Source organism: Typha angustifolia, chromosome 13, assembly GCF_048772165.1.
Source record: "Typha angustifolia cultivar Huaian chromosome 13, ASM4877216v1, whole genome shotgun sequence".
In the NCBI taxonomy this organism is placed as follows: Eukaryota; Viridiplantae; Streptophyta; class Magnoliopsida; order Poales; family Typhaceae; genus Typha; species Typha angustifolia.
Window position 1 is genome coordinate 11,061,784 of NC_133251.1, and position 58,636 is coordinate 11,120,419.

Consider the following 58,636-nt stretch of genomic DNA (forward strand, 5'->3'; position numbering starts at 1 on the left):
CCAAAATAGACTTTTGGAAAATGCCAATCTAGAAAATCGCATATCCAAATAAGTGACTTTTAAGCAATATCTAATTTTAGACCTATAATGGCAGAAAATAACTTTGAAGAGTATCACATGCAAAATTCATAGGTTATATAGCGTACATATGCAAATATGAAATCTAGAAAATCATATGCTTAAATAAGAGAGTTTTTGAGGTTCATACAGAACAAAATTAAGTACTAATCTCTTCATTAGAATTTAGTGTCTTTGATATGGAGTTTCTTACTTTACTGGGTACAGTACACCTCTTTCACCACTGCATCCCATTTGATTAGAGACTTAATAACTTCTTATGCTACATTTTATTGTCTCAGCTTTCCTGGGCCATAAATTGAAGTACCAATGCCAACTTCCCTCCAACTCTCTCACATTCGAACTTGAATTGATGTAATTTGGGGTTAAGATTAGGCTCTTAAATTGAATGTATTTATTTTTTATACTAAATATATATTTTTTATAATAAAATGAACATAATTTATATAAGAAAAAAATACACACAAAACATCAAAGTATTTGGATCTTCTCTTCTCAGAGAGCATCCAATTATTAATTGTCCTAACTATTCTATAGCTCACCTTATTTTTCTTGAAAAACAGCTATCAAATTGATTGTGTCATTAATTTCTTCAGCCAATTACAACTTGATACAAAAAAGAGGGAAAAGAAAAAGGAGAAAAACAGTAAGAACCCTAAGAACACGCACTAAATTTAGATGTATTATATACTGAAGTATAATTATAGCAATGTATCAGAAACAAACACTCATGCAAAATAAGAGAAAAAAGAGATAAAAGCAAAACTCTAGAAATAAGCCTTCTGTTTAGCCAACTACGACTGCACTATAAGTAAAATAACATGAGTTTTAAAAGGCTCAACACTCATCAAGCTTAGAAAGGAATACAAGCACATTGGTGACAAAGTCCAATGATTATATCGAAATCGCTTGAAGGCTCTATTTGAGCTAGAAAGTGGCAGATTTGCCGATTACATCCACAAACAGAGAATTAGAAAATCGAAATTAGTAAAGCTATGATAAATCCTAGCGATCTAGGTAGACGTCTACTCTTGAAGTGGGGTGAGGCAGAAGCAATACAAGTAGGTCAATAGTGGCTTGCACAAATGGGTCAGGACTAGGGTAGGCAAGGTCCATGGTAGCCGGTGCAAGCCATGACAAAGCGGAATGACAAGAAAGGGTGGTAGAAAAATAGCTCACCTTCATATAGATTTAACCCAATAATAAAAAAAGGATTGATTATATTATTGATTCCTCAACTATTTACTCAATATTCATTTTATTCCACTTCAAGAAAAATAATCAACATATACACTATCTAAATTACCTAAATATATCACCAAGACTCTTATGTCAGCAGTCGGTTAGATATTTCGTTGAACTATTTCAAAAAAAAATTAACTAACTAAATAGATGGACAATAATGCTCTCACTATTTTTTTCTTTCCTTCTTTCTATAGGAAAGAAGGGCTTATTTTCATACTGCTACAAATAAAATACTTCCAACACCAAATTAGTTGGCTCTAGCAACACTAACACGTGTCCAAAAAGTGCAAGAATGTAGAGAAATACCTACAAGCACAACCACAACATAAGAATCTATGTGGTTTATCCAAAATTAGGCTACGTCCACGGCTACTATTATGAGATATAAGTATCTCTCTATTTTAATGGGCATACAACCTTTCAAGATGACGATGTGAATCTGGTCATATTTAGTTGAATCATAAAGATATTAGACTTGATGGATTGTGACTATTTATTTTTTAATTGATTCAGACTTATGTAAGCCCTTAAGACAAGTTTAGTTAAGTCATATAAGCTACTTAAATAACTTCAATTAAGTCATGTTAGCTACTAAGACAACTTTAATTAAGTCATGTAAGCCACTAAGACAATTTCAATTAAGTCATGTAAGCCACTAAGGTAAATTTAATTAAGTTATGTAAGCTTCTAAGGCAAATTTTAGTTCGAGTCATATAAGTCTTTAGGATTAAATTCGAGTAGGACTCATTATACCCGACCTTTATATATAGAGGGGCTGGGCTTTAAGAATCCAAATATCCAAGTATTGAGAATTAGTTAAGTTTAATTATTATTTTATTATCGTATTTACCATTTTATTGTAGTAGTTAGATTGTCTTTATCTTCATAAAAATAAATCATAACCATAGAACCTTAACTCACAAGGCTACCACCACCTAAATTTTCATAATTTTCTTATGTTCAAATCAGTCTAGATCTAATTCATAACATATGATCTCTTCTTGCTTGACTCTCTCTTAAGCAATTCTCACCTCTAAGTGTCCCAATTATCATCTCCAACCAAGCTTGGAGTTATTGACTAGAACCTAGAGAGCAATATCCAAATTTCTCTTTTCTCTACGTCAACAAGGTAAAGTAGTTCAAGCAAGCATAACTAGGGTTGTCAAGGAATGAGCTCAAATCAAACTCTAAATGAGTCAAGTTGAGTTAATCTTTGGGCTCAAATGTATTGTAAACATCTCTTGGGGGAGGCTTACAATTAATAGTATGTGATCAGCGCCTATGTTTGGTCGATGTGAACGAAGAGGGTTGTAAGTAGCTTGATTCTATTTCTCTTATTAGTGATTTCCTTAAGTAAGTTCGTTGTTTTCCCATCGACGAATTATTGACTTCCGTAAAATTTTGATTTTCATAAAATTTTAAGACCGGCTCCTCTTAAAATTTCTTTCCATTACAATCCTTATTTTAGTATGTTATTCCTTCCCCATGGACCTCACAACAAATCATATATTTCCTTTTAAAATTTGTAGATTTAATTCTAATATTCATAAATATGATCATCTATAATTTCTTTCTTTGAATACAAGGGAAATTTTTTTTTAAAATATAGCATGAGAAAAGAAAATAAGATTTAATGAAGATGATCAATATTATTTCAACAGAAGAGATGATCAAAATACCTAATCTAAGTATTTTTCATCTTTTATATTTCAGTGTTAATATTTAATTATTATGGTGAGTTATAAATTTTATCAAATTTTTCTATCTTGTGATTACTATATTCTTTCATTAATCATGACTACATTATAAAACTTCATCGATATTATTATTATTATTATTATTATTATTATTATTATTAATACTTAAGCATAAAGATTGAACACTTCTTAGAAAAGAAAGGAAAAAAGATTCAGTTTCCATTTGTGTGTGAGCAAAATGTTTTCGCGTAAATCTTGTTATTTGCATCGTACCAGTGTTTCTCGCATGTCTTAGTAATTTTACATGATTTATTATTACTTTCAAGACATAGCATGCTAGGTTACTAGTTCTCTTGTATTTTTGTATCAATATTTTTTCGCCCTGAGAACTAGAATTTCGTTGTATAAGTAGGAGTAGTCAACTAGCTATGCTAAAATAGCTCGAGTCTTCCCCAAGATCGATTAACAGAAGACTAGCCCGAATTCTAAAGATATAGCCTCCTAAATTGGCACAAGAAAATTACAGCTTGATATACATAAAAACTTCACCTGTCCAAAAATATAGAAAAATGTATTAAAATAACCCTACATTTTGTATTTATTGTCGTCTATATTCTATTGTATAAATATTTATAACTCTAATCCATGTATTGTACTTTTAATGCTCCAAAAATATAATGTGCCCAGCTAATTTTTTTTTATAATACCAAAATACCCATTATTTGATCATAAAGATTGGTTCTGATTTTTAACTTTTACATTAACCTTAGAAAACTTAATAGTATTTAAGTAATGCTACATCTATAGTTTATTAATTTGTTTATATGATAGGTAATATATGGTAGGAATTAAATGATAAATATGTATATAGTAGAATGGAGATAATAATACGAGGGCCATTTTTAATAAATCTTGGAGGTAGCTATTACTTATTTAACTCCCCATTTTCATTTAAGCCTATCCTACCACTGCAGACCAATTTAATGCAGAATTATTATTGCTCTTCATAGAAGAGTACACCACTTAATCAATTTATGAATAGATACAAAGTTATTTGTACCAATACACGTCAAACGCTATATTCCAATTCAGGATCATGCTCTTCCAAAAAGTGCATAAATTGTTTGCCAATTAGGCAACATCTCTAGTATATCAACTATCCGAAGAAAGTCTACATATTAGTGAAGATTTTAACATACATTGTTAAGGTATGAGTTTTCTATTGGTTTGATTATATCTTGACCCTCTAATCTTTTTCCCTTAAATTACTAGCCCTCCATCGATATTCTTCCATTTTCTCTATTTGTGACTTGCATGGTAACCTTTTTAATTATCTAACTATAAATCAATCTTCTCTAATTTATTCAAAATTTGCGTGACTCTTCTCTCTAATAAAATAATATAGTGTTGAGTTTCTAATATCAAACTCGCTAGTCAATTCTTGAGCTCACGAACTAGCTCCTCAATGAACCTCTGTTTTGTCTGACCAAACGCCCGAAAGCCTCCACATTTGCTGGCTGAAGCATCCACAACCGGCTCATCAACTATAGTAGAAGTCCCTTAGAAGCAGTCGCATGAATCAATCTAGCGCATTTAGGCAGCATTCTTGTTAAGTTCAATTATTTATAATTTAGAAATTTATACCTACATGTCACTAATATCCCTTTTGTCCAATCTATCATGGTCTCTAAACTTCCTAAATCAATATATGGACTGTACCTTAAAGAACTTGCCTAATTATGGTGAATCTATGCTCTGATACTAAGTTGAGACACCCACTTTCAAAAATCACATTTTCCTCACATAGAGAGATTCACGTGACTCTCACATGACCTATTAGTGTAATAATCTCACAAAGTATCTAAGCTAAGTATAAAAATACCATAATAATCAAAGCAAATAATCCAAAATTATAATTATTACATGCTTCAATAAGCTTCTAGGAATACAAGTCCATACACGAATTTAAAACATAATAACCTTCGCATGAGCTAAAGTCCAACTAGGAATAACAGAATAAATAATGCTAATAGGAAAATAAATCTACTACTTCTTGATATCCATGTCCTCTATAATTAGCTCTGAAATATTTCCACCAAAATGGCGGTGAGCCTAGTAAGTATAATCCAATAGTAATTTATAAATAATGTATTATATGATAAATAGATATGCATTCCCATAATTATCAATATTTTAAGGTAAAAGTGTACAGTGTAATTTTTAATAAACTTTCATTTACTCATAACACACATGAGTGTATATTAACATCATAACTCAATGTATAAAAATCCACAAAGCAACCAAGTCCATAATGTCATATTCCACAAGGTAAACATAATAACAAGGAGGGACTAGTCATCTAGCAATATTATTGCACGTATATGCCTGGCGACATTGCATATGATCGATTATCTGTAGCCATCAGACTAAAGACCCTAGTCGTAGGCTTAGCATCAACATTATTACCTACATAGTAAATCATCGCACGGAGCAAAATTATTACTTGTAACTGAATCATCGCATACAATGGGAAAGAGCTCATAGCTCATTAGACGTCCTAACCCTGTGCCCTCGGGTACCGCTAGAGTTATAATCCATACCTCTCAAACATCTTACTAATATCATCTTAGGCTAGTCTCCAAATAGGGCAGCGTAATCACCTGAATGCTTCACTAGCTAACGATCTTAGGTGTAGACCGCTAATATAATACTTATATAATACACCCTACCCTTAACCCCAGGTTGAGTGGGTGAGGGGCACTACTTAATTGGAACTAAACTAATAATGATATGTGTATGTGATGCCATGACTTCTATTATTTATTATATCATGATCATTAAGGTAACATGTATTATAACTAAGCATGGACTCTATCATACATAAGTAATAAATAATAATTAATGCAAGAAATTAATAATGACTATGCAATTAGCATCACAACAATATCATTATTTATAGACTAACATAGGATCTAACTCGCCTGAAATATTTCTGGAATTAATCCCACTCTCCTAAACAGTTAACTCCTCCTGAATCTCGAAATCCTCCTCGCATAGTAATGATTCTAATAATTTATAAAATAAAATAAAATATAAAAATGATGAACTTATAGAGCTAACTACCTTGTTGCATAAATTAAGTTTGATTTTCTAGGTCTTGATAGGTGACTTGGTCTTGCATTTATTCTTCCCTATTAATATATTATTTTGAATTAATTAAAAAAAGATTCATTTATGGTAAAATTAGAATTATCCTTATTTGCAAATGTCAAATGGATTAATAAAAGATAATTGAAATAATTATTAAATTCACCTACCTAATTTAATTATGTATTATCTTAAATTATGTTAATATAATGATTGAGAAAAATTTTAGAAAAGTAAGTACATATATAAAAAGAAAATAAACACTAATAGTGGTTAGCCTATGGTCCAATAGCTTGGCTGGGCTCAAGGCCCAACATTGCATCCATAAAAAAGGAAGTGGGCTTGCGGGCCTACCTACAGCCCACTAGACAGAAACAAATGGGCTGGCTACAGGTGTGGGTCATGGCCCACCTTGTAGCCCACCCGGAGATTGGATGAGCTGGGTTTAAGAGCCTAGCCCACCACTAGCTACGGGTGTGGGCTACGACTCACCCCATAGCCTATAGAGATCGAATGGATTAGGATCACAAGTCCAGTCCACCGTTGGCTAAGGGTGTGGGCTGCAACCCACCCCGTAGCCCACAAAGATTGGGTAGACTGGGCTTAAAAGCCCACTCCACCATTAGCTACGGGTGTGGGCTGCAGCCTACCCCGTAGCCCACATGACCTAGTGGGGGTTTGATCCATCTTTAAGAGAAGGAGACTGAGGGAGGGAGATGGAGTTGCTACGACGATCACCATCGCCGGCAGCTGAGATCACCGGCTCCCAAAGTTGACAAGGTTGACTTGGGTTGAGGCCGCAATTGAACCGTCGGCTAGAGTGGCTGACGGTGAGGAGTAAGGAACTCCATGGCCGGCGACCATGGAGGTTCCTACTTTGGTGCAAAAAGGGCTCGTAGCCCTCAACCTGAGTACCCACCTCTTCCACGCGAAGAGGTGAGTCGATTAAGGTTGACGAGCGATCGGTGGTGGCCTCTCATGACTAAGGAACTCGGCGGTAGGAGGCAACATGGCATCGCCTCCTACGCACCCCGTGGGTACCCAAATTAGGTATCCACAACAAGGGGTTGACGTAGGGAAACTTTCCGGACCGATGGTTGATTGACCTAAAGTCGCTGACCGGTGAATTTCTCTGGCGAAAATAGAAACGAATAAACTACAATTTAACTATGATTTATTGAGCAATATTCAAATTAATTTAAAAGGGAGAAGGAGGCTAACCTGAGGATTGAAGTGAGGGTGTTTTGATTGGCTGCCGGTGCTCCGGTGATCCACTGCCCACAACGAGATCTTCGGCGGCTCTAAAAGAGAAAAGAAAGTAAGTGGTGGAAGAGTGAGAGAGATTGTGGAAGAAGAAAGCACGAGGGGTGTGTATGGAATTATATATAGAGATGAGGGGAAGAGTGAGAGCAAAGTGGAATCCGGCTCCACTCCGGCACCTCTCCCACCTCTTGCAATTGACTGTGAGAGATGAGGGAGAGCGAGACTAGATCAGTGCACGTACTTTGGCGCGTGCACTAAATTATTATTATTTTTAAATTTTATTTTTAGTCGTGGGTGTTACACTTAACCTTCAAGGCATGTTTTTCTGAGGCACGAGCTTGGAGGAGGCAACATTGTCTTTGGAGATGCGAGCTTAGAAATACATCTCGTTTAGCCTTAAAACACGGTTCCCTAGTTATTTTTAATCTTAATGATAATAAATTAATCAAGGGATACGAAGGTCATTTTGTCTGAATATCGGAATGCTTATAGACCTTAAAAGCAAAATATGGAGATAAAATAATAAATATTCATATAACACGGTATGAATGACAATAAAGGTAATTAAGATGAATGATGTTTTTGATAAGTTTTCCTAAATGCAAATGACGTGCGCTAGTAGAGAGGATTTGAAAGAAAATAATGGGTTAATATGGGCGGGTAGTACACTACACAGCTTTGCTGCGTTGCATGTGATGCGTTGTTGTGTGTGCGTCTCTCTCTCTCTCTCTCTCCTTCTCTTATCTCCTCTCTCTTTCTCCTCTCTCTCTCTTGTGTCAGCAAGAAAGCAAACAAAGCGCCTCAAGGCCCAACTGGCAAGTTTAATATCATCTGCACCGAGGAAACCAAAGCAAGGAGGTCGGAAGGATGTCATGTGCAACACGACAAAACAAGTCTGGAATTCGGGGTGCGATTCTGTTCGTTTTTCCTGCAACCCCTCCCCCTCCTCCTACTACTTTCCACCTAAATCTTGCAACTCCAACTACAAACAATAACAGGAAGAGAGAACTCACACTGGGTATGTATAGATAGATAGATAGATATATATATATATATATATATATAGAGAGAGAGAGAGAGAGAGAGAGAGAGAGAGACCCATTACTCCATTGATCACAATGATGCTGGGGGAAGGAGGAGGAGAGCGTTCTGAGTGTAGCAGTGGGTGCCAATCCGGTTGGACCATGTATTTAGACCAGTCTTATGAGAAAGGAAGTTCCTTTCAAGTAGAAGTAGAAGAAGAAGAAGACCTTTCGATGGTCTCAGATGCATCATCTGGGCCACCACACTTCAATGAGGAGGAGCAATACTATTGCTTCCGTGTCTCCACTCCCTCCGATGCTGCTGCTTTGTCTAGTAGAAATAATGGCGGGAAGAAGAGGAGGGTGGAGTCAGAGCAGCACAAGGAGCTCTCCTCCTTACTTGATGACACTGCCAGTTCAAGTTTCTTGAGCTACTCTGAGGTATTGACCCCATTTCTGATCCTCTCCCTCTGTTACCCTCTTTGTGGATCAATCTTTTTCTCATTTGGTTCTGTGGATATTCCGCAGAGCATCAATGCCACAACTACTAACATGAGAGAAACTATGGATAATGTTGTGGAGTTCTCCTGTGCTTCCTCTGCAACACATTATAAGGTAGACTTTTGTTCTGTTCTTCCTCTTGTTCTCCTACACTTTTTTAACTGGTTCTACTTATTACTCTTCTCTTCTTCCCAATGTCTTGCAGGAGAAGTCTACATTGCAGAAGCAAACGGGCTACCTTCAATCCTTTAATCCTAGGAAGCAAACAGCACCAAGACCAGTAATGTCATCGATTCCTAATTTGTTTTCCTTTTTTTCTTTTCTTCATTCTTTGTTTCTTCTTCATATGAACTGAAGCTCTCAACTTCTCACTCCAGTTGTTTATATCAACAGGTATGCAGGGAAGAAGGTAAAAGAGGTGATAAGTTCCACTCCTTTACTCAGGAGAAATGAATGGAAGAGGTTGTATAGATTTCCAAGATCCTTCTTTGGCCTTCATTTATTTTTCTTTTCTTCTCTCCTCTGTCATTTTCCTTATTTTACCTTTCTTTTAATCTTTTTTTTTCTTTTTTGCCCTGTTAATGCAGTAGGAAACATCCTGAACAAAAGAGGGGAAATAAATTGTTTTCTTTTTCTTCTTGATATCAAATTCTTTTGTCTTGAATGATGGTAACAAGATGGAGTGGTACCTTCTGTTCAATTTCCTGTCCTCACTTGCCTATGGTCTTATTTGGCACCAGGCTGTGTCCCCTCACTACTCACTGCTTTCCTCTTAGCTATTCACAATGTTATCTACAATTGAAACATGTGTATCCAAATGAGATCTTTGTGTGGTTCAGATAAATAATATACTTATCTTCTTTAAACCAGAAATCCAGTCATTTCTTTCAGGTGCAATTACTATGTCAAAAAGTTGTATTCATGTGTATGCCCATTGACGGGGCATTTGCACAAAAGAGAAAAGTTTAATTTTTAAAATAGTACAAATAGATTTTTTTTGTGTACTATTAACAAACAAAAAGTGAGAGAGAGAGAGAGAGAGAGAAATATATATATTGAAACTTCACAGAGTTAATAATTGAGTTAGGGTAACACAAGGAACTTAAATGATCCAAATGAGTTCCAATGGATTGGCCAATTCCAATACTAGGGTGGCCCAAAGACACACCCTTTTGATGTGCAAGATGGACAGCGTATCTTATTGGTGTGTCAGTAAGTGATCTTTTCCTCACGTTGGATGGAGAAATCAAGCTGGAAGATTTCCTTCTACTATGGGGAATGCCAGCAGTAATTGAACAAAAGGGACATAAATATATATATCAAAGATGCAACAGCTAATTTTCTTTTGTATTTTCTCAGCCTATTGATTTATATGGACAAGTCAATACATTTATTATGAGGTTTTAAAGAAAATTTGAAGGACTCTGGTTTTATGGGGGTACCATTCATTTATTTATTGTTCACTTTGCTGAACTACTCGAATCATTTTTCTTATATAGGGAATCTAGAGATGGTACTACCAGTGATATAGAACTGGGTTTGGTTTAATTTTTCTTAAAGGTAAAATATGCTTGGTAGACTGATGAAGATGCCAAAGAGGAGGTTCCAAAGGAATGTGGAAGGAATATCTAAAGGATTTCAAGTCTGCAGATAAGATCCTTCTCTTCGATCTTCCATGCCCAAAACGTGATACCAATTATATACGATTCCATGGCCAGTCACCGAAGTTGAACACAAACTGCATACGTATCCATTTTATAATATTTTGGACATCCAAGGCTGTCTCCCTTGACCATCCTTTGGTCATGTGGCGTGCAATCAAAATCTTAAGTATTTTTGCAGTCAATCTCTTCTCCTGCATTGCTCTGCTCACAAAACAGAGAGAGAGAAAGAAACAATGGAAAAAGAGAAGAACATTTGGGAGTTGAGAATCAAGTGCAAGATCTCCTGAGCAAAGAATATATTAAAATGCAAAGCTGGCAATGAGGGCATTAAAATACCCCTGGCCTAACACTGGTCTATTATACTGGATCACAATAACCCAAATTCTCCTTTTTAACTCCCTTTGTAGAAATATAAAGAAAGAAATAAAATAGTGCTCCTGAACATTATTTAAGCTGAGACTCGTTTTGAACAAGCAGCACATGCACACACGTGCGCCGGTACGCAAAGCATGCACACAGTCACATGTGCACGTGCGAGCACCGGTATGCGCTCCAACGTTCATTTCATAAGAATAGGCTACATATGCATCAGTCGTAGGATATTAAACCATTACACAGTCTCTTACATGAAGCAAAGATCAAGTTGGGTTGGTCAGTGAGGACACACTATGGAAGCCAACTTACTAGTAGTAGTAGTAGTCTCTGACCAACAATGGAATAAGAATACTGTAGCTGAGCCCAGGCAGGCACATGCCGCCCTGCATTGCAGAATGTGGCCAACACAATCAGAGATGCTAAATTCTCTCATTTGATTAGCTCTGGAAGCACTATTTATGCTTGTGTCTCTTCATAACCAAATGGTCCCAAAGAACACAAGACACAGAATTTATGCAAGAGCCGGTAGGTGATAGGAATTGGATCATCAAATAAATACACTCTACAGCAGAAATCTTTTTGATGTCCAACTCTGTAATCTGAATGCCAGCTGCATGATACTCATAAGGCCAAAGAAACAAAAGTATCCACTTGAAATTTATAGAGAAGAATATATCCTTAATGCTGGCACTTATAAGGGTTCAAGTGTATGGAGAAATACTTTGTTGACTTGCTGATCCTCTATGCAGGTAGGAAGGAACCTAAGAGCACCCCAGATTTGTCACGAGGCTGGGGACTGCTGTAATCCCTTGATTTGTTGGAAGGATCAGGATGGGGGTCATCTCCATTCTGCAATGCATGGTTCAGATAGGAGGGAGCACTTGGTGTCAAGACTCAAGCATGCAGGCCTCAGCAATGAGCGGAACTTCCAGGACTGACTCAGCTTTCCTCTTATATCTTCATTCTGCCACACCTTTGAATCTATCTGATCTATCTCACCTCAGAATGAAGTTTCATCGGTCCCACCAGTGGCCAGTGTAAGGTAAAAGAAAGCACTGTTTTCGGGACGGCAGAGACCAGCATATACCGAAGAAGATCAATAAAGGAGTCAGAAGATGAATAGTGCAACTTTCTGAACATACTTAAGCATGAAAATAATAAAATCTCTGTTAAATCTCTTATGTTTAATAATTAAAATGCATGGAGGTCTACTAATCATTATCAATACTTTAAGGCAGCCGTGATTTACGAGTGGCTGCGACCGCCTAAACAGTATGCGGTTGGTTGCTAAGACAGTCTAACATTTTTAATATATAAAAAATAAAAAAATAATTATACATACCGTATAATAATACTAAATAATAGTATATCTAAAAAAATTTACACCAATTAGCACTTGTAATCAGCAGAATAGCAACTAATTCCTAATTCTAATAGCTTACAGCTCCGACTGCACACAGCATTTTTAAGCTTCAACTGCAAATAAACTAAATCTTGATTGCAAATTTGGCCTTTCTTATTATGTACACGTTTTAGTTAAGTCATAACTCAACACGAACAAACATTATTGCATCTCCACGGGAGTTGCAGTTGGATCATGTGCTTCTCTGACTTGCCCCAATCCACAAGTTCATCATCTACACAGATCAAGTCAACACTGAATCTTCCATATATCTCCAATGCGGATATGGATATGGATTTGGAAAACCAAAGCTGTCACAAAGCAAAGAATCACCAATCAGCTTCGGAAGTTCCCAACTTTGCCAACACCTCCCCACTTCCATTTTAGCTAGAGAAGATGGGAAATCCTAGAAGGGGATCTCCATTCCAGACCACTGCATGAGCCTGACCTCCACACTGCCGCATTAGCCCGACCTCCATGTTGTCATGCGTTGTTTGTTGTCCACCGTGGAGAATAGAGCTGTCAAAACAATCTAAGTCAGGTAGAGCTCAACTCAATAAGGCTTGATCAAGCTAGCTCAAAAATGATGTGAGCTAAGCTTAATCTTCAAAATGGGCTTGAAAATAAATTCGAGCCAAGCTTGATCATAAGCCGGCTTAATAAGACTCGAAATAGTTATTATATATATATAATATAAATAATATTTTTTATATTATATTATATTTTTGTTATATGCTAAATTTACTTAAGTGAATTGTTATATACTCTAATCTTGTAAAGTTTATTTATCTATTCTTATCATATCATATCTTTTTTAAATACATATTTTTCTAAATACATGAATATTCCTATTAATTTACATTTTAAATTATGCCTTATTTTAAGTTTGATTCAAGCCTAATCCAAGTTTGATCAAGCTTGAAATTTAGCTAGAATTAATTAAAGTTCAAAATTGCTTATTGATCGCCTATTTAGGCTCAAGCTCGAAATTTGCTCAAATTGAAATTATTTCAATTTAAGCATGATCACAAATCTAAACTCGAAATTATTCTCAATTCAATCTTGCTAAGAGCTTGGCCCAAATGCACCCCTAGTTGAGAGAGGAGAGAGCTCGAGGGAGGGACCGAGAGGTAAGAGGATTTAGGGCAGCTGAGTTTTTTTCTTTTTAACTAACGTCAATTAGCCCGCCGAGCGCCAAATTGACCCACTAAAGCCTTGTCGCGCATAATCTGGAGGCATAGAGGAGAGATATCGAGAGAGTGATTGAGAGGATAGGATTTATGGCAGATGATTTTTTTTTTTTCTTTTTAACTAACACCAAATCGGCCTGCCAAGTACCAAATCGACCCACCAAAGCCTTGAACCGCATAATTTGGAGGTACAGTGTGTTTGCTAGGATGGCTGCCAAACCGCGTTTCAATACACTGACCATTAAACTTACATTTAATGCCATTAATATCTGTCGGTAACTTACTAAAATACCAATCTCTACCATTTACCCATACTTTCAGAAGATGATTCCACACTTACAGCTGAGGTACAATTCTCAGAAAAAGAAGCAACACATCTCAGAATAAATTCTATTAGAAACATGTATTTCATTTAAGAGGGAGCAATACTACTCAGTGGAGCCACAGCCCAACCCATACTACTAGTTAGGGAGAATTCTCAACAAAAACTCAGATTCTGATCACAGTTTAAATCTCTACCAGAACCCTTTGTTAAAGAGATAATTTCTGATCACAAAAACTTAATCTGCTGGCCGGTAGATCAGATGAGAATCAGCACATATGTAGTATGAGTAAAGATGGCCAACCTATAGTGATCCAGCTATGATGGTTGCTAAACCCATTAATCCAACTTGACATGACAAGCTTATTTCCCTGCCTGTCTGCTGCTTTGTCTGACTACTAGGACCTACATTGTAAATGGGCTAGTAAGAGTAAAGGAACTCAATTCCAACCAGTGGATTAGGGTTTGGTTTGATTCAAACCTATCCCATCCTAGTTATGAAGAACTAGACTGACCTCATTCTGAACAACGTCTGCCAAAGCTACCTGTGCCAATCAAGAAATCTAACCAATGTTCATAGACGGGTGGACAAGGGATCAAGTAGCACCTAGGCACTAGGCGAGTACATAGGTGCCTAGGTGGGCATCCAAAATTCAAGACGATCAATAAATAAATAAATAAATAGAGAAGAAATTAAATTAATATATATAATCTGAACAATATACTAATGCATACGTCAAGAACTATAATAAGCTATTCGAATCCACTAATTCAAAGATATGTACAATAAGTTTGAATTTCAGAGTCAATCAACATATTAAAAATATAATACGAGATGCTAAGGCGGTCACCTAAGCGGGATCTAAGCGGACCTAATTATATTCTATCTAAGGTGGAAATTTTTTAAGATAATGAATATAACAATTAAACAATTCACATGCCCAAAATGGATAACAAGGTAGCATATCCAGAATAGCTAGCCAACAACTCAGCATTATGTATCTACGGAATGAGGCACTATGAACCTTATTCTAGAACCCTATTGTTCAATAAGTGAAAACCACAACTGATGAGTACGATATATGTTATAGCAATTTCAAGCCAAAACAGTCACGTGCCAGCTTGCTCGGGCTTAGCTTGTTTAGTCGTGAAAGCTTGAAAAGGCATCACAAGTAAAACCACAAAAAACCTGCTATATTGGAAAATAGGCAATATAATGATAAGCTGGAATGCTTACTGATGATACAAAAAAAAGAAAAAAGGAAAGGAAAAAAAAAAGTGGCCATGCATAAGTGAGAACACTAAATCATACTATATTTGAGAAAAAAAATCAAATTCACAAAAATAAACCTTTTAAATTGTAGTCATCATATGGTTAGTCAAGTCCACATACCTTAAAGAACAGGAGGAACAGATTGTGTTTCAAGCTTCCTCTGATGAATGGGCGGAGCTAGAAGAAAATCATTGGCCAATTTTGAGGCAAACTTACAGGGCTAGTTTAGTTGCTTGTCTAAGGACAGTTGTCTTGAGGATGATTAGTCCCTGAAATGCAAGTTGAGCTTGTTGGAAAAATTCTAAGTATTGTTATAGTGGAAATTTAAAAGATGAACAAGAAAGGAAGGGGTGAAGCAAAGTAACGTTAGTATTTTCTTAATTCTTATTGGTACACTACATGCAATACAGATGAGGATTACCATGGTATGCTTCATACATCCATGAAATAAATAACTTAGGTCTGGATCTACAAGATAGTGGCATAATTTGATGGCTTACTCACACTGGTTTAGAAAAGTTCCACCTTAATGCTCAAGCTCCAGTCTTAGACAGAATATAACTAATGCTTAGATCCCATCTAAGTGATCGTCTTAGCATCTGGTATCATATTTTAGACTTTTAGTATAAAGATTGGCTCTGAAAATCAAAGCTAGTGTACATGTTGAATTAGTGGATTACAATAGCTACTATAGTTCTTAACAAGAATGCAATAGTATATTATTTAGATTATAGGATTAATTTAACTTATTCTCTAACTATTATTTCTTTTATTTGTTTTTTTTTTACCATCTTGAATTATCGCACCCACCTATCACCTAGCCGCTACATGATCCCTTGTCCCCCAGCTACCGCTTACAATCTTTTAAAACCTTACTTACTCAAGATCAATCTTCAAATAAAACCCAGTATGAGCTTATGATGTAGGTTTAACATGCAAATGATATGTCTTGAAGGGTAGTTCTCTCTCTATAAATATATAAAAATGACATTGGGAAAATTTATTGATTCGTCTTCTTCATCTTAACTTCTTCTTTTGTTCCTCCCAGATTTACTCTATTTCTTGTTGCTTAACCTAAATGTGTTGCCATGAAACTTGTGCTCCAAGTAAGCATCATAATCATACTTCATCTGATTTGGGCCATTTGGCAGAGCTAAGTTTCATCCTCTTTTCTCTCTTCTATTGATTTGAAACCAAATGAGACAAAACATGATCAATTTCATATCTAAACCCGTGTAGTGATCTTGCATAACCTAGGGTTACATCATAGCTACATATTTTCTTTTAACTTCAATATTTGCTTCACAGTAGGTTTTCCCTAAGTTACCAACTTTATAGTATACCTCCAATCAAAATCAATTTCTTCATGAGCCTGCGCAAAACATAGGAAAAGCATTTATATATAGTATATTTTAATTATAGCTGCGTCAATCATGCATAATTGAAGTAATAAGAAAGAAAAAGAATTTACTTAAATGGTTTTCTTGCAAAAGAATTTCAGTAGAATAATAGTCTAAGGGAGAAACAATTGAATGAAGAAGTTTCTCAATAATTAATCGCTAGAACAGAACAAAATCAGAAAGAAATTCATAGCTATGGGAAAAAAACCAATTAATTAATATATGTACAAGTAAATTTGCAATTAGCCAAAAATCCATCATCAGAGGGAATTATGTTGACTGTTATGCTAGAATGTCAATAAATTGAAAAAGGACCTTCCATTATTAAGTGTCTACTGCATAACAAAGATGCTAAGCCTTCAGTTCTCCCTTCTTACTTTCCCTAGAGGACCTGACATACCTAATACTTCCGTCTGATATCATTCGCAAATATGTATAAATTTTTCAAATAGAAATTGGTAATAAGATTCATAAGATTGTCAATGACAAAAATTAATGCTGCTACTAGAAGGTTTCTTTTTTTACATTCTATGCTTGTGCACATGAAAAGCCATTGAGTAGCACAAAACTATATAAACAACTTGCAAGCACATAAATCTACATTCTGTACCTTTTATACATGCTGCCTTTTAGCAAAACACTTCTCAACTCAAAAGTTGAAACTACCAAATGAAAAGGTTTTGCAATAATGAATTTCAGAGTGATGAACAAATTCAGAATTTCCTAAATTCAATAACACCCCCAGGATAGTCATAGAAGTTATTAGACCAATTATTCTTTCTTCTTCTCAGTCTACCAGTTGTTTGTAGACCAGTTATTTGCACCTCATATATTCTAAGATATTCAACCTTACCAGGTTCCTCAAGCTCTTTAACTCATTTTTTAAACCTATCCAATAACCAGATAACCATATGCATATGACTTTCATGATTCATCTTGATACTCCCACAAGAGAGGAGCTTCAAAGAACTTCAAGAGACCATAATATGTTAAAGTGTGCTAAGAATTATCTTCAAAAAAGAGAACTGCACAAACTCACCTCTGGTAAAAGCGCCTCTAGAGAAATAATCACACTGCTGTAACTTCTTTCTTTAGTGTTCCTTCAACTCAATAGAACCCTCAGTGTAGTCATAGATGTTGCTAGCCTGATAGTCCCTTCTCATTCCCATCCTTAAAGAAGTTCCGTGTATGATCTCCAAGTTGTTGTGGGTCAAATATTCTAATTGGTTCAACCTGTCCTGGTTCCATCCAATAACCAGATTACCAAATGCATACAACTTCTTATCTTAATGCTGCTGAGAGAGGATCTAAAATAAATTGATTGAGACCACAATACAGTACTCATATTCTTTTTAAGCATGATCTCCAGAAAAGAGACAATTGCACAAACTTTCCTCTGGTAAACCCCCCTTTGCAGAATACTCACGCCACTGTAATTTCCTTCTTTCTTTCCTGTAAGCTTCTGCATCATGGATTCTGCCAGCCTTCTCTAAACCTTGTATCAATACTTCATATGTTCCAGATGAAGCAGGAATTCCCAGACCTCTCATTTTTGAATAGAGCTTGATACCCTTATCAACTTCACCAGCTTGAAGATAAGCATAAATAAGGGCAGTACAAGTAACTGTGTTCTGGTCTGTAGGCGAAAGGTTAAAGATCTTTGCAGCATAAGAAGGAAGTCCAGCACAACCTAGCCTATATATCAAGATGGAAGAAAGATATGTCCCAAGGTTACAACCAGCCTTAATCATTTCTTCAACAATCTCCAAGACCAGTTGAAAAGAATATTCTCTAATAAAGAAACCAATAAGACAGCTGTATGCAGATCTTTTGAGCTCCTTCCCCATTCGTAAGCAATAATGAAATGCTGCAAGTGCACAAGATGGCTTAGAATTTGCACAGCTATCTTGCACAACTTCCAATATGATACTGGAGTCCAAATCTATAAGGTTATTGGTCATCCCGCTTATTACATGCTCTAAAGCAATCCAGTTCTTCCTCATCAAAAGGTTAACAATAATGCCCCTATCAATCATAGAAATAGAATCAGTAGCAGTTGATTCAAATTTGTAATCATCGTCAATGCCTTCAAACAACATATGAGGGTTTACTTCTCGGAGGAGACAATCACTTTCACCATTAGTTTCCAAAGCTTTGAGAGCTTCCAAAAATATAGGGCATCGAAGAACAATCGAGTGATCCTTCATGTATAGGAGAACTTGAGTCATAGCTGATGTCTCGCCAGCTTTTGCACATTTCTGGACAAGAATATTACATGTAGCTTTGTCAGGTAAGACTCCTGCTTCTTGCATCTCTCTCATAATATCAAGAGCAGCATCAAATTTACCTAACCTTGATTAAGAGGAAGTGGTTACTATTGATATTAACGTTATAGGCTTATAGCTCTATCAAATGGATTAAAATACGTAATATGCTAATACAAAAGCATTGAAGCTTGCCACACCAAAGAATCACTCACCAGCGCCCGCAAGGTACTCCATCAGCACGGTATAAGTATGACAATTCGGCAACAAACCCACCTCCATCATCTCCCTATACACCCCACCAGCCTCCTCTGCTCGCCCATGATCAAACAAAACTTTCATCAACGCCGTGTACGACACAACCGTTGGCCGGCACCCGCTCCGCCGCATCTCCCCCCACGCCCTGACCGCCCCGTCCAAATCTCGGTTCTTCGCCAGCCAATGCATCACGGAGGTGTACGTCGCCCCGTCCGGCACGATCCCTCTCTGGGACATTTCGTCGAACACCTGGCGCATGGAGGCGATGCGGCCCGCCTCGCCGAAGATGTCGAGCATGGTGGTGTAAGTGAAGCGATCGTGCTTAAATCCGGGGATTACGTCGGCCCAGCGGAAGAAGAGGTAGGCCTTCTCCATGGGAGGGTGGGTCTTGAGGACGCGGTTGACGGTAAAGGAGTCCCAGCGAAGGGGGAGGAGCTGGAGTTGGGATCGGGCGGAGTCCCAAGAAGAGGAGCGGAGGATGGAGGAGATGCTGTGGATGGTGGCGCGCATGTACGTGGTGGGGCCTTGGGCCGGGGTTTCTTCGGGAGTTTTAGGGGATTTCTTGTGGGGTTTCTTCTTGGATGGGTTTTTGCGGGAGACATGACGAGGGTGGCGGGTGAGAAGGGTTGAGAGGGCGCGAGCGGTGGGAGTAAGGGAAGGCATTCTTGTCGAGTTAAGGGGAGGAGAAGAGAGAGGCGAATAGTATAGAGGTTTTGCATACAGCACTCAGCAAATGGCCTGTGAACTCCTAAATTTGGTCAAATCAACTGAATCTTATTATAGATTCGTTGGGCTTTTAACAAACAGAGAGTTGGCCCTGCACTCACCTTGTGTAATCTTGCAAAGGAATATATGCTTGCGGTACTTTGTCACCGTAAATGCTACTCACTAGTAACATATTTTACCTAACCCAGTCTAACAGAGTTCGATATCTCTAAACAAAATTATGAAAAAAATTATTTAATAATTTAATAGTTTAGCTTAATAATTATATTTAATTAATAGTTTAATAGATCAATAGTGCGATTGAATTAGAGAGCCTTCGGGCTCACGAATGAAAAAAAGAAACTAACACATCTTATATAGCAACAGTAAAGCACTGTAGTCTAATGATATGATCTTAATAACTCATAACTAAGGTTATAAGTATAAATTTAATTTCCCCCATACACATGTTAAGCGCTGTATCTGTATGTTGATGTCCTATTTTAACCTATATATAGAATAACCTACATCTCAGTAACACTTATAAGGACACGATAAAAAAAATTGAACTATTGTGATGAAAGTTATGAATTCAACTCCTCTCATGAGCATTGATATTAAAATTTAATAAATTTTTCACCCAATCAAATAGAGAGAATGCTAGATTAACCCCGACTAGCCTATGATTAGCCTTGAGGCACATAAATCTATCCAAAACAAACCTATATATATATATATATATATATATATATATATATATATATATAGCGTTTAATCTAATAACCGATGATGGCGTGAGCCACGAGGTATCTGGAAGCAAAATTGGATGGTCTTAGTTCCAAGCAACATATCAGGTGGTCATTTTCAGACCCTAGCTTCTAAATAAGTACATCAATGGAATACCTTGATTACAATGGCAAGATAAGCTGACAACTAACACAATTACATGCCATTCAACTAAGTCATTCACCAAAGGTAAAAAGACTGGTAATGTTTCTGTGCCATCACTGATAGAAAGAGAATGTTATACTCTCAGATAGTCAGCAGTGCATCATTAGCAATGTTAAAGAGTTATAGTGTCTGCGAGGTCTTGACCAGCATATATATCTATATTACATAACTAACAGGAAACTCAGCTATGAAACCTAGAACACCAAGTTGTTCCAGCAACTTAACTCTGAATACATATGTTACACATAACATATAGCTACAGACATCGACAGACATCGAAAGCGTAACTAGCAATCTGTTAGTCTGGAAAAGCACTTTTCTCGAGTCAATTGCAAACAGTCTTCAGCCTCTTCGCAGCTTGCACAAACCCAACAATAACCTGCAACTCATCCAATTGCTTCAGGATAAACAGAGCAATTGGTATGTCACGGAATACATGTCAGCATTTGTCTGAGGTCTCCATATTAATTTCAAATCGAAAAAGAAATTCTGGAAACTTACTTGTGACATAAAATGCCTTTGAACAGCATCAATTAACTGCTCCTTAGATGGGTTAGGACTGGCATCCTACAACAGAAAAGAAAAGGAAAAAAAAAGGAATAAGCAGTGCATAAAATGAAAACACGTGAAAAAGAAAATAATTTCCAATTTTTTAAACTCACAAGGTTGAAGTGACGCCAATATCTCCACAATGCTGTAGTTTCCAGCTTGCTCAGATCAACTCTCTGCACCAACCATTCAAACAACGCAATCGTGAGAGACAAATCATTGAATGAAATAAATGGAAAACATTGACCATAGGAACCAAATAAATAGCAGGAAAGGAACAGTAAAAGAAATTGGGCAGTATCTAGCAAGGCTCCTTCCAGCACCAGGACTGCATTCTGCCAGGTGCTGGAAGACTCCAAACAGATTGTTTCCATAGTTATATTTCTGTAATATTTTCAATTAGTGGGGTTAAGATTGAACCGTACAGTGGTACTCCTGGAGGACGAAACAGAACCTTTGGATTGTGAATCACAGGAAGGGGACCGACTCAAAGATTTGTTAGTTGACACTTTATGCTGCCTGCTTCTGGGCTTGTGCGGCTTTTGTAACTGTGTGTCATCCGATGCTGCAAAGTTGGTTATGGTAAAAGGGTTAGTAAAGAGGTCCAAGCAAGATGTGATCCGATACCAACAGGAAAAAATGTTCTGAGAATATAAGTCCACAAATGACACAAGTACATCCATCCTAGGTAGCATTAATTACTAATCTTAAAGAAACTTCAACGGTCACATGGGAATCCTGATGAGATATGGTTTGCTCACAAGTAGAATAATACGGTCTGTTTTGTAAAAAAATAGAGGGTGCTACTCGATGTGATAGTAAAAGCTTGTGCAATCACAGGTAGCATGGCTTCAAGCAATGATAACAGCCCCCCCAAAAATGTGTAAGACGGTTGGTTATCTTGGCTCCCCAAAACTCAGGAGCCTCTGGCATTAGATCACCTCTTCTAGATAATTAAGAGTTATTAAAGATATTAAAGTTATTAAACAATTCTAGGAAGTTGCAATTGAGTAATTAGATGGATTAACTTTCTCCTGTACAAAGATCAGACAAGTTGTAGCAAACTCTATTGATCAAATAACTATATAAGCACACAAAAGGCTATAGCTAATCACATTTAATCATTGTGTTTACCTAGCATTTAAGATACAGCCTACCACTAATCAAGAGTGAGTGGGAAACTCTCTATCAGATGGAGCTTTCAGTTATCATTCATATAGTTTTATTTATCAAATATTCGTCACACAGGATTCTGGCTCATTCTCCAAAATTAAATATTTTTAACTGGTTACAAATAGAAGATTCATATAGTACTTAAATTGAAAAACACCTCATTTTCAAGTTTTCGTAATATATTACAAGTCTCCATTAGAAGACGAGATGGTGTAATGATAATAACCTTATTAGAAGAAAAAGGACACGTTAATAACTAGGACTGCATAAAATCTACCAGTTAGATATAATGGTAGAAGTGAAATATAAAAGTTTTACCTGCACTAGTTCAAAAAATAGTTTTAGGCTTTTAGCACCCTTGAAGAGATCAGACGTTTTTCAATTAAAAGATGAATAGCTCAAATCAGTTCTATTTGGCCTATGAAATATTATCTTTAAGTCGCTAAATAACTTGCTGATGAACCAACTAAAATAGCAATGGAAAAAAACTCTGATAACAAATAAAGATATCCAAATTCCAAATAAATAATTAGAATAATTTACCCCAATCAGATCTTAATTCAATAGTTGAAATAATTTGTTCAAGATAGAAATTAAAATGACACAAGAGCAGCTAACAATAAAAATGTCCATAGCTAATATGGATTTCCAAGAGAAAGCTCACCCAAATCTGAAACATTCCATTGCATATTTTCACATTCGAGCTCATCATCATCTTCATTACCAGTCGGGGCTTCAATCACACTAAGGGCATTTCTTTGCAGCTTCACCTCTATGCCATTTGTAAGAACCTGAAATTCCATGAATAAAGCATAAAGATAATTCGCCTACCAATATTAGGCCCATCAAAGAGGAAGTTGAGATCAACAGAAACCACCATCAACCATAAGAACATCCAGAAACCCCAGGAAACATAAGAAAACAAGAGTAATAAACAATAGATGGAAGAAGAATGGCAAGTAAACACCAAAATGATAAACTACTTCATCACTGGGACAAGGATAAATTTTTTATACAGTGTTGAAAACCCAAGAAAATAAAATCAATTTCAAAGAAAAGTCAAACTGATATTCTAAACCATAAAACATAAGCATATGACCTAAACTACTAGAGAACACATCCTTCCAAAGAGTACTCTCCATGTATAAATGCTATCTAGTACCTTAAACTAGATGTAAATTATAGTGTATATCTATCTATAATTGTTAAACTAGATTATTTTATCAGGTCAGGACGTAAATAATAATTAAAGTGAAAAGAGAACATGCTGCAAAAAGAAGACAAATCTGATTTAGATGATATGATAGTCGATCTCAAATAGGCTACCAAGGTTGTTGAAGAGAAAGATCATAAATGAAGCAAAGCTACACAGATATATAAGTATGTACCAAAAAACAAATAATTGTGAGACATCAAAAAATTTACTGAAGAACATGCTGTGCTAAGCGTGATTTCTAGCTCTTCTATCAAAAGACCACTAATTGGAACAAACGATCTGACTGGAGTACAATTACAGAAGGATCAGTGTATCCATCCAAACTAGCGAAGACCAAGATTTCAAAACCCAAATTGGCCAAAGAAACTGACTTTTTTCATAAAGTGCATGAAACACTAGATCTATGAAAGTATTCGTGCGACCTGATTATAGTACTTTACCTTCTACAGTGCATGAGAAGGTAGTTTTTAAAGCAACTCTACAGCCACCAAAGAAACTCTAGAAACAATCACTGAGCAAATTGTGATGGGAATTAAAGAAAGGTGGAAGTATTCTACGCATTAGTGCTAATAAAGAGTAAAATGTGATGCCATTAAGCGACCCAATTGGTGCTGCTTGAATTAAAAAAGCTCGAGGAAGAGAAACCCTAAAATTACAAGCTTTCGAATGAAAGCTTGAACGCCAACCCTAAAATGAGAATAGACCTACTGAATATATCAGTACAGCAAACCCTAAAAAGTAGGATTCCTAAAATTGCAGCTAGCAAACTCAGAATTCACAAAAATGTGGCACCAGAATCCAAAGAAGCAAAGAAACAACGTGAAAATTCAACAAGATCCAAACTGATCAAGTTTAAAATTATAGAAAGCCAATTGCGAAACCCTCAAATCGAAATCCTAAACACCCCTAATTGCACCGCATTGTGCAATTAAACCAATATAACACATCAAGACACTAAAAGGACACGTTTTTACATCGCCTCCTTGATGAATGAAGGAAACCCAATTCGAATTACAACCCAAAAGATACGAAAAAGAGCATCCGAAAAGAACCAAATTTCGTCAACAGCGCAAAGCGAATTACCAGCCAATGCCATCCACCGAGTCCCACAGCCTTCTTGACGACCCCTTGGAGACCGACGAGCACCGATTTGGTCCGGTTGTTGCCGGTAACCACCACCTTGGTATGCCGCGGGAGCACCGAGAGCTCCTCCTCGCTACTATCTCCACAGCTTTGCTGCACGTGCCCGTATGCACCATTCATTCCTCTATCAACGGCTTCCAGCATTCTCTTCTCCACTACTCTCCTCTACTACTGCTACTCTACTGAGCCAAATCTAAGTGGAAAAATTCGAGACAAATTGGAGGAATCAGGAACGAGGAATGCAGGGAGATCGGAATTGGGGCATTGGAGTGGAGAATTTTGGGATAATTACGTGAAAATTTGGGGGAAAATTGGGGGAATTCGGGAGGGAATTATTGATTAAGAGAGAGAGAGAGAAGGAAATGAGAGTGAGTGTGCTTTCTCTTTCTCTCTCTATCTTTTTTTATCCTTTGTCTTCTGCTTTGCTGCTATGAATCCCGACGACCGGTAAGGAGCCAATCGGTATGAGACGCGTGTCCCTTCGCTCGCGTCACTGCTGCCCTTCGTGTACTGTAGGACATGGGCGCGCCTCGGATACGGCCTAGCGGTTACGGAGGGGGGAGGCATCATCTAAAATGACGATAATGCCCTCCCTGTACTGCCGTTAGCCAGCAGCCCCCCCCCTCTCACATGAATTAAGAGGGGGTCATATGCATATCCTCATCCACCTTTATTATCTTTAAATATTTTGAAAAGCAAAAACAAAAATCTACTAAGATCTTCCGTATACCCCTCTCAATATATAACATAAAAGGGTACATTATTATTATATTTTATTTATTTTCTTAAAAAATAAAAATAAAAATTAGTGTAAATCATAATTTATAGATAAAAATATAATGAACCGAGAGATTTGATATATTTTTAATAATTTAAAATTTTATATGTCAAAATAAGTCTAAGAAAATAATATTCAAGATATTTACGTGAACATAGGCAAGTAGAGCCGCCATGTAACTTTCATTTGTTTAACCTCTTTATAGTTCTAATATATGCATAATTACCGATTGACAAACATTACTATATTTTTATAACAACTAATTAGAAAAATAATTTATTTTATAAAAAAAACATTGTAAATAAAATATAATTTATCTTTCTCATTTTACCGATTGAGTTTATAAATTAAGCGCGGATTGGACCACGTACAAAGCTAATCATCATACCGCGGTACATCTTATACTTTTGTAATTTTCTATACACTACTTTTAGCATACTTATTGTAACGATCATTTGAGTCTTGGACTAAAACTTTCAAACTTCATAAATTGGGTATTATTCTTAAAAGCTAATACTAGAAAAGTTATCTTATTTTATTTTTCTTTCAACCTTATCTATTAAAAGGTCATGATGGGCAAAAAAGGATAAGGAAAATTTTATTTTTATTTTTTTAATTAAAAGAGATACATAAGAAAAATAAATATCCTTCTGCATAAAGAGGGGTTAATTCACAAATTAAAATTCTTTTCCGTTATTTTTCGGCATTTATTCCCGGAACCCCGTAAGCAGCCAGAGGGCAAAGACGGAATGCAAATTAAACGCCGTTAGTAGGCCCCGCGTGCTGTGACGCGGTCCGTTTGTCCTCCGTTAATCCAACTAGGGTCTTATCCGACACCGCCTTTGTCTCGGAAATATCTGGGTGCGAATTCCCACCGCGGCATTCCCTCCGCGGTAGGGACAATCCGAGCCGTCCATCTCGGGTCCGGGAGATCACGGGCCGTCGGACGAGGCGGGAAGGGATTCCAGCCGTCGGATGGGAGGAATCCCGTGATGCGACATTATATCGTCATGTCGTGATCGTTGGGAGTTGGGAGTTAGATAGAGAGAGTTAAATTAACAAAAAGAACCTTAGAAAAGAAAGATAAATAAAAATTTTGAATTGTTCCTGCCACTGCTCTTCTTCCTCACCTACTTCTTGTGCTTTTGGAGTTGCATGGGAGGGGCAACTTTTCTGACATCTTTATTCTAGATTTTTATTTGCCATAATTTTCTCTTTTTTAAATTAACTCAGCCACTTATTTAAAGAACTCAAATGATCAATTTGACAATTTGGGACATATTTCTAATAAAAAGTATTTGTTATTTATATTATGACAAATTAAAATTTTTTGGCCATGAATTGTAAAAGTAATTTTAAATAAATTTCTGGTTTTTTTTTCTCAAAAGAATGATAAAATTAATTTAATTATTTTTATCACTTAGTATATTTATAATATTTTATTTTCTAACCAAAATTTCATTCTAATTCTAATTTTTCTTATTTAGAGTAATATGTTGAAAAAAAAAATAGATAATCTTTTATAAACATTTATCTAGGGATTGGAAAATTTCTCTAGAGTTTAAAGGATTGAAAATATCTCAAAATAATTTTCAAATAAAAATAAATGGTCAAATATTAAAAGTTGGTAATTCTTGACATTAAAACTAAGAAGGTCAAAAATAAAATCTCATTTGATAATATCGATCAAAATACGACGGGCTAAGATATCTATGATTTTATTTTTCTAATCTCAGAAACGGCTACTAATTTAAATTAAAATCATCTTACTCCATGAACTTTTCTTTTAGTATCACTAAAAGATCATCATAAACTTTCTTTTCTCCAAATATATATTTATTAAATAAAAATAGGCCCATTTAGATTATTTTGTCATCTATATTAGACTATATGCCTTTGTAGCATTTGCTTGGATTATAGGTATAATATTATATACAAATTTGTTTGAAGAGATATGGACAATTCCCAATATATTAACAAAAAAGTTTGAAGGATAAGTTTTGTTACTAATATGCTGATCACCATAAAATATTATACATTAGGGTGCCAATTTAATGAATTTTAGATAAATACAGTTGTACTGCAACAAGTTGGGTTGATGAGTCTCATAAAGAGAGGCTCAAAAGTGGAGCCATTCCTTTTATCAGCTTCAAATGCTTTATGCCATGATTTCCAAGTTTAGAGGGGGGGAAGGCCATCTTATTAATAAGAAATGGAAGTAGGGACAATATGACCTCTTTGGAGTCGTATGGTTCCATACAGCAAAAGAAATTAATTATTGCTATACTGTTATCTAGCATTAATTAGATGATTAGGCTTTAATGGTTTGGATGTACAAGAGTTTAATCCTTCTTAATGATACATGGTCATCCTCATAAGTATAAAATATTTTATTAAGTATTGGAGGAAGTCATTGTCTAAAGTACACAAGGATTTGATATTATTGATGAGATATCTATTTATAGGTGAGCAAACATATTCTTGTTTTCTGCTAGTTTGATCTCCAAGGAATTATAATACTAATATTATGTATCGGTAATCAATTTCTTATAATTAATTTACAGTGTGGTACAATCGATGGATAACTATAAAGTTTTAAGATTAAGCTCGAGGATGTGAGATTTGTGTGCGAGCTCGATTGTACTCACATGTCAAGTGAGAGATTCTGAGTAGAAAAAATTTTAGTTTAATAAAATACCCTTATGCTCTCATGGAGTATTTTTTAGTGTTTTCACAAGAATAAGAAATTTTAAATACTTCAGAAGTCTATGTGTCACAAAAATAAGTTTAAAGAAAAATTTATTGAAAAAAATAGATAGTTAGAGGTGGGAACTACGATGGAATGCACATAATTTATATAAAACTTATTATTACTGGTCTAAAAATAAAATATAATTAAATTGTAAAAAGCCTGTGCATAAAAATCTAACCCTGTTAAAATATCCAAAATACATACAAATATATATATATATATATGGTGTTGGATATGGCAGTGCCATTATCCTAGTATTGGGCATGATTAGGTAGAGTCACATTAGTCAATGCAAATGATTTTGTTGTTGGATCCTCAATAATTTCCTAAATATTCCTTCAATCAAGAAAGGCAAAGCTGCCATTCCTAGCTTTTAACCCCTCCCCCTCCTCCCCCTCCTCCTCCTCCTCCTCTCTTTTTCCCTCGCAGCCTGCACTCATGACTTCCAATTCCAAAACGGCTTGCCCTTTGATGGTCGAATGGGCCCCACTCGAAGGAAATAAAAGAAGAAGAGCAAAAGAATGGCACTCGTACGGATGCCTTTTTTTTTTAAAAAAAAAAAAAATAATTAAAAAAAAAAAGCTGTCATCAGGATGCTCTCGAACATTCATTTATTAACTAAATGGAATGTGAAACTCCCTTTCTTCTTCTTTTTATATATCTTTTTCCTTCTTTCTTTTTTGTTTCTTTTGAGGTGAGCAATGTAGATGATCGGTGGATTGGACAATTCTTCTTTATATATATATATATATATATATATATATATATATATATATATAATTCACTTGGCAAAATAAAACAAAACAAAGGAGACAATCTCTCATGGCTAACTCCTGCCAGGTGCCAAAACTAAAGTCGTGCCGGGTTTTGATCACATGCACGCGAGTTGGTCGCGGGGGCCAAAGCAAATTGGGTGCAGTTGCACGAGTGGGGGACACCGAGTTGGCTGGCCCTACCCTATGACACAGTCCTATGAACACGGGCTCTCTACCCCTGGGCTAAGCTTTAGATTCCAATGGAACTTTTCCAATAGAACTTCTTTAACCAATTCAATTCTATCCTATTAACTGTTTGTATGTTATCTTCATTACAACGAATCTTGTATTCTTTAGTACTATTGTTATAGATTGTTACTATGCATTAAGCTTATCTTTGAGTCTTGTCCGATCACGTGAGTACATTCGAGCCAAATTTATTGCAAAATTTATAGCCCATTGAGAGCAATAGTGTAGTGGTAGGACATTAGCATTAGAGATGTTGATTGAAATACTATAGTATATAGATTAAACCAAGTAAAACCAAACGATCAACATAAGATAATAGTAAACTAGAGAAAAACTAACGCAAAAACACAGAGACCAAATGCATACTTAATCTCTAAAGAATCACCAAACCAAATGTCTACTTAATCTCAAATGACTTACCAAACCAAATTCCTATTGAATCTCAAAGACTTACAATTATAAAGTATCTTTAGGAAAGCGGCTCCCAAACTTTTGAAAACTCATTGGGTGTTTGAATGACTATGTTGGTCATTCAAATGCCCACCGAAAATTCCTGTGTTTTTCGAATATGACACACAATGTCAATCAAAAACTTAAAATCTATTCGAATGGAATTAGAACGAAATTTGATGATCCCTACTTTTATCCCCCTCATCTCTTTATCTCATATCCTCTCTACGACGTGCCTCCAGCACATTGCCAGCTCTATGCCGACGTGGCACGTGCCATCCTTGAGCCAAGTGTCATAGCTTCTCCCTCTTATGTTATGTTAGTTATTATTGTAACATTCTAGAAAAAGAAAAAATCTAGTGTGCACGTGCGGGGCATGTGCGCCCTTTCTCTCCTTCCCTCCCTAATTTCTTCTCTCTTTTCCTCTTTCTTTTTTTCTTTTTCTTCTTTTCCCCTCATTCGCAACAGCTCATTTTCCTTTTCTTCTTCTCGTCGCGCCGAGGTGCTCTTGGAGATCATTGATCTCGTGGCCTGCACCGTTGGTGAGTCCCCTTTAACCTTGTGAAGTTAATTTTAGTTTAATCATGCATTTAGTGTTTTTCCTCTCACATCTCCCTTCTCTCGGTCTCGCTGGGTGTTTGGCCAGTCAACAGCCTTGTGCCTCGCTACACCAGTCTGTTGAGCTTTCCCTCTTCATCTTCTCTTGCTGGATACTCTTCTAGGGTACTCTAGGCTCTTGGTGGAGGCTACACCCGGTAGCCTCCTATCGCCGACTTCTCAACATTTTTTCGGCCAGCTTCGTTGTCAACTTGACTACCCAACTAGCAGGTTTGCTTCCTTTTCGTGAGGAGTTGCTATGGACCCTAGCATATGTGCTCTCGTGGCAAGAGCCGACCGCTGGCCTTGGTGAGTATGATCTTCACTATTGGTCTCCAATAGCATGTGGGCTTTCCCTCGGCTAGCTTTGGCTTGCTAAGGGAAAGGTTATGGTGGGGCTGATTAGGACTACCGACGGCCGCGACTGTTGGCAGCTCTCTCACCCCACTAACGGGTGGTTTGTGGGTTGTGGGTAACTGTTGACTCTTTCGTCGGCTAGTCAGCACCGTGGTTGTCTTCCTTGGCCAGCAAGGTGTCGACTGGTGTGTTAGCCCTCCTATTGGCAGCGATTCTCGTCGGCAGCCCCTTCCATCCTTGGCTAGGCTAAGTTGAGGAGAGAGGGCATGGGGGTTGGCTGGACTGAGCCCAACATTGGGTTGCTTGGGGGTGGGCTGCAACTAGGGCTGTCAAAATAAACAGGCAGCTCAGGTTTGAGAGCCAAGCCCAAGCCGGCCTAGAAGGCTTGAAAATAATTATGAGCCGAGCCTGAGCTGGAGCTGGCTCGCTCAGGTTCGGTTCATTAAGCTTGATATAAAAGGGATAAGTCAAACTCTAATAAACCCCTAATTCCCAAATCCCAATCTTTCTACCTATCACTCCCAAATTCCTCCTCCACCGTGGCCCGCCAAGCAGAGGTGGACGAGCATGGCCCATTTGGGCGGTTGAGCTCATTGGAGTTTTATACGCGTTACTCTATCTCCCACTCCTCCTCCTTCGTCAACTTGGACAGCCTCCGCATCTTCACCCAGCATTGGATTCCCCTAACCCAGCCGAGATCGTTGGCACCATCAACATAATCCACAGCTTCATGAGGGAGTCAAGCTGGACAGTCTAGCTAATGACGGTCCACTTTGCCAATGCGGGGTTCGTGGTAGGCGCCCTTGACCACTGAGGCTATAGTTTCTCCGAGGGTCTTAACACCAACATCCTTGACATTGAGCTTATTGTCAATGACTGTGTTGCCTTCTTCGATGTCTTTTTCTTTGATTACCTAGCGTCGTTGCCATGTTTCCTCTACGTTGAGTCGCTAGGCAGTGCCATCGCGCTACTCACCCACCTATGCGGGAGGGATCCTGAGTATGCCAGGCTCCAGGTTGGGACAGAGCGGTCCTCCTTCTTCGCCAAGCCGCCACCCTGTCCTCCTTCATTAGCTTAGGCTCGATCTAGCTTAGCTTGAATGAGGCTTGATAATAGGCTCATTTCAAGCTCATGCTCGATTTGGGCTCGGTCTTGGTTGGCTCGAGTTGAGCTGAGCTGAGCCTGAGCAGAATTATAAAGCTCAAAAGTAATTTCGAGCCGAGCTTAAGCTGCAGCCGACTCGCTCAGGCTTGGCTCATTTACACCCCTAGCTGCGACCCAATTCTTGTAGGGCTTAGGTTGGGTTGAGCCCAACACAAGTTGTTGGCTAAGTTGGGTTGCAGTCCAGCCCATGTTGTTTACGAGTTGAGCTGCAGTCTAGCCCATGTGGGTTGTGGGTTGGGCTGTGTGGTTTGGGGTTTGGGCTGAGTGTAGCCTAGCTCATGGGCTGGTGGGTTGGGCTGCGGCTTAGCCTGAGTGGCTTGCTTAGCGTTAGGCTTTGGACCTAGTAATGTTAGTTTTTATGGTTGTCTTTGGCTTAATTGCAGCCCAGCCTATAACTTTGGAATGACCCAAATAAATTAATTTAACCCAATCTTTTCTTAGAAAATACATTGTCAAATACATTGTCAAACTTTAGTCTTAATTAATCATTCTAGAGGATAGCTTTGTTAGCTATATGAATTATTAAATCAATTATAGCTCTATTAATTAATCATTCTAGAGGATAGCTTTTGTTAGCTATATGAATTATTAAATCAGGGTGTATCTGTATTAATTGCTCATAGCGGAGAATTAATACAGATCAATGTACATAAATGGTTTAAGCAAATTACCTTAGTTAAGGAAGCAAATTAATTAAATGTTGTCTTGTGGTACACTATAATATGATCATAATGATTTGAGCGATAATTTGAGGTAAAATGTTTCAATTATGTTTTATAACACGTCAAGCCATGTTATAGCTTTACCAGCTCTAGGACTTACATATGCCTGTATTGGACGCTGATAATATTATTTAATTAATCAGTGATAGGAATGTGACGCTCATAATTTTTTATTGTCTTCATTATTGAGATAGACTCCGTACCATACGAGGATGGTCCTATGATGTAGTTGCATCTTGTTGTTTAGAAAATGATGTTAGGTAAGTGAAACTTCTATAATTTAGGAGTGGTGTTAAGAATATAATGTCTTACCGTATGATATCACTGCATTCATATCATGCATGTGTGTATACTTTCATTTACTATTAGTAATACAAGTAGTATAAGTTAATTTTATTTGCTGTTTGGTAAGATTACGCGTATTATGATTTCTATGCATATTCTTGAGCATAATTATTTATGATAGCATGTAAAATATGATAATGATGTGTGTTCTATTATGCTTGTTTATGCAGTAGAATATTATACCACTTGCATACGTGTACAACCATAAAAAGGAGCGACTTTTGTGTCTTGATAGTACCCGACATATCCTCAGCCAAGGTTAGGGGGCGGGGGATATTATTATATTTATATATATTAGGGCCCACATATTAGTCTGTTGATCACAAATAATCAAGTAGCTGTTTCGTCGGGCGGATGAGCGATTTACTGTCGATTAATAAGAGTTACACCTTTTCGGGTATTTAAGTTAGAAAGAGAGGATAAAATGACGTAGGGTGAAAACGTCTATGAGAGACATTTCATGAGTTTCTGCATGGTGATGTTATGGTGTGGAGCCGAGGCTTAGATGGTAGTATCAATGTGTGACACTGACTTTATATGTGATGAATTTATGACTAAGATCTTTAGTTTGCAGTGACAGACAATCGGTTATGTTATTTGCCGAGTGATGAGTTGGCGAGTTACCGCTAGGGTCTACCCTCTAATGAGGTATTTGTATTATTGGGCTAGAGTGTTAATGTGGCCTTCGGGTGTGAGTTGAAGACTTATTGTTTGAAAGGATGTATATATCTTATTGTTTGAAAGGATGTATATATCTTATTGTTTATTATCGACATGGCCTATAAGGGGAGCTCATTGTGAGCTCGAGGTTAAGGACATGATAGTCTGTTATGATCCGACCACATAGGTTATGTCAAGTCAAGTCGAGTCGAGTCAAATTAGTTACTTGGCTTTATTTTTCTATTTTTAATTTCAAATAAATTGGATAATCCGCTTGTGAATTCGATCCGCTAGAGATTAGTTACTTAGCTTTATCTTTCTATTTTGAATTTTAAATAAATCGGATAATCCGCATGTAGATCCGATCTGTTAGGGATTTTACTCCTATAAATAGGGGTGAACATGAGTTGATAATGATCATCATTGAGAGAAATATGAGTTTAGCCGGTTATTATCCTTATCCTTATCTTTTTACATTAAACGTTGGATTATCTTTATCTTCATAGGAGTAGATCATAACCGTAGATCCCCTTCAAACTTTCAAACCCTAGCCACCTTCTACCTCCAGTAGCCACCCTACTACACAGCCGTCCACCACCACCCTTGGCCATCCACCACCACCCTTGGCCATCCACCACCCTCCGACGACCGCCACATTATTAGATATTACCGTTCTGCCCTCCCTGACGTATCTTCACTATTTTATTTTTATCTTTTCATCCCAACCTCTGATTTAGGTAAAATGAGATCCATTAGAATATTAACTCACGAGACTATCTCCACCTAAATTTTTATAATCATCCAATGGATGGATCGCTCCAGATCTGGTCCGTAATATAGTCCAAATTGATGTATGTCGTATTATTAATTGTTAATGTATGTGCATTAGATGTGATCATGATGAGTATGTGATACTAATGTCTTGATTGTAATCATGAGGAACATATTCATATTTATCGTATTGTTGCATTCTTATTTACCATATTTTTAGATTGTATAAGTAGAAATTTGCTAGACTTTATGCTCATCACTTTTAATGGAAATATTTTTCAGCTTGTAAAGAAGCCAAAGTTCGTGGAGAAGTTGATTAGGATCTTTTTCATTATTTTTTAATTATTTCTTTCCATATAAATTTAAGCTTAATGACTTCTAGCTCCTATGTTGTGCTTATATTTTTGGATAAGTATTTTGAGGCTTGTTGTGGCCTTTGGTGTTAGCTTTTGTGGTTTGTATTATTTATAAAAATGTGGGTTTCTTTAATTTATTGTGTTAAAATATTGATCAACATATCACGTGGACATCACATGGGTTCTACTCATGTGAGGAGCACGTGTATTTGGTGGCGGGTGTTACAATTATTTAACTTTTTTTTTGTTAAAATATCGTTTGATCAATTTTTAGACGATCTAAGGGCTGATTTATCCGATTTTTCGCGTATGCCAAGAAAGTAAAAGATTTTATACAATTAAAGACTTCGAGTGTTATAAATAATAAATAAGAACATCTATATGAAAATCAATAATAATTTAGGGAGTATAAGTATCACTAATCCTTCTTATAACTTGGTTTGAGACTAAGTCCTGAACTCGATTAGTTAGTCTTATTTCTTAGTCTTGATTTTTTAAAGAGTAAACTTGATTAGATATAAAAAAGATAAAAAAATATTTAATTACTGAACCAATTTAAGGGTTTCTAAATAAGTTCAAATCGGTTCAACGAGGTTCCTAAACTCAAAGCAAACCCAGCGTCACTTATTTTTCCTTTTTACCACTTCTCAAATTATTCCAATAATTAGTCAGGGTATATAATAATTCGTTAATCATATGAACCAACAAAAAGACAGTTGGAAGTTAGTGAAAAAGTACTCTTGGGGTTTTTTTTTTTTAGAAATGAGTCCTTTCAATGTCTTTACTGTAGTTTTGTCATCCGACTTTAACTAATGATTTTGTAATTGCGATGTTTATTAATCTAATCTCTATTGTTCTTTTTAAAAAAGTACTCTTGGAGGAGCTGAATTGCCTGTGGAGATCCATTGCCATCAACGCAATTGATTTTGAGGTTTGATTTGTCACTACGGTGTCCGCTAAATAAACTTAGATCTTCTTTGTAAGGATAGTTAATCGTAGGGTCGATATTTAAAAAATTACTTAAGTATTACGATATTAGAGTGTTGCTAATGGTTGTAAACAAATTCTATTTCTATAAAAAAATAAGATCGATCGATTTTAGTAGGGTCATGATCTTTCTCTTTCTTAACATAATGGAAGGCTTAAAATATCATAGACAAATTATAAGAATATTTATATGAAAATAAACAATATTATAGGGAGTTTAGGAGACATTAACTCATATTTTAACTCAAACTTTAGGACTTCTGCTATTATTTCTTTTACCTCTAATATATATTAACAGTTCCAAGAATATGAACTAGCAAAATGGTAGTTGCAGGTCAGTAAAAAAGTACTCTTGGGTTGTTTCAGGTTTTGGGTGCACTTAGAAAAGGAGTCTTCTCAGTGCTTTTATTGCAGTTTTTGTCCTCCAACATCAATGGAGGTTTTTGTAATCGCAATAGTAAATTAATCTAATCTCTCTTTTTCTTCAAAATAATGTACTCTTGGGTCAGTCTGAGCCCCCCCCTGATGTGCACCATTCTTGATTCTTTAAAATTGGGAAAGTAAACTGATGCTAAATTTAGATTGATTGCTACAAAGTTTCCACCATCACAAAAATTATCATATCTCTGAGAGGCATTTAAGACTTTCAGCAAGGAGCTTGATGAGATTTTAACATTTCACAACTTCATCCTGCATGTTTCTGTGGACAGTTGAAGCAAATTAAACACCACACCTACTCTCTTTTCTGATAGCTTCATATTCTCTGAACTTTAAAGATAAAATTTCTGTTAGAAATTTGAGATAAAGTATAGTATTCACATGCGAGCTGATCATTGAATCAATCAAAGTGGTTTGCTAGAAAGCAACAAATATGGAAGGATTAGCTTTATTGTTATTCTAAGATCAAAATCATAGAAAAGGATGTGAGTGGTTTCTCAGAAAATATGATGACAGTGATCAGAACAAATCCCATATATTCTTTAGCATGAGATTGTTAGTCATACTGGCTAAACAAAACTTTTAACAACTATGATGACATAAAGCTCCCTAGGTTGACAAACATTTTTTGTCTCTCTCTCTCTCTCTCCCTCTTAATCTTTGTCCAAACCATTCAAAGAAGCAAAACCATGAATGGAGTCCCTAGTTTTCATTCACTACTCTTTGTTTGTTTCTACCCTTTTCGAAAAGAAGTTATATGATAGGCGACTGAGGTTTGAAGCCATATAAAAGCAGGCCAGCAATGATAGTTTGCAAGATTGGGGCCTCCATGAACCTTCTTCTAAGACCCCACATTCCACATTGTTCTTCTTCTCACAAGCAGCATGGTCTTCCATTCTGGGCTATAGCCTCTGAAAAGGTGTACCTCAGTACACCAGTCAGGGGCTGGGCCTCTTAGTCCCTGCACATGAAACAAATGTAAGCCAGGACTATCCACTTTTCTCCATCACACTAAATTAACATTGTCTCCTTTGTGCTAAACCAGGATAATATAGCCATCAATGAAATAGAACAACCATGAATCTTTAGCGGTAGAAGTGAGGTTTTTTTTTGTTGCTTGCTCATGTAAGAACTTTTAAGTTATTTCGTCGATGAACTATCTAGAGATCATGAATTCAAATCTCTTAAGTTGCTTTGCAGTTTGGAGAGGCTTGAAATCCTTCTATCATTCAGTTATATATGTCCCTGTGCGGTTTATATGAGTTAGACATAAGGGGGGGATGATGTCCAGGCAACTTAGATTTTGATAGCAATTAGTTGACAAGAAAAAAAAGGAAAATTATGCTTCACTTCATATCCTACTATTTAACGACATTATTGTTCACATTCTTAAGTGTTAGTATCCACACATCAAGCATCATGACAATACCTGCTTAATAATATATCTTACCCATCTCGTTGTGAATTATTTATGAAAAATAGTATATCGCAGGTTTAAGCAAGCAAAACTGTTATGGATAAAGTTGTGGTATTAGCGGATGGTCTGTAAATCTTTCTTGCAATTGAGTTAATGATTAGTTCTATCCAAATTTGCATCCCATATTTTTTACCAGGTTTTGGGATTTTTACACATAAAAATCTTTGTTTGAGATGACTTCTATATGCTTTATTTTCTCCATTGATTATTATTATAGTCTTCTAATTTTTCAATTTTCTTCATGGCTGCATCAGAATTCAAAGTGCAAGACATCTTATGAGATACCAACACACATTGCAAGAGAAACAAGTTTTTATATTCACAACATTCTGAACACTTGAGCCAATTTTTCCTGATTTTTAAACGCAAGAGGTAAAAAAAAGAGAGAAAGAAAATGCAACACAACACAAATGGACAGACACAAGCATGTCTGCAGAGAGATCGTTGGAACTCTCTAATTTATTACCAAGCACCATCAGTTGAACAAGGAAACCAGTTGAATTCTAAACATGCGATTTGGACTATCCAAGTCACCAGAGAAACAGGAAACAATGTGAAGAGCTTGGTGGCAAATAGAAGGCGAACACTGGAATGATCTTTCTAAGTTGCAAATTTCACCACTTAATCTCAAGAGATTGGTGGCAGGCACAACTCATTGAACTGCTGAAGAGCTTCAACAAATCACATTTCTCAAATTCAAAGAGCTTATTAGTAGAATTGCTAATGTCTACAGGAAAAGAATTTGGAATAATGGCAGTTTGGAACAAAGAAAGTTGTAAAGATAAATGATAACTTTCACGGTAAAGTGATAGATGAACAATCTATAAATCTATGACATAATAAATCTCTTACAGACAATATCACTATTGTTATCAGGTTTATTTGAAGAATTAAATTCTTTCTTTTTCTTTTTCCTATTTCTAATGACTCAAGTTATTGCTGTAATATACACAAGATTTGGATGATTTCTCATCTAAACACAAGAATGACAAGAAGAATAAATCTTGGTTGTTGTTGTTCACTGTGCCACACTAAAATAACAAATTACAAGATATGGGGAACTTATTCTCAGAAACCTAACTAGTCCTATCATTTTTCTACTTTGCAATAAGACCAGTGCTTCTATTCATCATCACAATTCACATTGTAGTCATGCTTTCTGATTTATTATTTTTTTCAAATTGAAAATTTATAGGATTTTTATCTCCATGATTTTCCTCATTGAATTTTACAATATAATTGTTCCAATTCATCTCATATGATATATATATCTCACTTGTATGAGCTATTAGTGCACTTAGTTACAAAACACAGAATCAATACCCTGTAAGAGAATCTTGGCCTTTTAGCTAATAAAATCTGAATGTATGGTAAAATCCAAGTAAGAATCTACAGATTATTTCGACTATTGGCACAAAATTGATAAATTCAGTTCACAGTTTTTATCTTCATCTTATAATAAAAAAAAGTCCATTTGTTATATAATTTGTAATCTCATTAAATCACTTATATGAGCTATTCACTGCATGTAGAAATCAACATCCTGTAAGAAAACCTGGCCTTTTTGCTGATAAATCCCACTACGGCAAAATCCAAGAGTCTGCAGATGTTTTTGGCCTTTGACTCAAACCTTCAACAAGTTCAGCCCCTCATTTATTTAGTTTTCAACTTCTAATTGGAAAACATTCTTTTAATATACAATTTAACATATACTGGAAGCAACTCTGCCCAAAAAAAAAAAAAAATCTAGCCAAATTTTGGGGTTATATTCTGGAAATAATCTCATTTTATGAAACAATACAAAAGAAACATGAACCTTTTGCAAAAAGATGTTCTAGAAAAGCTAAATGAGAAGTATTACTAAGAAAAAAGGGTTAACTCAGGTGCTTGCCTCCAAAGTTTCTTCATTACTCATGATTATGTAGGAAATTTCTCAGCATCTTTGAGACATAGATCTAGCTTTAGAATGATGAATATCCATAGTATATTATTTGCATATCTGCATACTGTTAATATTTGTCAAACATGAAATGGAGAAATCTTAGATGATGTGCCTGTATTAGGGTCAATGATGTAGGAAACTGGAAGAGGAACCAGATAGACTGCTCACTTTAATTGGACATGAGACACGATCTCTTTTCTGAGAAAATTAAACAAAGATATTGAATTTGCCACCATGTAAGTAATTTCGGATGTCAGGAAGATTGTTAAGATCTCTGACCTAAAAGTTCAAATAGGAAGCCAACATCTAAAACAAGGAAACATGAGATTTTGCAATAACCTCGATTTCAATAAAACCTGAATGTTGTGTAATCCTGAATTAACAAGTTATTTTCTCAGGAAGACTTCAGCATGATTGAAAAGAAGTCAAACATCATTTAGAGGCTTCTTGCATATGCATCAATGGGGTCAAAAAGAATTATATCATATTTTTACACAGACATTGCGGAGCACCTTTCTTGGCCTAAGATGTATCAGCAACCAAAAGAGATAAGCATGTCTCTTGATTGTTTGCTCCTCCTAATCCCTTGAAGTTCTCTGTTCACAAATCCTTACTCAACTCAGCTATCTCTCCTTATCTAATATTGAGCCTAACATATATGACTATATGTTAGCCAAAGAGTTGAGGTAATGTTGACGGTGAAGGGATGCATGTTTTCTTGATTGACAGATAGAGCGTCATATTACATAATTTAATTTCTATGTTATATTAACACTCTGCATTTCGAAGTATCCGACTTGGTATAATGCATAGAGAAGCTTCTCTTCTATGAAATGGTATAAAATCAACTTAAGGTAAAGATGAACAGACCTATGGTTTCCTTAGATCAGCCGGGGTGCTTAATAATCCTCTGCAGTACAACAGTCCTCGCCCGCCTTACATCCCTGCTACACCGATCTGCTTGCGCTCCTAAACTCTCAACACTATTCATGAACACCTCCAACTTCTTCCTAATCTCTTCGATTCCAAACTTTACCGCTTCCTCATCCCTTAGCGCGAATTCAGCATTATCCAACAAAGACGTGATCTGAACCTCCAACTGATCTACAAGAACCTGAATGTTCTTCAAATCATTGATCACGAGGTAGGTACCCGATTGCATTGAACTGAACACCTCTTTCTGTCCTTTCAATGCATCATGGTGTTCCTTTAACAGAGAATTGATCCACTTTCCCATGGATCCGATGGGAATCGCAGCCGCGGCGGCCAGAGCCGCAGCAACAGGAGGTGCGGCCACAGCAGCAGCCACTACCGAGCAGATAAGCACCGCAGCAAATGTGGCTGCCAAGATTATGTTCGAGACCTTCCTCCACGCCTTCACTGATTTGAGCTTCTTGTCGAGCTTTCTCTTGCTCTGTTGCACCTTCTCGTACATGGATAACTGCCGTTTATAAACCGATTCCAGTGCATGGAAGAACTCAGCAGTAAATGGATCGCCCATGGCCTTAAATCGCTTTAATTCATCCATTGTCCTTGAATACTTCTTGCCATTTTCACCCACCTGCATTTCCTCCGTCTCTGCGTCGAATTGCCGTAGAGCTAACTGTATGACCAATTGGCTGTCGCGGGCCCTCTTGAGGCACTTCTCGAGGGCAGTGCAAAAGTCGAGAGTCTGCAAGCTGCAATCAAAGTACTCCTCGACGAGGTCGAAGAGCTGGGGGTTCTTCCATATATCCTTCTTGCAATCCAAGATGACCTTGACGACTTCTTCGTTCACATCAAGGAGGCAGCTTGTAACCTCCCGGAGAGAGTCGAAGGAGAGGGAACGGAGTCCCACGTCGCCGGCAATGGGGAGGGTGGAGATAGCGTGGCTCGTGCGCTGCTGCAGCGTCGCGTCGAAGGATTGGAGCTCTGGGTCGAGGCGGCACGCTGCCTCGTAGGAGTTGAACTGGCCGCCGGAGCTGGAGGATCCACCGGAACTGGAGGATCCACCGGAGCCGTTGATGGCCGCCGGCGTGGTAGGGCTCTTGCCAAGCCAAGCACCCATTGACAAATATCCAATTAAGTAAATTGTGGATCCAAAACCAAAGCTATTATATAGCAAGACAAAAATCGAAACTTTAAGACAATCCAGATGGGAAATTTGGATGCTTTAAGAGATTATGAGAAAAATTTCGGAGATCTATAAGCTCTTAGAGAGAGAGAGAGAGAGAGAGAGCGTGGGATATGGGTCAAGTGCCCAAATGGTCAAATAATGGACCAAGACCGCGAGAAAGAAGAATATTTCTATTTATCCAAACGATTTGATACCAAGGGGAAACAAATCTAAAACTTTAAGAGTAAGGAAGGAGTGTGCTCCAGAAATTTAGAAGTTCCAGATGAGAAAATCGGGTGCATTAGGCGACTGGTGAGAAGACTTCGAAGATCTGTACGCTTTGCAATGGAGAACGCGGGGGAAGCAAATCTATCTCTGTCTCTACGAGGAAAGCAAGAGCAGAGAAAGAGAGAGAGAGGGAGGGAGAGAGAGAGAGAGAGTTGGTAAGGAAACCATAAGAGACGCCGATGCAGTTGACTAAGACCAGAAGAAAGAGGGTGGGGGTGGGGGTAAGGGACGGAGAGAGAGAGAGGGAGGAGAGAGTTGAGAGTGACTAAGAGGTGGAAGGCAAGAGGAAGTTTGATTTTTGTCTTCGTGTTAGAAACTACTCGTTCTTTTCCTTATATCTTAGTTTATTCCGAAGTGGGACCAATTATGGGTGGAAATAGGTGTGTAAAACGAGCCTCAGCCCGAGCGAGCTGGAAATTAATTTTGAGTCTACTAGCTCGGCTAAGCTTAGTTTAATTCAAGGCGAGCTCGAGCCAAATTAGACTGAGCCTGAGCCAAGTTTGAGTCTAAATTAAGCCTATTATCGAGCCTAATTCAAGCCGAGCCGGATCTAACTGGACCGAGCCCAAGAATCTGCTGCTCTAACAAAACAAATTAGTCGGCGTCATACTACAGGAGTTGGGTGGGTGTCTTGAGTTGTAGGTCGTTGTCCGTTGATAATCTCACCGCCCTCCAGGAACTCCAACTCTCTAGCATGATCCCTCTCGAGCTCACCGGATGCGGTAACATGATCGACCTCGAACTTAGCAACAACTAGATCACTGACGCCATCCCAGTAGAGCTCGGTCGGCTCCAGAGTCTCTAGATGCTCTACTTATGGGCTAACCGACTGATAGGGACCATTCTACCGGAGATCGACAACTGCATTAATCTAGAGGTGGCAAACCTCTCGTAGAACGGCCTCACGGGATCCATCTCGAGGGGGATCTTTTAGCTGTCGAGGCTTATCAAGTTGCTGCTCAGCGACCTCAAAGGGGAGATCACGCCAGAGATCGGGAATTGTGCATCACCGATCCGGTTTCACGTCGTGGGCAATTCCGCCAGAGATTAACATGCTGAGAACCTCAGCTTCCTCGACCTTGTGACGCTAGAGATTGGGATGCCGGATGGTGGAGAAGGAGGAGGAGGACGAGGAAGAAGAGGTGAGCCGACGATGGAGAAGGAGGAGGAGGAGGGTTGACGGTGGGGAAGGAGGAGGAGAAGTAGTGGCTTAGGCTTTGGCTTTTAAGATTTAGGGTTTGTCCAAATATATACTAAGCTTATTCAATCGAGCCTGAGTGAGCCGGCTTTGGCTTAGGCTTGGCTTGAAATTCAAATCGAGCCTTAACTTTAGTCTTAGGCTTGGTTCAACTCAAATTGAGTCGAGTCGAGCCTGAGCTCAAGCCGAACTCGAGCCGCTCGTTTATTTTGACACCCCTAGGTGGAAACTATTGTTCCAAAGTTTTGAGCTTTTGTTATAAGAGATGATTTTTTTCAAGGGAAAGTCCACACATTTCACTTCTCAACTTCCGATACACTTAATTCGACGTTGGATCAATCTATTTCTTACATAATTTTTTGGATAGCAAGAATGCCTAGATAATGAGCAGTAAGGTTACTTTTTCTGCTCGAGTAAAGTACCTTCAAAGAGGTAAAAAGTTGAATCCATCTATTACACTCTTGAATAATAGTGGCCTTGGCGTTGTCTCCTTGTCTATGTAGTTCTTTGATACTTATAGCAAAACTAGGGCTTCCCCACATAGAGCATCCTCACAGTGCATCATATACTCATACTTATAGACATTAAGTTGCTTTGAACATTGAGAAATAAATATTCATATACCCCCATCTACTCCACCTTGCCAAGCAGCATCGACCTAGCAAAATTTGGTATCTTGATTCAGAGGATTTTCGTTATAGTCATTGGGCGTAGGCACTTTGCTTGGATGGTCTTCTCCGGCGAAGGGTTCTGTGAACTTGGTGATCTGCCTAAGAGCTTGGCTGGGACTAACTTTAGTCTTGTGGAACACATGGTTGTTCTTTGCTTTCCAAATAACCTACATATTAATTAAGGCATACCCTAACTGCTGTTTTGTTTATAGTTTGGTGCTATGGTGCAAGAACGAGTTTGCTAAGCTTCCTTGGAACTCATCATGATACAGCCCCAAACCTCCAACAAACTAGATGGCTCGTGAGAAATTACAGTGGAAGACTAGGTGTTCCACTATTTCAACATAGGGCATTCAATATCAATTTGGGGTATCCTATGTTTGAGAGCTACACAGACTGGAAAGGCTCCTGCCACAGCTTGCCAAATAAAGGTTCTAATTAACTTCACTACCATTCCAAATGACTTTCCATAATCTTTTACATTCGGGCTTGAGGTAGAAGAACACTAGACCCTTTCCGCCAATATTGCATGAGCAGATTTGGAGGTGAACTTGCCACTCAAAGTAGGAGTCTAAACAATCTTGTCATGTTTGTCCAGCAAAGCTGCACTGATAAAGATGTTGGAGATTCTAGTAGAGACCTCTATTGGGAATAGGGAGTTGACGAGCTGCATTTTCCAAGAAGGATCTTGCACGTTGATTAGATCTGCTATTGTACTAATTTTGTGGAGGGATATTGTAGCTTGAGAGATCAAAGTTTGGGACCCAAGGGTCATCCTTAATAGTCGTCTTCAAGCCATTGCCAATTACTATCCTGACCGCGCTCTTCAAGGTGGACTTTAGCATAGCTATAGAGCTCCATACCCAGCAGGCAACTCTTCTCTTACTTACATGTTACAAACTAGATCTAGACAGATCTAAGAGTAAGAAAATTATGATATTTTTGTGGGTGGTAGCCTAAGAAGTTAGGGTTCTAATGGTTTTAGTTTTACATAAATTGGAGATTAGAATAAAAAGCTAAAAATAAAACAGTGGAAGTAGGTCAAAACGGGATAGATCGATAAATATCCAATGTTTTGATAGTCGTTGGTGGGTGGCGGATGACCAAGGGTAGTGGTGGACGGTCATATAATAGGGTGATTCATGGTGGAGCATGGTGGCTAGGATAGATCTAGGGTTACGATCTACTCCTATAAAGATAAAGATGATATAATGAGTATAATAAAAAAATAAAGGTGATAGACTCTGATACCAATTTGATAAACTCTGATACTTAATTGATAGGCTCTGATACTAAATTGATAAGATCTAGAATCAAAGATAGGCTACACTAAGATTCCTTCAAGATCTGAATTTATTGCATGAAGCAGTTCATATAATCGTGGGAAAATATTAGAAAGATATTCTACGGTAGTCAGAAAATTACAAAGCTAATTGGGTTGGATCTGTAACTTCCTAATCTACAACTTTCATATTTATGCCCTTCGCAGATTCGAACTGTAGAAGGGAAAAAAATATGGAATAACGTGGGTGATGGTGGTGGTGACGGGTAGAGTGGATGTTAAGGTTATGGATGGGTATGGAGATGAGTGTGGATTATGGAAATGATTAAGGGAAGAAGACGAAGAGAATGAAGAGGTTGAGATTCCAAAGAAGAGGGGTGACTCGACAGACGAGGGAGATTAGAAGCGAGAAAAAACCTTGCCAACGGTAGATGTGGAAGAATGGTGAAGAGGGAGGATGGAGGAGTCTAGAGAGAAGATAGGAGGCAAAAAAATCAAGAATCCAATAGCATTATGAAGTTGGTTGCCATCCACATATTTACAGAGGCTAGCCAACAAGTCCTAAAACAATATAAAATCCTAATTCTAGAGGATTCCCGTCGATCGCGTTCGAACGCACTCAAAAGGCCCCTTTTCTGGATTTGCGAATGCAACACAGGCGTTCATAAGTCCTTCGAACACGGGCGTTCACAAACGCGGGCATTCACAAGATGTTCACAATCATTCAAACGTGACTCCACCTGCGTTTGAACACGACCTACATGAATTTTATTTTAATGAAAATAAACACCTAATGCAATAAGAAAAAATTCTAACTAAGTATATCGGCCCACCACGCTTTTCCCACCTTGCCCTTAAGGTAAAAAGTTAGGGAAACGCTCCAAGATATCAGTCTCCAACTCCCATGTCGTCAGATGGCTTGCCAAGCCATTCAACTAGAATCTCCATCTCCAATTTGGTATCATGTCGTCGTTGACGTCTAGCAAATATTCGAACTAGCTCTACAATCTCTATCTCCTCCAATAGCTCCAGTAGAACTGTTCCAATAATTTCATGATCTCCAATGCGCTTCCTCAGCAATGAAACATGAAAGATAAGATGCACTCTTGACCTCTCTGGCAGCTCCAAACGATATGCAACCGGACCAATACGCTCCAACATCTAAATGCATCCATGGTCCAGCAACAAACCGCCTCGATTCTTCAATTCGGGATAGCGCTCCGAATCATTCATCACCTCCTGCAACAATTTCAAAATATCTAGATCAGATGTACATGCATACCTTAGCTTGTTAAGGAAGGGAAATGTAGGAGATGAATAAGTTACAAGCTCGGTGGTATCGGGTTGGCGTGATAGTGCATTCGCCGCTTTATTTTTCGTTTCCTTCTTGTATTGAATTTCATAATCATATCGCAACAATTTTGTGACCCATCGCTGCTGTGCCGGAGTGTGTATGCGCTGTCCCATAAAGTATGGAAGGCTCATTTGATCGGTTCGGATAATGAATCGTCTACCGATCAAATAAGGCCTCCACTTTGTCACTGCATGTAGAATTGCCAACATCTCTCTCTCATAAGTTGATAATTGCTGAGATTTTTATGATAAAGCCTTGCTAAGATAGGTAATGGGACATCCTTCTTGTATTAGTACAGCTCCTATGTCAACACCCGACGCATCACATTAAATAATGAATTTTTTGGTGAAGTCCGGTAGTGCTAGAACGGGTGCCATCGTCATTGCTGTTTTTAATTTTTCAAAGGCTAAAGTGGCTTCATCTGTCCATCTAAAAGAGTCCTTTTCTAACAAAGAAGTGAGAGGAACAGCGATCTTGCCATATCCAGCGATGAATCGGCGATAATATCTGGTTAGCCACAAGAATCCTCTTAATCCGATGGTAGTAGTAGGAATAGGCCTAGCGGTTATATATGCAACCTTTTGAGGATCTGTCGTTACACCATCCACTGAAATGATGTGGCCTAAATACTCCACTTTTGGTACTCCCCATAGGCACTTGGACTTCTTGATCTTCAATTGGTTTTGCTCCAACAAATTCAGCACGTCCTCCAAATGCCGCCAATGCTCCTATTCAGTCTTACTATACACCAAAATATCGTCAAAAAATACCAATACATACCTTCATAAGAGAGGCCGAAATATATCATTCATGAGGCCTTGAAAGGTAGCTGGAGCATTGGTGATACCAAAAGGCATTACTCAGAACTCATAATGCCCATCCGGAGTTCGAAATGCAGTTTATGCACATCCGTCGGGTGAACTCTAATTTGATGATACCCGACCCTCAAGTCAAGCTTATTAAATATAGTCGCCCCTACAAGCTCGTCCAGCAACTCCTCAATAACCGGGATGGGATATCGGTCTTTGATGGTAATAGCGTTTAGTGCTTGATAGTCGACACAAAAATACTATGTCCTATCTTTTTTCGCACCAATAGTATGTGGGATGAGTATGAACTATGACCTAGTTGTATGAGGCCTTGCTCCAACATCTCGACTACCATATTTGAGATAACTTCTTTTTGCACATGTGGATATCGATATGGACTCATGTTAGCCGATGCAGCTCCTGACACAATCTCTATACGATAGTCCGCCGCTCTCTTTGGTGGCAACTCCTCAAACAATCCAGAAAAGTTATCTAATAAATTAGACAATTCAATTGTAGTACCTGAATTCGTTTGAGGCTCATCTCCTGTTGGTCCTAACTGAAGAAGATAGACCAAATCATACACACCAAGCATCCCCACCATAGGCTGCATCGTAGGAATCGGCGAAGTCTGAACACCATCAAGCCGCACATCTTTGTTTCCTTATTTATATTTCATCCACATGCTCCGAAAATCAAATGTGATGGGTCCCAGACTTTGTAACCATGGAGTACCAAGGACAATGTCTGCTCCTTGCAGTGCCAACGGATACAAGTCCACAATGATGTCGTGTCCTTGCACCCGTATACCGACTTGGTGACACAAGCTCTTTGCCCTAAGCTTTATGCTATCTCCAATAGCAACGTCAAATCCCGTGGTCGGTTTGGTATCCAAACCCAATCTCCTCACTAACCTCTCGTCTAGAAAGTTGTGTGTACTCCCCGAATCAATGAGAATGTGCACACAATGCTTTGTAACGAGTCCGTTTACTCGTAATGTCCTCAGCGCGGAAGTACCCGAATATGCATGCATCTATATTTCAGCTTGGATATCTTCTTCCATGCCCTCCTCCATAGTCTTCTCAGGACACTCTTCATCATCATCAATCTCATCATCCTCCTCAGGACCATCGATAAGCATCACACTCTCGATCGGTTTAGAACACCGATGATCGGGGGTGAAATGCTCATCATATCGAAAGCAAAGGCCCTTCGCGCTCTTCCACCTAGGCAGGTGTGAGAGTTCGAACGGGCGGGGGGAGAATTTCAAGCCGGCGTTCTAGGTGTAAACCGCCCATCTTGGTTGCCCCAATTATTTTTCTCTGTCATCCTTAAAGCCCTATGCTTTTGTTCCATCCTCACGGCCTTCTCAAAGGTCTCTCCTCAAGAATAGTAGGATATAGAGCACGAACATCCTTGTATCTCCTCTCGTAACCCTGAAATAAATATACTCATCAATGTACGTTCGGGCCACGATGGCTCACAACGACTACTAACTCTTTCAAACTCAGCTTGGTATTCCAATACGATAGTCCTTTGAACTATCTTACTTAATGTGGTAGCAAAATCTTCATATGCTGCTGTCCCAAATCTGCGTGTAATCCTCCTATAAAAATTAGCCCATCCGATAAATCCACCACCACGAATAACCGATCTATACCAATGTAATACCGTTTCTTATAGGTGAAAGCTTGCCATCTGGACTTTTGTATCTTCTGCTGTACCTTGACAATCAAAATATTGTTCAACTTGAAACATCCAATCCGTTGGATCACCGCCTTAGAATTTTGGAAAGACCAAATGTGCGGTTCTCCCCCGAATAGTATTGTTGGGTTCGCGAAAGATCTTGGTTCAGATCTAAACCTTTGTGCATGTTGATCACCTTCTCTAAATTCTCGAGCACGTCCATCACCATCTCCATAAGGATCAACCTCATCCTCATAGTGCCAATCCTCCTCATCGGCGAAGCGCACCGGTGCCGCACGCCTCTTGGGTTCCACCACCGTCGGTCTTGGGTTTTATAACTAAGGTGGGGAATGATGTGAAGGCATAGGTAGGAGGGGACTATTGACACTCATATGGCGCACCTGGACCTATCGGGTATCGGTTCGATGGGGTCCCACCGCTGGTCCTTTTTGAAACTCTGTTCGTCGTCGAGGAGATGATGAACCCAATCAATTCACGACATATTCCTTGAATTCATTATAATCGTTTTGTATGTTATCAACTCTATGCAACAATGTTTGGAATATGTCCCTTAGTTCATCCATATTTGAACCCATGGATGTTGGTTGACTTGGTCCTGCCGTGGTCGCTCCAAAGGAATCAGCCTCATGGTTAGGATCATTGTGCATTGAGTCCTCCCTTGTCAGTGTGCTCTCCATAGGTCTCCTTGTTGATGTCATTTTTCTTGTTTCAATCATTAATGGAAGTCTGCTGAGGTCCGCTTGCTCTGATACCAAATGATAGGCTTTAATACTAATTTAATAAACTCCAATACCAAATTGATAGGCTCTGATACCAAATTGATAAGATCTGGAACCAAAGATAGGCTACGCTAAGATTCCTTCAAGATCTGAATTTATTATAGGAAGCAGTCCGCATAACTATGGAAAATATTCGACAGATATTCTCCGGTAGTCATAAAATTACGAAACCAACTGGGTTGGATTCATAACTTTCTAATCTACAACTTTCATATTTACACCCTTTGCAGATTCAAACTGTAGAAGGGACGAAAATAACGTGGGTGATGGGTGGAGTGGATGTTAGGGTTATGGATGGGTATAGAGATGAATGTGGATTGTGGAAGTGATTAAGGGAAGTAGACGAAGGGAATGAAGAGGTCGAGATCCCAAAGAAGAGGGGTGACTCGACAGACGAGGGAGATTAGAAGCGAGGAGAAACCTTGCCAACGGTAGAGGTGGAAGGATGGTGAAGAGGGAGTAGGGAGGAGTCTCGAGAGAAGATAAGAGGCAAAAAAAAATCAAGAATCCAATAGCATTATGAAGTTGGTTGTCATTCACATATTTATAGAGGCTAGCCAACAAGTCCTAAAACAATATGAAATCCTAATTCTAGAGGATTCCCATCGATCGCGACACATGCGTTCACAAGTTGTTCGAATGCAGGTGTTCACAAACACGGGCGTTCAGAAATGCGGGCGTTCCAAGGCGTTTACAAGCGTTCACAAGGTGTTCACAAGGGTTCACAAGCGTTCGATTGCGACTCCACCTATGTTCGAACGCGACCTACAGGAATTTTATTTTAATGAGAATAAATACGTAATGTAATAAGAAAAAATTCTAACTAAGTATATCAAAAGGCAATAAAAGAATAGCTAAACTTCAGTTTTATTCCATGATTATAATCAACTCATGACTACTCCTATTTGTAGAAGTAAAGTCCTAGCAGATCAAATTCACATATGGATTATCCATTTTATTTGAAATTAAAAATAATAAATAATTCTAACTAACTGACTTGACTCGACTGACTCAACCCACTTGGTCAGATCGTAACAATTCACTACGCTTCTGATACCTTATTCTAAAGGTGACTAGCATGCGAACTAGATCTTTTAGCTCATGTTGTGCTCATGGGTCCACAGATCTGCATATAGACGGGTTAGTCAGTTGATGTGGGTTTACCTGGTTGTTCTATTAGTTGTTCTCAAGCTCGTACTAAGATTCAAGGTCATGCTCATGGGTCTAAAACTAATTTGCACGAGGTGGTCAAATCGATTCATGAAAATTTAGCTTGCCTAAAAAATTGTGCACTTTATCACCTCCATATAATTGCCCTAACCCTAACCCTAGGCTAAAATTGGATTTCCACCTAGGGGCGTCGCCATAGGTTGCATGGGCATTAACGGCGAATGCTCTTTGAAAAACCCCTAGACACACGTATGTATCTAATCTCTAGGCAATGATATTTCTCGTTCGCTTAAGTAAAAGTCGGAAGAAATATTAAAAAACGAAAGTAGAGATGAACACCAAGATTTTAACGTGGAAAACCCAAACGGGAAAAAAACCACGGATCCAAACTCGGATCAAAACCAATCACTATGATAGTAGCAGTTACAAGACTGACTCAGAAAACAACCCGTCGATCCAAACGACTTTGTTCCTCTCAGTCTTGATCGCTAAAACCCACGATTCACTGCTTCTTGTGATTGAAGTCCAATCTCAGTAGCCCTCGAGATTGATTTTTCGTCTAGATAGCCCTTAAGACGAAAGATTAAGATTTGTAGATGCGAAAGGCCTTGTTTGTTGAAAAACCGATGTAGCCTCCAAAAAGTCTCCTTGAATAATCTTCTTCAACCACCCTAGGTTAGGGCAACACTATCCTTATATATGATCTCCAAGATAGAGCCAAATCCAAGTCATATTTGTACTCACGAAAATCCAATAAATTGCAAACTTCATAGGTGCGTTCAAACGCGGCCCGAGTGCGTTCGAACGGCCTAACTTAATCTCAGGTGCGTTCGAACGGGCCTAAGTGCGTTCGAACGCGACAGCTTGAATTCTTCAGGTTGCGTTCGAACGCGTTTGTGAACGCTGCTCTCGGTCTGTGTGAACGCAGTACCCGCGTTCAAACGCATTTGTGAACGCTGCTCTCTGTCTGTGTGAACGTAGTGCCCACGTTCGAATGCGCTTGTGAACGCGGCTCTCTGTCTGTGTGAACGCAGTGCCCGCGTTCGAACGCGCTTGTGAACGCGGCTCTCTGTCTGTGTGAACGCAGATTTCGCGTTCGAACGCGTTTGTGAACGCGGTGAGAACGCGAGGCTTTTCTCCAATGATCTTGCAATTCTTCACACCAGTGATATTCTAGACTTGTGTAAAGCTCAAATACATGAAAGAATATACTTAGAATATTTTGTACAAAATTGCCAATAAATAAAAAACCTAACACTCCTCGTGGAGGCGAAGTGGCAGCGAGCGACGGTGGAAGCTAAAAACCTAGCACATGATGGGTTGGTGCATCACTGGCCATGGAGCATCGCCCATGAGTCCATCGGTCCCCGGTGGCTGTGGTTGGTATTCATGGCCCCACTGTAGTAGAGGAGAGGTGGTGAAGACCCCAACGAAGCCACTTCTAACATGGCTTAGTTTAGGCAATATCGCTATGAGCATTGCCGTCACGTTCGGCCATGCAGTGTTCTCTGGCGACTGTGGCGGGCACCACTAGATGGCAGCCGGAGGAAGACGATTGTGGTCGCCGGTGGTCATAGGAATGCTAGTCCTAAGCCTACGAGCGGCAATTTCGCTCCAATCAAGGAGGTTGTTGATGGTGGCCTTTCGACCGGTGTTGGCATGAACAATAGGCATGGATAGGGTGCGGGTGGTCCAAGGAAGATGTTAAACTTTATGGTTGGGGCCGTAGGGGCTAGATAACCTTCAGTGGAAAGCTAGGGTTTTCAGCCCTAGTTTCCACCACGGGTGGGGAAGATGACCTCAGCCCTTATGCTGGTGGCTACTCTAGCATTGTAGCTGCAGCTATTTCGGTGTTGTAGGGGTGGCTGAGATGGTCTACTATGGTGGAGGGGCCTCCACCGCTGCTAGAGGAGGAGTCAAGGCCACGATTTGGGCCAACACCTCCTCATCCTCTCAGATTGGATTTTCTTACTGTGAGAGGGCTTGCTCCATTGTGGTGGACGGTGTTGGCGATGTTGGGTGGTATTATCTAGCTAGGATAGTTATTTTCATGGCTTGGAGAGCCGTTTCGATCCTCTCAATGCTCTCCGTTATTCTCTTCTTGTATATGCATTTCTTATTTATGGAGGCGTATTGCCATTGCCCATATGGGTGGCTCGTTGTTGACGATTTCTGGTGGTGGTGGTGGTGCTGAAGAAACTTTCACAGGGATGGAGATGAGTTCTTCTGATGGGTTCTTAGTACCAAAGATAGGCTACATAATGATTCCTTCAAGATCTGGATGTATTATAGAATCAGTCCGTGTAACCGTGGAAAAATATTCGTCAAATATTCTTCGGTAGTCAGAAAATTACGAAACCAAGTGGATTAGATTCATAACTTCATAATATACAACTTTAGTATTTATGCCTTTGTAGATTCAAACTGAAATTGGGATGAAAGCATGAAAGAACGTGGGTGATGATGGTGGTGACGGGTGGAGTGGATGTTAGGGTTATGGATTGGTATGGAGATGAAGGTGGATGGTGGATGTGATTAAGGAATATAGATGAAGGGAACGAACTGGTCGAGATCCCAAAGAAGAGGGGTGGCTCGATAGTTGAGGAAGATTAGAAGTTAGAAGAAACCTTGCCAACGGTAGAGGTGGAAGGATGGTGAAGATGGAGAAGGGAGATTAGGATAGATAGATGATAGAGAGACAAGAAATCAATATTCCAATAGCATTATGAAGTTGGCTGTCATCCACATATTTATAGAGGCTAGCCAACAAGTCCTAAAACAATAAGTGACCCTAATTCTAGAGGATTCCCGCCGATCGCATACGAACGCGCCCGATTGCGTTCGAACGCACAAAAGACGTTTTCTGTATGTGCGAACGTGATGGAGGCATTCGAATGCGGGCGTTCGAGCTCACCCGACCACGTTCAAATGCACAATATGCGTTCTCTATATTTGCGAACCTGATGTAGACATTCAGAAGGGCATTCGAACGCGACCTCTCCTGCGTTCGAATGCGACCTGCAGGAATTTAATTTTAATAAAAATAAATAACTAATGTAATAGGAAAAGATCCTAATTAAGTGTATCATCTTCGTTATTCATAGTCACGATCTATCTTAGGTTAGCTTTGGATCACGTGTTCACCTTCATTCAAGGAATGTCGGCTCTAATATCATTATAATGAACAATATTTAGATGTAAGAAAATTATGAGAATTTGTGTGGTGGTAACCTCACGAGTTACGGATCTAATGGCTTTGGTTTACATAAATTAGAGATTGGGATGAAAAGTTAATAAAATAGTGGAATTAGGTTGGAATGTGACATATCAAAAAATATCCGACGTTGTAACGGTCGTCGGAGGGTACTAGACAACCAAGGGTGGTGGTGGACGATCGTATAGTAGGGTGGCTCATGGTGGAGGATAGCGGCTTGAGTTTGGGTGCTTGAAGGTAGATCTAGGGTTACGATCTATTCCTACGAAGATAGAGACGACCTAATGACTATAATAAAAGATAAGATAATAAGAATAAATTGGCTAAACTTAAGTTTCATTTCATGATTCTAATCAACTCATGACTACCTCTATTTATAGAAGTAAAGTCCTAGCAGATCGGATCCACATGAAGATCATTTGCTTTATTTGAAATTCAAAATAATAAACAAATCTAACTAACTTGAATCAACTTGACTTGACTCGACTGACTTAATCTGTGTGGTCGGATTGTAACATTGTAGATAATAGAGTACTCTTGGGATAGTACTTTGCCTTCACAAGGTCAGCCCACATGTTATCTTCGACGGTAATAAGGCATCAAGCAAGCTTAAGGATTAAGGTTTGGTTAACAATCTGTGAATTTCTGATACCCATACCACTAGTCTCTATTGGCCAACATAGAGACTTCTAGCTTTTTAGATACAATCGACGTTTGCCTCCATTGTTTTCCCACCAAAAATCTCACATTAAATCGTCCATTTGCTTGGGAGTAGTTTCAGGGAGAAGAACACTTGACATGAAGTATATTGGTATGCTATTGAGAACCGATTTTATAAGAACTAGCCTTCTAGCATGAGATAAAAGCCTTGCCTTCTAGCTCACTTTTCTTTAAACTTATATACTACAAAATTATAGGCACTTGTCTTTGATCTTTGAAGAACCAAAGGATCTCCAAGGTATCTATCTTGCTCTTCTAGATGTTTGACTTTTAGGATAGATATAATCTAACTTTTGCACACAACATCAACCTAATTACGGAAGAAGATAACGCTTTTATCATAGTTGATCTCTTGTCCAGAGAGAGAGCAGTAAAGATCTATAGTAGACCTTAGACCTTAAGCTGATTGCTTCACAAGAGTTGGCTTGTCCAAAGTAGCAAATCATCAGTGAACATTAAGTTGGTCTTTCTTTGGAAATAGAGTGATGATAGTCTTGCCCCTATCTATCTCACCGTGAGCAAAGAAGTTTTTGATAGTAGAACAAACAACATTTTTCAAACAAGGCCATAGGTTCTGAATGAATTTAGCATTGAGACCATTAGGGCCTAGGGCATGGTCAGGTGTGAAGCTTTAGAGGGTGCTTGCTATGTCCTCATCTGAATGAGGAGCAACTAATACTTCTCCTTCACCTTCTGTAATTGGAGGGTCTGCATGCATCTTGATCAAATCATAGTCAAGAATGGAGGGCAAATTGGAGGACTTGAATAGGTTTTTGAAGTAAGAGACAAAGGTTGTTCTAATTTGACGAAGTGAGTTAGAACATCATCTTCCAGTTGAAGGCACTCAATACACTTTCTTTTGCTTCTACATATAGCCATGGCATGGAAAAATTGGTTGTTATGTTCACCACAGTAAAGCTAGCGAACTTGAGCAAGATGGTGTTAGAATTGCTCTTCTTTAAACATCAAATCATCATACTCACTCTTTAGGATTTGCTCTCTAATACTGTCTTCTTCAGATAATTGTCTTTGCTTGAATGTTTGCGATGCTTTCTTCCACTCTATTGATATCATCCCGAAGGCTCCTATCAATAATGTTCAATTAGGTTGCTTTCCACATATTTAGAGGTTAACATAACAAGCAAAATAATCAAAAGATAACTCTAAAACAACGTAGTTTGCCGATTACATTCGAACGCGCTAAATTCATTTTTTTTTGTCTTTGTGAACGTATGTAGGCGTTTGAACGCGCTAAATATGTTCTTTATATTTGCGAACGTATGCAGGTGTTCAAAAGACATGTTTGAACGTGACTTCTTGGCGTTCGAACACGACTGCCAGAAATCTTTATTCTTCCAAAACAAAAGTCAGGCCCAAGCCATATCTAATTGAATCATAACAGCCTATCTTACTTTCCCCACTTTGCCCTTAAGGTGTGAAGTTAAGGAATCGATCGACGATCTCGAACTCGAGCACCCATGACTCCTTGGGTTCAAGTAGAACTGACCCCGCCACTTGATCTAGCCCAATCCTCGCTTTCAACAATGAAATATGGAACACTAGATGTACTCTAGTCCCTTCTGGTAGCTCAAGTTTGTAGGCAGCTGGTCCAACATGCTCACAAACTCAAAATGGACAAAAGATTTGAATGCCAATATCTGATTTTGAACAGGGCGCAAGGCGACTTGACAATAGGGCTGGGCTCATACAAACACCATGTCGCCTATATTAAACTCCTTTCGCGATGATGCTGATCATACATTTGCTTCATCTAATTCTGGGCTGCTCTCATATGCACTCGCAACCTCCTAAGAATAGCACCACAATCCATCAAAGCCATATCAACATCAATCCACTCCGACAAAGCTGCTAAATCATATTCGCATAATGCCGGTGCCGCCCGTTTATATACTACCTCAAATAGAGTCATGTCGGTGCTGCTGTGATGAGAGATGTTATACAACCACTCAACCCCATGAAAGATACTCCAACTAGCATTTAGGACAATCACCCATGAAACACCGAAGGTATTGCTCAATTCCCTGATTAACAATCTCCATTTGCCTATCAATTTGCGGGTGGTATGCCGAGCTCAAGTTCAGTTTTGTGCCCTACAATTTGAAGTATTTAGTCCAAAACTCACTGATAAATTTATGAGCACAATCTGAAATAATTGAGCGAGGTATTTTGGTGACATTTTGAATGAAACATTCAGCTACCGATTTGGCAAAAAAATGGTGCTCCAAGAATAAGAAATGAGCGTATTTACTCAACCTGTCCACTACCACAAAGATAACAGAATATCCACGTACCAGCGGTAATCCCTCTGTAAAATCTATAGAGATGTCTTCCTAAACACAATCTGGCATGGGCAAGGGTTGTAGAAGTCCAGCCGGCTTCAAGGTCTCATCTTTGCTCATTGACACATCTCGGACGCCCTCACATGTGCCTTGACGTCCTTCGTTCCAGCCCAACTACAACTGTAAGATAGCATCTTGTAAGTCCTTAGAACACCTTCATGACCCACTTATGGAGTGTTGTGGAAGTGTTCCAACAGTCTGGACCGCAACTACGCATTCGCAGGCACCCGGATGCACTCATGGTCAAGAAACAACCTGTCTCTGTCCTCCAACTCGGGATAGCTCTCCAAATCAACTCTAATCTCCTGCAATAACCCTCTTATGCATGGGTTAACGGCAGTTGTGCTCCTCAACTCCTCGAGGAAAGTAAAAGAAGGCATGGAAAAAGCTGTCAATTCAGCTCCAATTGGTTGGTGTGAAAGAGCATACACCGCTTAATTTTTCATTTCCTTTTTGTATTGTATCTCATAGTCATACCCAAAAGCTTTATCATCCACCGTTGCTGTGCTAGCGTGTGTATCTGCTGACTCATAAAATATGGCAAACTCCTCTGGTCAGTGCGGATGATGAAGTGGCGTCCCACCAAATATGGCTTCCACTTTGTCACAGTGTAAAGAATCGCCAACATCTCTCGCTCATAAGTTAAAAGCTATTGTGATCTAACGGCCAAAGCTTTACTCAAAAATGCTATAAGTCTGCCCCCTGCATTAGAACAACACCTATTTCCACTCTGGATGTGTCACATTCAACAACAAACTCCCTTTGGAAATCCTACAATGCCAAAACTAGGTCTAAAATCATAGTAGATTTTAATTCTTCAAAGGCCATCGTCGCTTTATCGCTCCACACAAAAGAATCCTTCCTCAAAAGGGCAATAAGTGGTGCTGTAATTTTGCCATATCCAGCAACAAATCTATGGTAATAGCTCATTAACCCAAGGATCCCATGTAGCTTACAGACAGTTTTCGAAATCGGCCAGTTGGTCATGCTCTTCGCCTTGCTTGAATCAACTGCTACACCTTCTGCTGAAATGATATGCCCCAAATATTCCACCTTCCTCTCACACCATAAACATTTAGACATCTTGACTTTTAAAGAATTTACTTCAAGCAACTTTTGCATTTCATGTAGGGGTGGCAAAAATTGACCCGACCCGATAACCCGACACGACAACCCGACTGTTAATCAGGTTTGGGTTTAGTCTAATCAGGTTCGGGTCATAAACGGGTCAACCCGCCTAACCCGATTATTAATCGGGTCGTGTTCGGGTTTATACCACTGACCCGCTTGACCCGTTTAACCTGTTTAAGTAAACGGGTCGGGTCAGGTCGGGTCGACCCGCAAACCCGCC

At 38.4% G+C, this 58,636-nt stretch overlaps 4 protein-coding genes across 11 annotated transcripts; 1 reads left to right on the forward strand and 3 right to left on the reverse strand.

The window, feature by feature from the left end:
• The first annotated feature begins 8,150 nt into the window (after positions 1-8,150).
• LOC140774541 (protein SOB FIVE-LIKE 5-like) lies at positions 8,151-9,791 on the forward strand. Of its 3 annotated transcripts, XM_073117575.1 has the most exons (5): positions 8,159-8,893; positions 8,981-9,067; positions 9,159-9,233; positions 9,347-9,415; positions 9,541-9,624. In XM_073117575.1, the coding sequence occupies exons 1-4, from the start codon at positions 8,549-8,551 to the stop codon at positions 9,404-9,406; spliced, it is 567 nt and encodes a 188-aa protein (XP_072973676.1). In that variant the 5' UTR covers positions 8,159-8,548; the 3' UTR covers positions 9,407-9,415; positions 9,541-9,624. The 3 variants fall into 3 exon arrangements, with proteins under 3 accessions (XP_072973674.1, XP_072973676.1, XP_072973675.1); XM_073117573.1 differs by having other exon boundaries at positions 8,151-8,893; positions 9,159-9,238; positions 9,347-9,791; XM_073117574.1 differs by lacking the exon at positions 9,541-9,624 and having other exon boundaries at positions 8,163-8,893; positions 9,347-9,534.
• Positions 9,792-11,298: 1,507 nt separating this feature from the next.
• On the reverse strand, positions 11,299-19,868 carry LOC140774956 (pentatricopeptide repeat-containing protein At2g01390). Of its 3 annotated transcripts, XM_073118155.1 has the most exons (4): positions 19,059-19,868; positions 17,619-18,926; positions 15,300-15,448; positions 11,320-12,913 (listed from the first exon to the last, which is right to left on the reverse strand). In XM_073118155.1, the coding sequence occupies exons 1-2, from the start codon at positions 19,762-19,764 to the stop codon at positions 17,932-17,934; spliced, it is 1,701 nt and encodes a 566-aa protein (XP_072974256.1). In that variant the 5' UTR covers positions 19,765-19,868; the 3' UTR covers positions 11,320-12,913; positions 15,300-15,448; positions 17,619-17,931. The 3 variants fall into 3 exon arrangements, with proteins under 3 accessions (XP_072974257.1, XP_072974256.1, XP_072974258.1); XM_073118156.1 differs by lacking the exon at positions 15,300-15,448 and having other exon boundaries at positions 11,299-12,913; XM_073118157.1 differs by lacking the exons at positions 11,320-12,913; positions 15,300-15,448 and having other exon boundaries at positions 18,469-18,604; positions 18,691-18,926.
• A 946-nt stretch (positions 19,869-20,814) lies between these two features.
• On the reverse strand, positions 20,815-25,229 carry LOC140773993 (uncharacterized). Its single transcript, XM_073116800.1, has 6 exons — positions 24,779-25,229; positions 23,144-23,270; positions 21,732-21,871; positions 21,420-21,482; positions 21,259-21,324; positions 20,815-21,154 (listed from the first exon to the last, which is right to left on the reverse strand). Exons 1-6 carry the CDS (start codon positions 24,980-24,982, stop codon positions 21,083-21,085), a joined length of 672 nt encoding a protein of 223 aa, XP_072972901.1. The 5' UTR covers positions 24,983-25,229; the 3' UTR covers positions 20,815-21,082.
• Positions 25,230-36,704: 11,475 nt separating this feature from the next.
• LOC140774149 (UPF0496 protein 1-like) lies at positions 36,705-42,248 on the reverse strand. 4 transcript variants are annotated; one of them, XM_073117019.1, is made up of 2 exons: positions 40,509-42,248; positions 36,705-37,180 (listed from the first exon to the last, which is right to left on the reverse strand). In XM_073117019.1, the coding sequence occupies exon 1, from the start codon at positions 41,683-41,685 to the stop codon at positions 40,525-40,527; it is 1,161 nt and encodes a 386-aa protein (XP_072973120.1). In that variant the 5' UTR covers positions 41,686-42,248; the 3' UTR covers positions 36,705-37,180; positions 40,509-40,524. The 4 variants fall into 4 exon arrangements, with proteins under 4 accessions (XP_072973120.1, XP_072973123.1, XP_072973122.1 ...); XM_073117022.1 differs by lacking the exon at positions 36,705-37,180 and adding an exon at positions 37,992-38,356; XM_073117021.1 differs by lacking the exon at positions 36,705-37,180 and adding an exon at positions 37,992-38,359.
• Positions 42,249-58,636: the final 16,388 nt, after the last annotated feature.

Coding starts and splice junctions, on each gene's coding strand:
- LOC140774541 (XM_073117573.1), top strand. CDS start 8,549: ATGATGCTGGGGGAAGGAGGAGGAGAGCGTTCTGAGTGTAGCAGTGGG. Junction 9,068..9,158: donor CCTCTGCAACACATTATAAG/GTAGACTTTTGT, acceptor AATGTCTTGCAG/GAGAAGTCTACATTGCAGAA. Junction 9,239..9,346: donor ACAGCACCAAGACCAGTAAT/GTCATCGATTCC, acceptor TTATATCAACAG/GTATGCAGGGAAGAAGGTAA.
- LOC140774956 (XM_073118156.1), bottom strand. CDS start 19,764: ATGCCTTCCCTTACTCCCACCGCTCGCGCCCTCTCAACCCTTCTCACC. Junction 18,927..19,058: donor GGAGTACCTTGCGGGCGCTG/GTGAGTGATTCT, acceptor AATCAAGGTTAG/GTAAATTTGATGCTGCTCTT.
- LOC140773993 (XM_073116800.1), bottom strand. CDS start 24,982: ATGCTGGAAGCCGTTGATAGAGGAATGAATGGTGCATACGGGCACGTG. Junction 21,872..23,143: donor ATGGAATGTTTCAGATTTGG/GTGAGCTTTCTC, acceptor CCAACTTTGCAG/CATCGGATGACACACAGTTA. Junction 21,483..21,731: donor CGTCCTCCAGGAGTACCACT/GTACGGTTCAAT, acceptor TGGTTGGTGCAG/AGAGTTGATCTGAGCAAGCT.
- LOC140774149 (XM_073117019.1), bottom strand. CDS start 41,685: ATGGGTGCTTGGCTTGGCAAGAGCCCTACCACGCCGGCGGCCATCAAC.